The sequence below is a fragment of the Mus caroli genome, unplaced genomic scaffold, assembly GCF_978045245.1.
Source record: "Mus caroli unplaced genomic scaffold, Mus_caroli_1 scaffold_13, whole genome shotgun sequence".
NCBI lineage: Eukaryota > Metazoa > Chordata > Mammalia > Rodentia > Muridae > Mus > Mus caroli.
Window position 1 is genome coordinate 22,917,928 of NW_028227268.1, and position 71,538 is coordinate 22,989,465.

General features: G+C 44.0%; 2 protein-coding genes across 6 annotated transcripts; both read left to right on the top strand.

Annotated features, from left to right (window-relative positions):
• The first annotated feature begins 414 nt into the window (after positions 1-414).
• Krt222 (keratin 222) lies at positions 415-12,990 on the top strand. 2 transcript variants are annotated; one of them, XM_021178403.3, is made up of 6 exons: positions 415-597; positions 4,858-4,986; positions 6,858-7,078; positions 9,037-9,113; positions 9,308-9,440; positions 10,616-12,990. In XM_021178403.3, exons 1-6 carry the CDS (start codon positions 502-504, stop codon positions 10,842-10,844), a joined length of 885 nt encoding a protein of 294 aa, XP_021034062.1. In that variant the 5' UTR covers positions 415-501; the 3' UTR covers positions 10,845-12,990. The 2 variants fall into 2 exon arrangements, with proteins under 2 accessions (XP_021034062.1, XP_021034063.1); XM_021178404.3 differs by having other exon boundaries at positions 505-678.
• A 2,137-nt stretch (positions 12,991-15,127) lies between these two features.
• Positions 15,128-35,589, top strand: Smarce1 (SWI/SNF related BAF chromatin remodeling complex subunit E1). 4 transcript variants are annotated; one of them, XM_021176463.3, is made up of 11 exons: positions 15,233-15,348; positions 17,215-17,266; positions 17,443-17,486; positions 20,620-20,724; positions 25,016-25,096; positions 26,019-26,150; positions 26,382-26,553; positions 30,462-30,634; positions 31,595-31,696; positions 32,601-32,811; positions 35,308-35,589. In XM_021176463.3, the coding sequence occupies exons 2-11, from the start codon at positions 17,260-17,262 to the stop codon at positions 35,514-35,516; spliced, it is 1,236 nt and encodes a 411-aa protein (XP_021032122.1). In that variant the 5' UTR covers positions 15,233-15,348; positions 17,215-17,259; the 3' UTR covers positions 35,517-35,589. The 4 variants fall into 4 exon arrangements, with proteins under 4 accessions (XP_085685701.1, XP_021032122.1, XP_085685702.1 ...); XM_085829575.1 differs by lacking the exon at positions 17,215-17,266 and having other exon boundaries at positions 15,128-15,348; XM_085829576.1 differs by lacking the exon at positions 20,620-20,724.
• Positions 35,590-71,538: the final 35,949 nt, after the last annotated feature.

Genomic DNA, 71,538 nt, shown 5'->3' on the forward strand with positions numbered 1-71,538 from the left:
TTTTTTTGGGTTTTGGAGGTGGTTTGTTTGGGTGTCTTTGTTTCTGTTGTTTTGTTCTCCATCCAGGGTCTCACTATGAAGTCCTGACCGACCTTGAACTCAAGATCATTCTGCCTGAGTGCTAAAATAATATGCCTGCCCACTGTGACTGGCTAACTACAATTTTCTTAAGATTGTGAGCACCCCACCCCCACAGGCAAAGCATTCACTTTGCATAGGAAACCTTTACAGTGACCCTGTGGGTGTCATTTTCCTCTCTTCCTGGAGACTCTGAAGGTCTCTGCTGTATCAACAACAATGGGCGGGAAAGGTTTCTCAACATTTGCATAATTAATTAGCAACCCTGGAGTTTCCCCCGGCTTCTGGTGGGGGAAATGGATCTCTGCTTCTTTAAGGCTCTGCGGGGCTGTCTGCTCTGGCGACGCAGGCAGGGCAGGCTCTGCCGCAGCGGCTCATCCCATCGCTAAGGTCCAGTTAGCCAAGGTGGAGGATGGGAAAAGAATGGAGCTGTCCCAGCTCCTCAATGAGATCAGGGCAAACTATGAACAGCTCCTCACCAGAAATCAGATAGAGACGGTGTTGTCGACGCGGATCCAGGTAATGATTTCATTCAGCCAGGCACCTTCAGGATAAGGAGACAGTCCATGTCTACCCGATTCCTGTCCCGGCCTCTCTGAGGTACAGTATCTCCTTTTCCACGCAGCATCTACTGGGGAGGCGATGTAGGTGTCCCTGCACTGGGTCTGGGGTGGCAGGCAGGGAGAAAACCCTTTGGCTGTGCTGTTGAATAACCATTCAATAAATATTGATTGATGCATTGGGATTTTATAGAGATCGTAAGGTGACCGTCATTACTAAAACATGGAGTCAACAAGCAATAAAATGGTGCTCTCTGACCTCTTTGGGGTTTTTTTTTTTTTTTTTTTTCAGGAAGGAAGCATTCCGAACAACTCTTCAAAGATATTATGGAGTTAATTATAGAGGCAATTTAAATAACATCTGTAGACTCAAAGCTTGATAGTCAAGATTGTTTGCCTTGCACACTCTGGGGGGAGACAAAAGCAAGAAAAATATTTCTAGAAGGTTTCTATCATATTTCCCGAGCAATTGGTTTCATACTGACTGTTATAAATAGAATCAACTGAGCATGTGAATGTGGCTTTGAGAACCAAGAATACAGATCTGACAATCAAAATCCCCCCAGCTGAGTAGTGAGAGACTCTACACTTAAAAGTACCCATTTTTGCTTTGGGGGTAGGAGAACTGTTTGCTTCCGACACAAAGCTTGCAAGATATTTAAAATAAATAAATGAAACAGAGCCGACTCAGACCGAGGCTCAATTCCAATCCTGTTTACTCCGTTTCAAAGCAATACCTGCCTTTAAGAATTAAGGCCTCACATTTAAATAAATTTAAAAGCAAATATTTGGGAAACAAAGTTTCAGAAACTTAGGACGGTTTTTATTAGCTTATCTCTTATACCCAGGTTCAAATTGTATTCCCAGCACCTGGACACAGCAAAGAGTTTACTTAAGAACAGGGCCAAAAAACAAAAACAAAACAACAACAAAAAAATGATAGTTAAAAAAAAAAAATCACAGGACTTTGTTTCGTTAGTAACTTATTGCAATATCTTTATAAATTTTGCCTGTGGGTAATATTCTTGGTTTTTTAAAAAGAATGGTCAGTTCCACGGATTAAACAAGGTCACCGGGCTCTTGGCTTAGATGGAGGAGAAGTTTGTTCTCTTTCCACATGATAGAGAAAAATATTAAGAGAGGACAACTTTTGAAAATCATAAACCAAATAAATAGTTTGCAAAGTAAACTTATAAGTTGAATTTACAAGTCCCAGTGCTTGAAGTGACTTTTAATTTTAAAAAAAAAGCAAAACGTTTTATAACATAAAAGTTCTTGAGAGAAATGTGTTTTCCCAAGTAACTCACAAAGTCAGTTTATTATATTATTGTAACATATGCAAAGCCCTGGGTTCAAGCTCTAGAACCATGCAAGTAAATCTGGAAAATAAACATGCAGTTGCTTTGGCTAGCAAGTAGTGCATAGTAAGTCACCTCCCGAAACTCAACAACCTAACATTTAGACCAACGCATCCTGTCTTGTAATTCAGTGGGATGAGGAGGCTGGGGGATGGGGACTCTGGGTGGTGCCCTACTGACTGGCATAACCAAAGTGACTGGCTAATGTGTTTGGGACCTTGGCAAGAGCTTACTGGAAGGCTAGCCTGAGATCCTTGAGCCTGCTGCCTGCCCCCTCCATGTGGCCTCGGGTCCCTCTCCACCTAGCCTCCCTATACGGCCTCTCTAACCAGGTATCCAGATTTCTAAAATGATGACCCAGGGCTCCCAAAAACATGATGTGGAAGCTGACAGGCTTCTTATGGCTTAGCTTAGAATCTGCACAGCGTCTGTCACCTCTACCATAGCCAACTGGTCACAGCAAGACTCAGGACAGCCTGACTCAACCTTGAATCACAGATGTGAACTTGGGGGAGACGTGGTTCACTAGGGACCATCTTAGGAATCTAACACACAGTTTATCTGCCAGCTCCCCAACGGGAATTCAAAAGACTAGTGGTCCCCGTAGCCTTATCTTGTTTACAAAAGTCTTTATATCCTGTTTTGGAGTTGCTCCCGTAGATGTTGGTTGCTTGTCAATGCCAAGTTAACACTAAGAACAAGCTGACGAAAGAAAAAGTTCCCTCTAGTGTCTTTCTTTTTCCATTTTTTCAGAGGGTGTGTGTGTGTGTGTGCATGTTTGCATGTGTAAGGGTGAACTGTATGAGATTCACATGCATGTTGGTCTATATGCATACATGGTATAGGAAACCAGGGTTAATCTCAAGAATCAACCTCCATTGTTCTTCCCATGTGTTAGTTGAAGCAGGGTCTCTCAATCGAACCCAGAGCTCACTGATGTGTAGAACTGAGACTTCCTAGTCCACCTTCCCAGGTTGGAGTTATAGGCAGGCTTCCATATCTCCTCAGCATTTGCGTGGGTTCTGGGGCTCTCCTGTCTGTAATCTTGCATGACAAGCACTTTGTTGTTGAGCCAACTCCACTTTTCTCTAATAGCTTGCCCTAAACTTTATTCACAGACTTTTTATTGACTCTGCCTTCCCTTAAACAAAACCTACCATATAATCAAATTTACAAATTTAAAAGAACACAAAGAGTTGCCTCTTTTTTTTTGGGGGGGGGAGGTTGTTGTTGTTGTTGTTGTTGTTTTTTGGTTTTGGGGTTTTTTGGTTTTTTGAGACAGCGTTTCTCTGTGCAGTCCTGGCTGTCCTGGAACTCACTCTGTAGACCAGGCTGGCCTCGAACTCAGAAATCTGCCTGCCTCTGCCTCCCAAGTGCTGGGATTAAAGGCATGCGCCACCACTGCCCGGCAGGTATTTTCTTTTTAATTCTATCAGAATAAAAACATTTACAGCAAAATAGAAAATACCCCACTCTCCTTCCACCCCCCAGCACTGCTAGGCGGGCATTCTACCACTGAACTATGTGTCGTCCCCTAATTGTTTTTATGATAGGAGAACAGTTAGAAACTGATCATCAAGATGTGTGGGGGACTCGGAGGATAGTGTGAGGACCTGATCTTGATCTGCAGGACTATGTGTAAAAGTGAAACGTGGTGGTGAGCACTGTGATCCCAGCAGTGAGATCCGGAGACCTGCACACAGACCCCTGGGGCTCACTGGCCAGCCATTCTAGCCTAGTCAGCCAGCCGGGGTCCCAGTGAGAGACCATGTCTCCAAAAAATTAAAAAGAAAATCAAAGCTCCTGAGAAACTACACCTGAGGCTGACTCCAGCATATAATATACACAGGCTATACTACACACAAAAATACACCGGCATGGACACATATACACACCTTCACGGACACACACACACACACAATCATTTTTATTATCCCAAATATCCAAACTGAAGATCCCTTCTAAAAAACATCATCTTGAAAAAAGTAAAAGGGTTTCTGTAGCACAGAACTTCATTTAAGAACACCGATGGTAGCTGGGCGTGGTGGCACACGCCTTTAATCCCAGCACTCGGGAGGCAGAGGCCGGCGGATTTCTGAGTTTGAGGACAACCTGGTCTACAGAGCGAATTCCAGGACAGCCAGGACTACTCAGAGAAACCCTGTCTCGAAAAAGAAACCAGAAAAACAAAACAAAACAAAACAACAAAAAAAAACCCAAAAAGCAAAAAAAAGACCACCGATGGCTGCGACAACTTAAGTTTCCAGCTCACTAGTCTAGTAATCATGTTTTTTTGCAGTGTCTGCTCCTAGTCCATACATCCAGAATTGATGTGCATCTGCCTCTATGAAGCAGCCTACAAAACATGTGGGAAAATAATCACTAAATTTCAAATGATCTTTCTTATTAACACATTCAAAAAAAATGAAAGGATCAGAGGTCACAAATTTGTCTCAAAAATTTTTGTTAAAACAGATGTGCTTTTTTTCCTTTTTCTTTATTTCATAGGCTGATGTAGTTAGAAGGAACTTCTAAGATCATTTTATAGCAGAGAAGATTGGGGCTGAAAGCATAATTGACTAGCTTGAGCATTTGATCAATTAATAAACAAAACACCAGAACACACACTTGTAAGCCACCATGTGCTTGCTGGGATTTGAACTCAGGACCTCTAGGAAGAACAGTCAGTGCTCTTAACCACTGAGCCATCTCCAGCCCAGAATGCACACTTGTAATCTAATAGAAGTAGAAAAGTGACTTGATTCCTATATAATTGTTCTGTGATTGCTTTTGAATGCCTCCCTTTCAAGAGTGCCCTTTGGTTTTTTTGTTCGCTGTTGTTATTATTGACTTTCTTACAGCTAGAGGAAGATATAACCAAAAAAATGGACAAGGATGGAGAAGCTCTGAAGGCAGCTCAGGCTGAACTCAAGGAGGCCCGCCGGCAGTGCCACCACCTGCAAGTGGAAATCGAGTCTCTCCATGCTGTGGTAAGGAAGATCCCAAGGCAACTGGTCCCTTGCACCCCAGAGCCTATACAGATTAGAAAGAGGAGGGGACTTGGGAAGGTGACTTGCTGGCAGGGCACCTGCCCAGTGTGTACAACAGAGAAGGGGGGGCGGGAGAGAGCGAGAGCAAGAGAGAGAGAGAGAGAGAGAGAGAGAGAGAGAGAGAGAGAGGAGAGAGAGCAGACTGAATGTTAACCCGGATCCTCGCTTTTTCCCACCCACTGGCTGTAATCAGCTCACTCGGGGTTCAGCTTATATGGAGAGAAATTTGGTTGTACTTGATTGTGGGTCTGGGGCTTCCTGACTGTTGCTATGAGAAAGTGGATTGTTATTGTTATTTTTATCTATAGTCTCCTAACCACTGGCTTCTTGAATTCATGTCATTGAGATTTTTAATGGAAAAATAGTTAAGCACTTTTCTAGCGTGCTTTTTGAAATTATGTTTGTTTGTTGGTTGGTTGGTTGGTTTAGTGTGTGCACATGTGGAAGTCAGAGGAGGACTTTTGTGAGCCAGCTCTCTCCTTTTGTCATGTGGGACCAGGGGCTTGAACTGAGACTGTTAGACTTAGTAGCAATACCTTCATCCAGAAAGCCAAAGCATAGGCCCCTAGCAACCTGATTTCACCTTTGACGTTATGTTTTCAATATTTTTTTAAAAAATCAAATAATTCAGAATAACAGTAAGTTAATCCCAATGTAAAGGACTTCTTTTTTCTTGCCAAAAGAATAACTACAAAATTATTTTTGAAATATAGAAAGCTATCTAGTTATGTATGTTTTTTTAAAAATATTCAGTACTACGCCGGGCGTGGTGGCGCATGCCTTTAATCCCAGCACTCGGGAGGCAGAGGCAGGCGGATTTCTGAGTTCGAGGCCAGCCTGGTCTACAAAGTGAGTTCCAGGACAGCCAGGGCTATACAGAGAAACCCTGTCTCGAAAAACAAAAAAAAAAAAAAAAAAAATATTCAGTACTGAAGACTGAAACCAGGGCCTTGTGCTTGTTAAACAAGTGCTTTCCTACGAAGCTGCATCCTTAGTCCCTACTCCTTGATGCTGGTGAAACATCATCTCACAAAGTTGCCCGATCAAGCCTTGAACTCCTGTCTCTGTCTACTGAATAGTTGTCATTACAGATAACTGCTCAGCCACTAAATATAATTATATATTTATAATATAATATAAATATAATTTCCTTTTTTAAAAAAAATGGAAGTCAGGTGTGGTGGTTCACGTCTATCATTTAGCATTTGAGAGGCTGAAGCAGGAGGATTGCCCTTAGTTCAAGGTCAACTTAAACTAGAGAATGAATTAGGCCTGGTTACCCATAGCCATAATTCCAAGTTCAGGGCCAACCTGGGCTAGCTACACCATGAGACCTTGTCTCAAACAGCCAAAGAGGGGCCAGCAAGATGGCTTGCCACAAAGCCCCATACCCTGAGTTTGATCTCCCAAACCCACGTGGTGGAATGAGAGAATCAATTCCTGAAAGCTGCCGTCTGATTTCCAGATGTGTGCTGGGGCATGTGTTTATGAACATATACACACTTATACACAAATAAAGAAATGTAAAAAAGATCATTCAAATAGCAAAAAGAAAAAGTCCTCTTGAATACCTGAAGCACAATTATTATAATCTTTCAAACAAAGCAAACAAACAAACAAAGAAGGTGGAGCTATAGGTGAGACTCAGTGGCAATCCTGTTCAAGGTCCTGGCTTTGACTGCTTATGCCATAAAACCAAATAAATAAATGGGTAGCAAGGAAGTAGACTAGAACGGGTGCAAGCCTTGCAAATGAGACTTCAGAAGCCCTTGTCCTGTTGCTGGCTCACTGCGGGGGATGTCTGTCAACAGGAAAGGGGCCTTGAGAACTCCCTGCAGGCCAGTGAGCAGCATTATCAGATGCAGCTGCAAGATCTGGAGTCGGTGATTGGCAGACTGGAGAAGGAGCTGCAGGAAGTGAGGCGTGGCATCGAGAAGCAGCTTCGAGAGCATGAGATGCTTCTCAACACGAAGATGAGGCTGGAGCAGGAAATAGCCACGTACCGCCGCCTGCTAGAACAGGAAGAGATCAGGTACCTAAAACCTCATCACTAATCGCACGGGTGGCTCGGGATCAGATGCACAGAGCCACTGGCGATGCCATCAGAGAAATCGAATCCAAAATAAAGCCACCACCACCACCACCACCACAGCCTGTTCACTGAACTCCTGTAGTGACACCACAGGCTTAGCGCACCCTCCAGAGAGCATGAAGAACTGTGTCTGCTGCTAAAACCGGCATGCAAATAACCAGAGTTGCCTATTACAGTTCTTGGTCATTAAGGTGGCTTTTCTCAGTCTTCCCGCTTTCCCCACTGTTTCTCCCTTTTAGGACTCCAAAGAAGTTTGGAGACTCACACATTATCACCACAACCCTGCCCAAGGGCTCACCCCCAACCCCCAGTAAACACCCAAATAATACTATGGTTGGAGGAGGAGGCTCAGCCAGAACAGGGCTTGGCCAGCATGCATGAAACCCTGAGTCTACACTGAGTTTGTTCACCAGCATCACATAATCCAGCTGTGCATGTCTGTAATCCCAGCACTTGGGAGGTGAAGGCAGGAAGACCAGGAGTTCAAAGTCAACCTCAGCTCCATAACAGGTTGGAGGCTAGCCTGGGCTACAAGAGACCCTCTCTCAAAAAGTGAAAATAACACACAAGTGATTCTATTACACAAGCATGATAAACAATACTGGCTGGAGTCACAATTTTAAAGCTTTAAATAATCCTGAGAGAAAAGGGAACTAATGGGGGAACTCTTATTTATTCAATATTGTATTTTACAATATCTATAAGGTCTTAGACCTTTAAACAAGGACATCATCTCCAAGTTTCTATATTCCCATAAAAATAAATCTTTGTTCTTGTTTCAGAATCCTGACTCTTCTGCAACACCAGATGGAATAGGATTAGCCTATGATAAGCCTTGGCATGTTAAATCTTTAAAAATCATAAATGGGCCAGGCAGTGGTGGCGCACGCCTTTAATCCCAGCACTTGGGAGGCAGAGGCAGGCGGATTTCTGAGTTCGAGGACAGCCTGGTCTACAGAGTGAGTTCCAGGGCAGCCAGGGCTACACAGAGAAACCCTGTCTCGAAAAAACAAAAACAAAAACAAATTCATAAATGGAATTCAAAATATACCACTTACTAGCTGAATGACCTTGGACAAGTTACTTAACCTCACTGTGCTTCCATTTCTCAACAAAATGGGAAGGATACGTCTATATCACAAGATTGCTGTGAGGGCTTATTGAGTCAACACTGTGACGTGCTTAAAGCACTATCTAGCACATGGTGCTGTGTAAAAAAAAAATACACAATTTTATATATGATGAGTATGTAATATATTATTAATTAATGGTAGACGTTAACTTCTAAGCATTCAAGATATTGACAAATTGGTTTTTAGTATTTTATAATTTTCTATATTTGTATTATGTTTAAGATATAAATACAGAAATATATGAATAAGCAATGTTATTATACAAAACCCAGGAAATATAAAGAGCAATGTTATGAAGTATTATACATTGTATCCCTATGGTGTTTGACCTGTTAACAGACTTCACCTAGTTTCTGCAGTCTAAGAAGTAACATGTTTCTGAAGTTGTATTATTTCCTTGCCCCATTCCTCTCCTACACACACACACACTACATCCCCCACTTTCAGGCTGGCTCAGAACTTGATATTTATTAGTCTCATCCAGCTCCTTTGGTAATACAGATACATCTGTATACAATGTAGAAAACTAGTCTGTGTAGTATTTTAATCCTTATAAAACTAGCTGCTAGTATCCCTCCATGCTCCCTTGTGCCTTGGAGACTCACTGGGATGCTGCATGGCCTGCCTCATCACTGTGAATTCTGCCTAGTATTCCCATTGTGTGACCATAACAACTTACCATTCTCTCTCTGTTCCCTTTTGTTTGTTTGTTTTTATTTTTATTTTGCTACCGCAGTGTTGTTTCTATGACTCTTTCCATTTCAGATATTATGGTTGTATCCAAGGAGAGAAAAAAGAAGAAAAGCCTACCAAGAGTAAAGTGGGCTTTCTTCTCCCCTCAGGTGAGTTTCTGACATGATAACCTAATTTGAAAATAGATGTATTATTGGTGGAGATGATACAGAAATTTCTCCAAAGCAGCAAAAAGAGAAATGCTCAGTCCATCGATGTTGTGACTCCACCCCACACACACTAAAATGTACTTTATTTTCCCTTGCCTTTTTCATCATTGTAACTTAATGTAACATTTTCACAGCCATTATAAATGAAATATCCTTTTCAACAAAAGTCTCCCAAAAGTATGAAAATGAAAATATGGAGACAGTGACCAAACAGGCAGTAGTGAACGGAGACGTGAAGGAGAGCGCCGAGGCCCATGGCACCATTCAGTAAGTAAAAGTGCTTGACTCTGGAATAGTACTAAGTGTGAGAAGGGTCACTTCAATTGAGCAGTCTTAGCGGTCCTTTTCAAACATTTCAAACACTTCCAATACACTATGATTTTTCAGGCAGTCATGAATATACATACACACATAGCAACACAAAGAAAAGTGTGTAAAGAATTCACCTTTTTGGGGCTGGTGAGATGGCTCAGTGGGTAAGAGCACCCGGCTGCTCTTCCAAAGGTCCAGAGTTCAAATCCCAGCAACCACATGGTGGCTAACAACCATCCGTAATGAGATCTGGCGCCCTCTTCTGGGGTGTCTGAAGACAGCTACAGTGTACTTACATATAATAAATTAAAAAAAAAAAAAAAAAAAAGAATTCACCTTTTTTTTTCCTCTCTCTCTAAAACTAAAATCAGAGCATAAGAATTGTGTAGAACCCCAGCGCTCAGGAAGCAGAGGAAGGAAGATCTCTGTGAGCCCAAGGCCTGTTTGGTCTACAGACTGAGTTCTAGAATAGGCAGGACTATTCTATATATTATAATATATATATCAAGAGACCCTGCCTAAAAAAATTACAAATGAATAATTTTTAATTAGAAAAGTGTATATATCCCACATAATTCTATATTTAAAATTATATTCTTATGGTTGTTAAACTTGTGTCAATTAGAAAGTCCACAGCCTGGGGGCAGAGCGATGGCTCAGAGGTAAAGAGCCTCCTCTCAGCCTCTCGCTACTCCATCCAGGTCCAGGGACGCCGATGCCTTCTCTTAACCTCTGCAGGCACCAGGCATGCAAGTGGTACACATACATACAGACATACATACATACATGCATGCAGACATACATACATACATACATGCAGACATACATACATGCAGATATACATACATACATGTAGACATACATACAGGCAGACATACAGACATGCAGACAGACAGACATACATACATACATGCAGATATACATACATACATGCAGACATACAGACAGGCAGACATACAGACATGCAGACAGACAGACAGACATGCAGACAAAACACACATGAAATACAATCATCTAAACTGTTAAAATCCTACACCCTATACATTATACACACTTGTCTTTCATGAATATGAACTATACATTGCGTCTATTTCTTCTTCTGTAAAAACAAGTTTGTTTTCTCATTTCAGGACAGAGAAAGTGGATGAAGTTATAAAAGAATGGGAAGGTTCATTCTTTAAAGATAACCCTCGACTGAGGAAAAAGTCTGTCTCTCTCCGGTTTGATCTCCATCTAGCAGCCACGGATGAGGGCTGTTTAGAGAGTAGACAAGATAATCTGCCAGATATCGAAGTCAGACTTATCATGAGAAGATCCTGTAGTATTCCCTCCATCAAACCCCCACCAGGCACCAACTAACCCAGAGAGAGTGTTTAGCAAGGGCACCAGGATGGACCTATGTAGGCCATACAGACCCCGAGTCCCAAGTGTAAGTTATTTTACATGGATAGATAGTGTTAAGATGCTGTGGGCTCTGACTCTCTTCAGAGAACACATAAGTAAGAGATGCTGCTGCTAGGACTCCAAAGATGAGCAGGGTTTTTTTGTTGTTTTGTTTTGTTTTTTGAGAGGGGCTGCTTAAAAGTAAATCAGAAATCCAGTGTGGATTCTGTTTTATTTGTCATCTAAATAGTCTTTATTCTGGCGAGCTTTATCAGAGACTTTAAGTATTAAGGTGGCTTCATTAAGCCTGTAATTTTCCTCAAAAGCTAAACATCCCAAGGAAAACAAAATAGCTTGTTTGAAAACTGAAGAGCTACAGTGAGTTACTCTCCGTGGTTTCAGGACCAGCTGAGCTTAGAATGTTCTACTTCTAAAAAGGCAGCAGTTAGGAACAAACTGTTTAAGGAGCAGACTCAGTATTCACTTAGGACTTTTCCTTTTGAGACAATCATTTGAACCCTGGGAATTACGAAGTGTTCTATCCATGAGCGATTCTGAATGAACTGTAGAGCACTCTCCAAGGCTATTTTGATTATTAATAAAATTGGGTTACTCTAGATCTTTATCTTAAAGCTTTTTAAAAATCAGTATCGGGAGAGCCAGTTTGTTGAAAGATAAAGGTTATACATACACACACACACACACACACACACACACACACACACAGACATACACACACTCCAGCTGTACAAGCCTTTTAAAGCACATTGAGATTGTGGTGAATCCAGTTACTAGGACAGTTACCCAGCTGCTCACCATCTGCAAAATGAAGTATGAGTAGCGTGTGCTAAGGGCCTGAGAGGAAAGAGTCTATGAACTCGGAGAAATAGTCCTTGCAGTCATTTCTGTGAGCTAACAGCATAGTATTGCTATCTGAGCTGAGAGTGCCTGCAGAACTTGATTTTAAATTGTTCAAACTGTAATAAATAGAGATGTAAAATATATTTGTGAATAAGTGAAAAATTGTTGCAAAGTTTTTTTCTGGTTTTGTTTTTAATTATTATTATTTACTTGCCATATATGTATGCTTGCACCCCAGAAAGAGAGCATCAGATCTCATTACAGATGGTTGTGAGCCACCATGTGGTTGCTGGGAATTGAACTCAGGACCTCTAGAAGAGCAGCCACTGCTCTTAACCACTGAGCCATCTCTCTAGCCCCATTGCAAAGTTTGTTTTGTTTTAAAAAAAAAAAACAACCTAAATTTGTTTGATGCAGGTACATTTACTTTGAGACCTTAAATAGTAGATATCTGTTTTATGACATTTAGACATTTTAGGCTTACAAACCATTGGCCACTGTTCTTTGTTTGCAGCTCAAGTATCATCTAAGGGCTACAGTTATATTAGCATTTTAGTGGGGCCTTAAAAGCTCACCCTCCTCTCCCCCTCCCTCCCTCTCCACATGTGTGTATATATGCATATATATGTTGACTAGTAAATATGCTTTAGCCACAAGGAATTTACATTACTTAGCTTTTAGTGTAATCCAGAGGTTTAACGTTCCCCTTTTTCATTACTTCAGGTTGCTTTCAGCCTGACTCACTCTAGTTAGTGAGTAAAAATGAACGATGCTGTTCTTCAATGTTACAACAGCATATTAAGCACTTATTCTTGAATAAGCGCCTGACCTAAAATTGCATCCTACACATAAAATGTTTCTTTCAGGTTCAGGGTATGGCAAGGTGGCAGAACTTCACCTAGCACATAGGAGGCACTGGGTCTGGACCTCAGGGAAAAAAGGGGGAGGGGGAGTATTCATCATTAAATGCTGCTACTTTATTAAAGCTTTGACTGCAATCATATTAGCCATTGTACTAGTTACTGCATTCTGCAACAACAATTACGATAAAGCGATACATTTAGTGCAATCTACTGCAGTGTTGGGACTGGACATTGTGAATTTACAGCTTGCTAGAGAAGTTCCTCTGTGTGGCTATTCTGTGTGTAACATGCAGTACTTGAATTTGTAAACGAGTTTTGTTTGCTTTGAGGCATTTTAAAATCAGAATATGAATTTACCAAAGTAAATGATACCACCATAATAAAAAAAAATTAAAACATGAACTCTAAGGCTTCCTTGTATTTGGGTTCTTGTATTTCAAAGATGTCTGTGCATGGTTAAGCCAAACGAAGCTAAATCACTTGAGGAAAACAACTCCAGTGACAGGAGATGAAGAGTTTAACTTGGTTTCCAAGATAAATTAAGGATTAAGTTTTAAAATCCAGCTAGGTGCTGACAGTACACACCTGTGATCCCAGCACTTGGAAGACAGAGGAAAGATTTTGAGTTCCAGACCAGCCTGAACTACATAGTAAGATCCTACAGACACACACACACAGAGGCATCATAACCATAATTATAAAATCCTATAATTCTGGGGAAATATAGTAGACAGCATTATTTGAAAAGTGCTGCAGGCCGGGTGTGGTGGTGCACGCCTTTAATCCCAGCACTTGGGAGGCAGAGGCAGGCGGATTTCTGAGTTCGAGGACAGCCTGGTCTACAGAGTGAGTTCCAGAACAGCCAGGGCTACACAAAGCAACCCTGTCTCGGAAAACCAAAAAAAAAAAAAAGAAAAAAGAAAAGAAAAGAAAAGTGCTGTAGGACCTGTTCGGGACCCTGGATTCAATCCCCAGCACCTCACAGAAGTAAAAAGAACAAGAAAGAATACCATGCCGCTGTCCACTTAGAACTCAATCAATTCCCTCTTTTTTTAAGCCACTTTTGTGCCAGCCCTTTCCCACCACAGCATGCGGACACCGCTGAGCTTCAGAGAACTGCCCAGCTGGGGATGGCACCTTGCAGCATGCATGCGCCTGCACACATGCTCAGGAGCACTGTGCCTGTACCCCCTTTTCTACCATTCCATAGTCCTTGCTAAGGCAGGGAAGTAACAAGGCTGGAATTACTGGGCAGACAGAGGAAGAAGACACTGGATCCCTGCTGTAATTGTGTGGATCCTACATTCAACTTCTCAATGCTCTTTGTGTTAAAAAACCATTTTCAGATCATTCCTCTATGCTACGCATTCATCTGAAAACAAAACAAAACAAAACAAACCTCTCCTTTAGTCTTTCCTTACAATACCCATTCATTTCGATAATTTCACCAGAGTATGAAAATATTGGGCGATGGAAGAACTGGTCAGTATTATCACTTATCACTTCTAAAGATACCTCATTTCCTGTTGTCACAACCAAGATAAGGGCCAACAGGTAGTCCCAGCATTCAGCCAGTTTCTCTAGATGCTAACATTGACCTTAGATAACCACAGATGCTCTGTTCATTTTTCCTCCACCGTGACGTGACCCACACTAGCCAAGTGTTCTCTAATTTGTATGGTCCGCCAAAGTATTCGTTAATTAGTTAAAAAAAAAAAAAAAAAGGCCCTGGAATGGTCCAGAAAGGTGGCTCCACGCACACTCACTGAACAACTAATTACATGTCTAGCCCTTAGAAATCATTGGTAATTATGAAATTGTCCGTTTCAGATGCCTGAAACTTTGTTTTCAAGACTTTCCAAGATAGCAGATGGCCCAATCCCATAAAGAGGGTATCAGATACAGGACCGGCCTGGGAAAGTTCCAGGAGGGCATCACAAAGAAACACTGAGCTGTTTAAAGACAAGCGAGGCTGAGCTGAACTGGCCCTCCTGGGAAGGGATGTGAATTGTCACAGGTATGCCAGCTGGAAGGAGTGAGCTGACATCTGAGGACCCTAGGCGCAGAAACCCGCCGCCATCACTCAACCTCTAGAAACATCTGGGAAAACTACAAAACTCCCGTGTTGCTTTTCGCTTAGGCGGAGGCAGGGGAGCCCCGCTGGGCGCCAGCAAGGACCTAAACGCAGCGACCCAGGTCCTCCCCGCCTACATTCTCCATCTTCTCCATTCATAATTCCATCAGCGGAGGACTGAGGACCAGAGCGAAGGGAAACGCCAGGGTGCGTGGTGTGCGGGAACTGCGTCCCACCCTCTCCCGGGAGAGGCTCCGGCGAGCCTTTCCCCTCCGGCGCCCGCCTCACGCGGCGGCGCCCACCGCCTCAGTGAAGCCCCGGGGCGCGCAGTCTGCGCAGTTCCTGCCGCCGGGCCGCGAACCAGGGCCCGCAACGCGGCCCAGCCTTCTCCGCCCTCCTCGCCGTGACGAATCGGCGCCCGACTGGGACGGGATCCAAATTGGAAGACTTCTGAGGAAACCCAGGAGCCTAACGAAATTAAAAAAAAAAATCCTTGGCGCCCTAAGCCTCTCCGCGTGCTCACTGGAAGGGCTGTTCGCCTGCCGAGAGCCGGCCGCGGCCGGCAGACAATTCCCGGGAGCGTGTGGAAAGTGCGAGCGCGGAAGCTCCGGCGCGAGGGGCGGGGCGAGCGCGGGACAAAGGGAAGCGAAGCCGGAGCTGCGGGCGCCTGCTCGGCCCGCGGGTGAGTGTTTCCCAGTGGGCCCAACCCGGTCGGGGAAGGGTGGCGAGCGGTGGTGTTTCGGCTTGGCGGGACCCCGAGTTCCCGCGGGGTGCTGGGGTTAGGCCTCGGCTGCGAGGCGGGAGCTAGAGCCGGTGCGGCCTCGGCGAGGCCTAGCGGCGGCCGCGGCGGGGCAACCCCGCCCGGGACAGCTCCTCGGAGGCGCCGGGAGTCCCTTTCCGCGGGACTCCCGACGCCGGTGAGCACCAATGCACAACCCCCTGCAGGGGAGTTTGCAGAAAAGCTCGCCCTCCGCCCGCCACAAAACTCCAGGGAAAGAATCTCCGGAAATCCTCTGGGCAAGGCCAGCAGGGATCCTCACCCACCACGAAGGTGGTCGGCCCCCCCCCTTTGTTTATTTTTATTTTTTATTTGGTTCAGGCAGCGACCTAAGGATTCCCGGGGTGGCCTGGAGTGAAGTCTGAGACGGTGTGGGTTGGGTTTAAACCCATCTCTGACAATTCCGGGTCTCTGGCCTTAGACACTTAATCGCCCCGAGACTGTTTTCTTCCTTTGTAAAATGGGGACAGCCGTACGCATCTGGTAGGGTCGTTGTGACTAGTGAGTAAGACTGTGTTATAAGCCTGACCAGTAAGGTAATTAATTCAATAAATACAGAGTTTCGTCCCAGGCACTATGGTTAGATCCACTCACTACTAGAGTTTATATGCTTAGCCCGGGAGAGCAATCATTTGTTAAGTATTAGCAGTGAAGTGTAAGGGACCAGGGACCCTGTCACAGTTTCTGTCGGGGTTCCCCACAGCAAGGCCTACTGGGTGTTGATGGAAGGAAAAACAGAGATGAATTGAAAAAACTTAGCTATTTCCACATCAAAAACTCTTACCCTGATGATTTGAGGCACTTCCTTAAAATGAAAACTAGGAGACAAAAAAAAAAAATGTGTTCACCATCCTTCTAAAAATAAGTTTTCATCTCTTATGCATTACCATTTGTGGTCTATGTTGAGTAAGGAACAAGCTCAGATATGTCCATGTTTCGAGCTGGTCATACTAAGACCAAATTTATGAAGACTTGAGCTACGTTTGAATAATACAGTGATAAATTAGACCATCCCTCCTCTCTTGCAAGGCAAAACCTAGCACATTCACATGTTGTTCAAGGGAAAATGCCGCTGGTCTTTGTAAGCCATGTAGGAATACAGAGACGAGATACAATTCATTCTGTCCAGATGATGTATCAAGAAAGTACCTGAGATAATTTCTGAAATGAGCTGTAAAGGAACAACGAGTGTCCTGTAAGTAGCCTCAGAAAATTGTTCCCGGCTCTTATGAAACTATTTACCAACAAAAGAGAGTGTAAAGTTTGTTATCATACTGACTTACCTTTCACACTGCCTCCAGGAATAAGACATGGCTCTGTTTCGATGAAAGATGTTCCCTAAATAAGGCAGAGCTTCTAATCAGGGGTTATTTGTCAGTATCTGATAGGCCTTGTTGGGGTCACCCGGATAATACATCACATTCTATTGTCATTATTTTTTTTTATCAGTCTAAGTAATCGTTTGCATGGCATCAGCAAAATGTTTTCCATACAAGACGCTGCTCTCAGTATCATAAGCAAAAACCTAAAAATCCATCTCTAATATAACTCTAAATTTCCCAGTAATTTATTTCATCATTTAATTCTGATCAATCAAATGAATGTAAGAACTAGTTAAAAATATGCAAAAGGCTTGATTATTAGCAATTAATAGTGAAGTAATTTTGCTCAGAAATACCAAACTACCCTATTCTTTAGGAAAACATTCTCTTATGCTTGCTGAGTTTTGATTCTCTTTTTTTTTCTTTTTTTTCTTTTTTTTTATTTTAGTGTCTCAGATTCATTCTTAAGGAACTGAGAACTTAATCTTCCAAAATGTCAAGTAAGTTTCAATTTTTATATTTATCAATCTGTGTTAATACGAGACTAATGCCCTAGCAAATGGGAATTCCAAAATACTCTCATTTTTTTTTCTTCAAAGCAGGACCATTGGTAGTTTTGTTGCATAGTATTATATCTCAGTTGTTTACAAGAAGTTATTTATTTTCTTTCAAACAGAAAGACCATCTTATGCCCCACCTCCCACCCCAGCTCCTGCAACAGTAAGTTTTAATTTTCTTGTTAATGTAATAGCCAAGTCTGGCCTTGATACAAAAACCCAGATGTCTTCCACTGACAGTCACTCAGTCATCACAGCCACAGGATAGACAATTCAGCTAAAACCCAGCACTTCCTACCAAATAAAATAACTCCTCTCATCACCTGAGCCAAACCCAACACTTAAAAATACATACGGTGAGCTTCCAGCCTCCTGTGCTCTTTGTTTCCTAACGGGACATCAGTGAGACACTCCTCTCTCGCCATCTTTCCCTGGTGAAGGGTCTTCCCGTTGATACTGAGTAAATGCTCGTTCTGGCATCCTTTATTCTTTTTTGTTGTTTTTAAGCCTAACCTTCAACAGGTTACATTTTCCTCTCACTGTAAGGGCTGGGTAGCTCAGTGGCAAAGCACTCACCTAGCATGTGCAAGGCCCTAGGTTGGAACCCCAGCAACACAACTTTTTTAATTAAACTTTCTTGTCAGTATATAAAAATTTCACATTAAATAAAGTTTCTTGTTCTAAGGATAATTACGCTCGTAAGTCTTATTTTAAAGCTGCTCAGGCCAGGGTTTCGTTACCCATGGGTCAGCTCTTGCTACTGAATTTGGTTCTGTTGGGCTTGCCAACTGATCTGTTTGAAGGTGCCCAGTGGTTGTGAACTGTTTTTACCCAACAAGCTCTTCCCAGCTTAAGCAGCTTGTAAAATAACTATCCAATCACAAGTCCACTTTAACTGCAAACTGTACAGGCCCTTGTTGAAACGCTGAAATGGCTTTCTTACCATTCTAAAACAACAACAAAACGGCCACTTAACATAACCATATCCTACAAAATTTGAATCAGGATTATTTTGATTTGTTTTGTTTTGTTTTGAGACAGGGTCTTTATGTAGCCTAGGCTGGCTTCCAAATGGTGATCCTTCTTCCTCAGCCTCCCAAACGCTGGGATTATCAGCATGCCCAGCCCAAAATTAATTCTTTAATAGCTGCTAGCTCTTCCTTCCATGCCCTCTACCAACTCACTGCAGGCTAGTCTACTTTTATTACTAATGAGTTCCTGTGTCTTTTCTTTTTTGTTTGTTTTCTCTGCTAGGTAACTAGTGTGATTTACTAACCCATAGGTGTATGTTTTAGTTACATTTATCAACAGTTTGTTTTTCCTTAAATGCTCCTTTTAAAAGGCCTACCATACATTCTTAAGTTCACTCCATGTAATACACAGTCTGCAGGGTCGCTTCCGGCGGACTGTAAAGTCCTGTGCTTCATGATTCTTCTTTCTTAAAGAACATTTCTTACCCCCATCTCCATCACATTCCACTCATGGTTGTGTGCAGGTTTAGTTGAGCGATTAAAAGTCTCACCTCAAAAACAGAAGCAGCCCCTCCACTTTAGGAATGGTGTAATTGCAATATACTAGTTTCATTTTTTTAAATTCCCCTATTCGCTTATGTTGTTCTTTAATCAGTGTTCGGAGGTGTCGTTTTTATATAAATACTACCTCCAAGAGTGTCTAGTGAACAAACTTGCTATTATTTTTTAAATAAAAATATTTTAAAAACCAAGATCTCCTTCTGAGTTTTCATACAAAGAAAGGGATCCTTGTTTAACCCTCATCATAATTTCACATTTATACACAAAATCTAGAAACTAGGGATTATAACACCCAGCAAAATGGATATGAAATGAGTTAATCTTTCTCTTTTTTAAATGTCATTGCTTTTACCACCATTATCACCACCCACCCCTTCCACTGCCACCTCTCCAATGAACCACTCCCTGTGGAACACGCCCTTCTCTGTGCCTTTACGATTTCATCTGTGTTTTGCTACTGAAATATGCTTAATTTGCGTCTTTCCTAACTATATGGGCTATAATTGATCACTTTGTCTTCCTCTAAAAAGTATCACATGTGCTGCCTGCTTGAATGTCTTTGGATACTAAGGATATATACAAGGGCATGTTTTAGGAAATGGCATTTATTTTGAAACAACTAAGTTTAGCTGGAATGTGTGAAGTGTACTTTTGTAGAATTGAGGAGAGTTACGTTAATTGCATGTAAAAATGGCATTGCTATCACTTGTTATGACTGAGTGTCACTAAGTCAACTACACTTTTGGTCTCTTCTTTACCACATTCTTTTTACGCACTTTGCTTTGATTTTATGAACACTGGATGTCATTGTATTAGCCACAGGCCACAATTACATAAGAACCCACTGGTGATTATATCAACATGTAATTCACAAAAATCAAGAGTTTTGTTGCTGCAGTGAGCAATTGTATTTGGAAAGGCTGAGAGACTTCAGGAAATCAGATGAAAAAGAAAGTTCAAGTCTGTCAACTAAAAAAAGTAGTTCCCATTAAAATTAAATGCATAAACTGTTGATGATTACCCATGGAAGATGGATCAAAGAAGAGATGGGAGAGAAAGTCTGAGAAAGAATGACTTGCTTAAAGATCAGATAGCACCCCAGTATGAGACCTATGCATTTCTTACAAGTCCTTGTTTTAAAATCATGCATGTGACATCCATTGAATCCAGCATATGTTCTATCCTATTGACAGTTCCTGGCTTCCTGATTTCAGTCTTTTCTCATTTGTCACATATAAAATTATTTAAAGCTGTCTTGGAAAAGCAGATCCATTCCTTGTTTTGTTTTTAGTAAATGAGGGCACTGGTGGCATCCACATAATTGTCAAATAAATCATGTTTTGTTTGCATGTAGTGTTTTCAGACTTTAAAGTTTATCATACTTAAAGCTTTCCTATCTCAAACATCACAGATTGCTAAATTATCTCATACTGTTGACCATGAAATAGTTGTAGATGTTTGCAACTGTAGTGTGATGCTTTCCTCAGAACAAAACACAACATACTCAGTCTCCCAAGCATCCCTGACCCCCACCACGGAAAAGCAGGAAAGAGAAGAAACATGCAGACACCCATGCACATGCAGACTTGCAGGCTGGGTTCACAGTGGAAAAAAGAAACAGTAACAAATGCCAGTTAGAGCCATCATTGCTTGTTTAAACTCAGGTTGCTTTTGCATGCCATATGCAGATCATTTTTCATTTCTGTGTTTCCCTCGTTTGAGCTCATTTCTCATTCGTGTTTTTGTCTCATTTGTTTCCATCAGCAAATGCCCAGCACACCAGGGTTTGTGGGATACAATCCATACAGTCATCTCGCCTACAACAACTACAGGCTGGGAGGGAACCCGGGCACCAACAGCCGGGTCACGGTAGGAGAATCAACTATTACAGCCTCCGGCAAACAACTGGAATTGACCAGAAATGCCTCCAGAGCTAGGTCCTTTTGAATCAGAAGCACAGCCATTTAAAAAATTTAACCTGACTTTTCAACTATTTTATACAGTCTTACACTGAAAAAAAAAGTGCAGTCTGGATATGTACCTGGAAGAAAAGAAATCCCATTCTACTTGGTGATCAGTAGGGATAAAGTCTTGGACCCTTAATGCTCATACTATATATGTAAACAAATGTAGAATTCTTTTGGTAAAATACTTTATGGCATGAAGAGTGTCTTTCATTGTTGAAGGTAATTGGCGTTATTCTCAAGGACATAGTTTCTTACGGAATGCTGGGACTTTGAAGGCCTGTCTCTGTCTGGACTGAAAGCTTTGGCAGACCTGCTTGTCAGCCTTCTACTCTCAGCGGTTTGTCTTTTGGATTTAGTAGGTGACATATCTGAGACTCATTTCTTTCCAGTTTAATACAGAAAAAAAAAAAAAGATTTTACTGTCACCTCAAGGAATTTTGGAATAAAACTTGAATAGAATTAATTCCAGGTGCTAAGTATAGCTTTCCAATCCATTGTAGACAGATGATTCTTAAAACTTGGGGAATTTCATTTCAGTGATTCAACTAAGATAATCAAAATTGGATATTGTACTTCAAAGCTTTTATTTTAAAATTATCTTAAACTCAAAGGAAATTAAGGTAATAAATCCAAAAGTCAAATACCTCCATTAGAATGTGGTATTGGTGAGAATATATACAACACAGATGGCTGTAAACTTTTTAGTACTTTTTTTAGTATGGTTGTCATTTTCTGTATTCATAAAAAAGCCCTCTCACCCTGGAGTGAAGCTAGAGCTGAAAACTCGTCACTCTCAAACTGTATGTCTGTCCTGGTAAGCATGTTGCTTAGCTGGATAGGTTTTGTTTGTCTAATTTTTTTTCATTGTTTTTGCATAATTTGTACTTCATAAGCATATCAAGTTCTATGTGCCATACGTATTTCACAGTATTTGAAAGGGTTCTGACAAAAAAAATTTTTATGCGTGCATTGTGCGATGCACACACTGTGTGCAGCAATACATGTGTTTCCCTGTTCTAAATGTGTTGTTTCCAGATGGAATGAGAGGCAAGGTTATCAGATGATAAAGAGCATTATAGTTCATACAGTAAGCACAGTTAGTTTGAGATCTTTTGTGTTAATGCAGAAATGTATTTATGGATAGTGAGTGAGGAGATGGTTCTGAATAGCTAGCTCTATATGATTAAAGCTCTTGGTGGCCATGTTAGTAGAGCAGGAATAGCCATGTGATCCTAGAGTAACTTAGTTTGGCGTTTGTCTAAACAGCCAGCTCTTAGTTTGTATGAAGCTTTGAGACTTCTCTGTTGACACAAAGTTAGATAATACAGTGGAAACTAGAAAAAAGGAGAAAGACTCCTTGTCTGGGCCTAGGTTGGTCATCTGTTTTCAACCCTCTCCTTCCTGGGGAATGGAAGAACTCAGAAAATTGAGCTCTAGCTTCAATATAGGGGAGAGGTTAGGCTAAGAAGTTTGGTGTTTCCGTTCTTTGTAGTTGTTTCCTTGTATTCTTGTCCTTTTGTCCTGTTATCACCAGACTGAAGGCTGCTCAAACTGCTAGAGGCCCAGGGGTTTGCATTCTCTTTTATCCTTACTGTTTTGGGACTCACTTGCTTATAAAAGGTGTTTGTAGAGAATGACCCCAATGGTGCACTCGTGGGGAATGCTCCTCCTGAGTAAATTGTTGTCTATAAATAGCCACAGTGATTTGGGGGAATAATTCTGTGCAACCCTAAGCAAGTTCCATGTGGGAAGTTTTCAGAAAATAAAGCACTTAGGTACCAGGTTGAGACCTTTGGAGGACTTGGGACAGCTTTGAGTGTAGCCCATGCCTGATGACTCTGTTCAGGTGACGGTTCGTGTTCTCGGATACACAGGTTTGTAAACAGATTGAGACAAAATGTTAAAAGCAGCCTTTACTTCTTGCTAATAGAAATCCTCTCTCCAGAAGAAAAGTCATAAATAAGGCCTTACCAGAGACACAGCTAAGAATTGAGAAAGAAAAACATTTTTTGCACTGTCCAAGATGAATCAGTCACAAGATTGTGGACTTTATCCACCGATTGCCTAGGACCTAACTTTTAGATAAGGACAGTTTTAACAAGCATAAGTGTTTGCTTCCTCTCGTCCAGTTCATAGGACTGGGAAGACAGAATTTGGATAGATGGAGAAGCGGTGCTGAGGGTGGGTGTCCTCATAGCAGTAAGGAACGCTCCTCATGGACAGAGCAAAGCTGATCTCTCCAAAATCTTCTTGGGCCACTCGGGAGCACAGCACACACAACAGCAGCTGTTTCTAGTTGAGTCTTAACAAGAAAGGATTAAACAAGGTGCTCAGTGAGAGCAGAGAAATGTTTTTGAGGCCGTTAGAAAGATGTCAGAGATGTTAAGCAAATTAGTCATGTGTGGTGATAAAGATCTTCAAACCAACTGGAATTTATTCTTAGGGAATGGGAGAGCATTGTTTTGTGTTGTTTTGTTTTTTATTTGTAAACTGATAGTGCAATAATAATATGAATTCAGTATTATTTGAGTACATTTCTTTGAGAAGGGGGCGTGAATTAGCAAATCTATTAAAGTTCTAAAATAGTCTTTGGAATATATGAGCAAATATTACTAACTTTGTTTTTTAAATGTTTTAATTTATACTTAAAACTTAAAAAGTATACATGTTAATTAACTGTTAACAATATTTTGGCACCTTCAAATATTGGCACAACTTTTTTCTTTTCTTTTTTTCTCTTCTTCTTTTTTGGAACCCACTTTGTGTTCCAAAAGTTTGTGTGGAATCTGGATTGAAATGTTTTCTAGTCACTTCCTGGGTTGAGAAGCAGGCTTCCATGGTGTAAAGTTACCGATGACTCTGACTTCTGCCAACTGTGGTGCCTGCTTCCCTGGTGGCTGCTCTAACCACTATGACAGTTTCTGCCTCCAGGTCTCATTCCATTCCATTGCCCACTGCTGGCTAAGACCAGATCTGTCTGTGAGTCAGAGCAGCAAGGATCTGCCAGTGTGTGTTTTGCTAATTAGAGTAAAGCACTCCTCTTTCCCATTCTTGCAAGAGGGTCAGGACCAGGACTCCCCTCGTAATGTCAAGTCGGATAGTCCACATTACTTCTTATTTTGGCTCCTCCATCAAAGCACTGATAAAACAAGGAGATAGAAAAGTTGAGAACCAGTTGCCCTTGGAGTGGCAGCTTTACATGGGACTTCTGCTGAAGTCCCTGATGTCTCCTGGCCTGTTTCCTCACAGACAGGAGCTAGCACTTGACTCTCCCACCAACTTCCCCACTACTGTTCTGAAAGCATTTTAGCCCCTTTACTTGTATTTTCTTTTTCCATGTGGCCTGCCTGTCCTTGTCCTTGTGGCTTTTCCACAGAAGCAGCATTGAGGACTGGGCCTCAAAAGTAAGATAGCAAGGCCGGGAGTCCCGTGCTCAGGGCTTAAGGTGGCTCTGTATTTCTGCAGCCATAGGCATGAAGACAAGAAAAGTATGACTTGAGTTCACACAGCTTGTCCCCTGTAAGAAAATATGCCCCAAGACTGCAGAAATAGAAAACTATGAGACTAAAAGTTTAACAGACATAAATCTCTATTTCTAAAGGAATTTTTTTTCTTTTCCTTTTTTTTTTTTTTAATTTTTTTTTTTTATTTGCTAGATTTCTTGTTAGCGCCTGTTTCTTATTGGTAATGTTTTTAACCTGGGAGATGGTCTTTGTGTTGTTTGTATGAGAGTGCATCCCTGACATGTTAACAAGATCCCCTGTAGACAGTGTGTATGGTAAGTGCTAAGAGCTCAGAGTCTACAGGTAAACCAGTGTTGACTGTAGGTGTAATGGAACTGAGCAGAATAAAAGGATACCAGGTAATGTGCTAAATGTGAGCTGTTTGGCATATAGCTTCCATTTTCAGTGTATGGATTATTATATAATATTTTATTCTTGCAGGCAGCTTGTCAAAACAGTGGCAATAAACTGCTAAGTAAAACGTTAAATATCATGTGTTTAAAGTCGTTTTCTTCTGATATAAACATTTCTGAATTTGCAGTGATGTCTATTTTCTTTGGAGGAAATATAAGGATCTTGTATCCATGGACGAGTAGAAGAAAGGCGCATTAGAATTTTTAAGGGACTTTCTTTTCAGGTGGCAGTGAGCTCCTTGCAGTTGAATAATGAATATATTTCACTCTTTTACAGGCGTCCTCTGGCATTACGATTCCAAAACCTCCAAAGCCACCAGATAAGCCGCTGATGCCCTACATGAGGTACAGCAGAAAGGTGGGTGCCGGAGAGCTCCGCCTACTGGCCTTACGTGCAATTTCAGGCTGGCTTGCCATCTTCTTTATACATATTTGAGGGAAGAATTTTAAAACTTGTACTTTTTTAAGTAGTTCATTTTCATTTCAGAAATCCAGAACTCAGGAGCATGGTTAAATTAACTGCTAAAATCTTTTTAAACAGATTAGTCTACAGCCATGAAAGTGATATCTTTTTGAAAATATTGAAAAACATGAGAAGAATGTTAAATAGAAAGGAGAGTATAAGACTGTATATATTAATACCTTATAGTGCTGCATGCCTTTAATCCCAGCATTTGGGAGGCAGAGGCAAGCAGATTTCTGAGTTTGAGAACTCTACAGAGTGAGTTCCAGGACAGCCAGGGTTACACAGAGAAACCCTGTCTCAAAAAAACCAAAAAATAGTAGTAATAATAATAATAATAAGTCTGGGAGGTAGTTCAGTGGTTCAGTTCACTTGCCTGACTACAGTAAGAGCGCTTAGGTTCAATTCCAAGAGTACCAAATGAATTAATAAGTATAGTAAAAATATTGATCATAGTTAATACATATGTATTTGGTAGTATGACAAATTAACTACCTCTGAATTGACTTGAACAGTTAGAGACTTAGAGTTAATTGTTCATTTAATTCTCTACGAGTGCAAACAGTGATTAGTGATGCCCTTAGCTTAATCAGTTTGAAATATTTATGAGGAAATGACAGTGGTAAGATCCAGTGGGATAAGGAGGACATGAGGTAAGCCAGCTGTTGGCAGTTTTGAAACAGGCTGATTGCTACAAAGGAGTTTGATACTATCTTCTTTGCTTTTTCTTGTATTTAAACGTTTCCATATTAGAGTGTTTTTAAATGACTATATACTTAGGCACTAATATTGAATTTTCAACTATTGACTTTTTAAGGTCTGGGACCAAGTAAAGGCTTCCAACCCTGACCTAAAGTTGTGGGAGATTGGCAAGATTATTGGTGGCATGTGGCGAGATCTCACTGATGAAGAGAAGCAAGAATATTTAAACGAATACGAAGCAGAAAAGGTAGGAGGACTGCCTTGCTTATTATTTATAAAAGAGACCAAGCGTGACCAGATGGCTGAGCCACACTGCACTTTTGTCCACCAAGCCTCACCCATCTGAGTGGCACATTCTTTGTTCTGTCCCGACATCCTGTTTTACCTTTCCCGCTGATGTTCAGAGGAACAGTGCAGGTGCCCACGCTGGCCTGTAGAGTAGAATGTACATTATAAAACCAGCCCCTTTGACTTTCAGATAGAGTACAATGAGTCTATGAAGGCCTACCATAATTCCCCTGCGTACCTTGCCTATATTAATGCAAAAAGTCGTGCGGAAGCTGCATTAGAGGAAGAAAGTCGACAGAGACAGTCTCGCATGGAGAAAGGAGAACCTTACATGAGCATTCAGCCTGCTGAGGATCCAGATGGTAAGGTGGAAAATGGGGCTTTGTATATGTATTCTCTCTGAATTAGAAAAGAAATCTTAGTTCAAGGCATTTTTATTCTTTTAAATGGAAAAGCATAATTTTAAGTCTTTTTGTAGTATTAAGATTTTAAGTAGTAAGATTTTTGCATGTGACTTTCTCATGGAAAAAAAATTCTCCTTACAGGGTGGAAAATTATCAAAGAAAAAAAGCTGTATTTATTACTTTTCAAAGTCTTTATACTCAGAATAGAGGATTTGTTTGATTTCGAGACAGGGTCTCACTGTGTTGCCCAGACTTACCTGTTTCTCCAGTCTCAGCTTCCAAATTCTGGGATACATTTTTGCTGACACACCCTGTCTTTGGTTTTTGAGACAGGGTTTCTCTGTATAGCCCTGGCTGTCCTGGAACTCACTTTGTAGACCAGGCTGGCCTTGAACTCAAAAATCCACCTGCCTCTGCCTCCCGAGTGCTGGGATTAAAGGCATGTGCCACCACGCCCAGGTGACACACCCTGTCTTAATTAGGGTTTCTATTTCTGCACAAAACAAGCAAGATGGAGAGGAAAGGGTTTATTTAGCTTCCACATTGCTGTTCGTCACCAAAGGAAGTCAGGACTGGAACTCACACAGGACAGGAACTTGGAGGCAGGAGCTGATGCAGAGGCCATGGAGGACTGAATGCTGCTTATTGGCTGGCTCTGTAGATTGACCTTGAAGGCAGAGATCCCCATGGCTCTGTCTCCTGTGATGCTGGGGTTAGAGGTGTGTACCAACATGCTTGGATCTAAATTTAGCTGGATGGGACCAAATCCCTTAATGTCTTATTTCCTAGAACATACAATTCAGCTCCATTTGACTTCCTGGTGTCTCTTTAATACCTGAACCATATATTTTATGTTTTTCCTTTTTTTTTTTTTTTGGTATTTTCTTCATTTACATTTCAAATGCTATCCCAAAAGTCCCCCAGACCCTCTCCATGTTTTTCCTTTCTAAGCTTGCTGCCCTTATTCAAAATGCTCTTCATGAGACTTAACCAGGGAACAAAGTCTCTATTGGGCTTTTTGAGACTTCCTTTGTCAGTGCAGTTAATATAAGTTCTCTTTACCTTAGCCTCAGGTAGACTCTTCAGACAAGGGCAAAAAAGCAGCCACATTCTTTACCAAAATACCACAAAACAGTCTCTAGGCCACATACTGAAATTCTTCTCCACTGAACCCTCTTGGGGTCCGCACAGTTCAAATCACTCTCAGCAACAGTCTTCCATATTCCTATTAGGATGGCTCATTAAGCCCCACTTAAAGCATTCCAATGCTTTCCAAATCAAAAGGCTATCTGGTATGCAGCCCTGTGAAAGGGTTGTTTGACATACACATGGGTCATACACCACAGTTCTAGGAGGACTTGAGAGACGGAAACGTGCAGAAAACCAAGAGACAGAAGCCTTGTCTGGCCTTGTCTGTGAGGGCAGCATCCACTGGCTTCTTAGAGGAGTGTCTGAAGGTCCACAGGACTAACCTTGATAGTCAGGGCTTTCTAAATGATTCTTCAGCAGCAAGCAAGCCTCTGTATGTAGCAGGGTTTCCTTCCTAAAGCACGGTCCCCACATCTGTCTGAAGTGCTAAAAGGATTAGGTCGTGGGTGGAGAGATGGCTCAGCAGTTAAGAACACCAACTGGTCTTTCAGAGGTCCTGAATTCAATTCTCAGAAACCACATGGTGCCTCACAACCATCTATAATGAGATCTTATGCCCTCTTCTGGCATGCAGGTGTACATGCAGATAAGAGCATTCGTGCATAAATCATTGTTTAAAAGGGGGGATTAGGTGGTTCAGAGACAAGCTTTGTTTTGATTTATATTGGAAGGAAAACACTTGCTTTGTTTAATGAGTTAGTGTAAAGAAAACTATTCAGCAAATACTGATTCGGGTTACTACCATGCATGTGGAGGGGACAGCAGGATAAAGGAAATACTCTGGGGTTACTAGAAACGAGCATCCATGCTGGGCGGGGTGGCACACACTCAGCAGCATCCCAGCACAAGATTCACACAGATAGAGAGGGCTTTTTAAATGACTCTCAAGAAACTAGGGCAGGAAGGAAGGCTGCTTTGGTGAGTTCAAAGCCAGCCTGGGCTACATAGTGAAATTTTGTCTCAAAAAGATCACACCCCTTGCTGTACATCTCCAGGACCCATGTAAATTGTGTGGCTTGGCACATCCCCGTAACACCAGCACTGGGAGCTGAAACAGGCAGATTCTGGCACCTCCATGGGCAGCTAACCTAGCCAAAATGGTAAGCTTCCAGTTCACTGAGAGGTGTTGTCTTAAAGGGATAAAGCAAAAAGAGATAGAGAAGACACGTGTTACCTCTTCTGGCCTCCACATGTATGTACATGTGTGTGCACACCTGTAAACCACATGCATGCATTACATCAAAAAAATAACCCCCACACATAAACATATAAGCCAAATGTGTGATATATGTACCTAAGTTTAGATGGCACCTTTACAAGCCATGTACAAGTATAAACTGGCAAAATTAAAAATAAGTTTAGAATCAAGTATCTGTGAGTAGTGCGTGTGTGAGTGTGTGTGTGTGTGTGTGGGTGCCTTCCTCATCTCTTGTTGTGATAAGGTTGGGTCTGGTGTGTGCACGATGCTTCCCTCTCCAGGTACATGTGGAAGGTAGAGTGACAACCAGATGGTTCCTGAATTGCTTCTCTGCACTATTTTTAGACAGAGTCTCTCTCAGTGAAACTAGAGCTTGCTATTTTAGCTAGAATGACCAATGAGTCTCCAAGATCTGCCACACCCATCTTTTACTTGGATGCTGCCTAGGATCCAAATTTAGATCCTCATGGTTGCCCAGCAAGTGCTTTACCCCAGCCTTTAAGTCAAGTTGTGTTTTTCTACAAGATTAGTTTGGGTCTTTACAAAAACTACCTGGAAAACACTAAATGTTACTAGAGAAGATGGTGATAAATTAATTTTACAAATGGATATTTTTCATTAATTTTAACAACCATGATAAAACTACTTCCCAGTTACAGTGTAGCATCTATCAAGTGCCTTTGATTATTACTAGGAGAATGGAACATTTGGCAGAATTTCAAGTTCTGCCATCACATGTAGGTGTTACATGGATCCTAGGACTAAAAGAGATGTGAGCATTTGTTGTTGGTATTTTAACCAAATACCAGATACACATCACCACATCACTTCTTTTTTTTTTCTTTTTCTCTTTCTCTTTCTCTCTCTCTTTCCCTTTCCCTTTCTTTCTCTCTCTCTCTCTCTCTCTCTTCATCTTCTTTTTTTACTTTTTCTTTTTCAAGACAGGGTTTCTCTGTGTAGCCCTGGCTGTCCTGGAACTAACTATATATAGACCAGGCTGGCCTTGAACTCAGAAATCTGCCTGCCTCTGCCTCCCTAGTGCTGGGATTAAAGGTGTGCGCCACCACTGCCCGGCACCCATCACCCATCACCTCTTAATACACAGTTTCTCAACCTTCTAGTGCTGCCTTTAATACAGTTCCTTATGGTGTGGTGACCCCTAACCATAAAATTACTTTTGTACCTACTTTATAACTATAATTTTGCTGCTGTTAATAATCATAATGTAAATATCTAATAAGTCAGATATCCAGTATGCAGCCTGTACTCCCTATGAAAGTGTTGTTTAATTCCTCAAAGGGTTCGAGACCCACAGGCCTTAGTGGGTTTATGAGAACAACACTTGGGTGGGTTGTGTCTTCTGTCTCTGTGTGGTTCTTACCATAGCCTGCCCAGATGCCTCTGATGTTAGGCAGGCCCACCTGCTAGGACCCTGAGGACCACACTTACTGAGTGACTGTTTGTTCACATTGTTGTGATAAGTGGTCACCTAATCTCCAGGACATTTCATTCATTCTAGACTATGATGATGGCTTTTCAATGAAGCACACAGCCACTGCCCGTTTCCAGAGAAACCACCGTCTCATCAGTGAGATCCTCAGTGAGAGTGTGGTACCTGATGTGCGGTCGGTTGTCACAACAGCTAGAATGCAGGTCCTCAAGCGACAGGTCCAGTCTTTAATGGTTCATCAGGTAAGTTCAGAAAACATTCATTATAATAGAAGGAGTCTGTGTCACACATCCCAGGTAGTGTGATGTTGTGGTAATTCTCCAACCCAAATATGCCCCAGCAATGAAAACACAACTCAATTAATAGGAATACAAGCTGTGCCCCTAGATTGGGCAGATCTACCGCTACACTCCCATCTTCCCCACCTCCTCCTCCTCTCAACTTTCAGCTCCACCTTCCCTTTTTTTACCCAATCACCAGCTCTAGCCTTTATTTTGCCAATTAAGGTGGGAAGAAGGTTTGCAGGAAATCACCTGAGTGCAGCCCCTCACAGGAGACCTGAATTAGCATCAAATTACAAATAGCCTCAGAGCTATCTGCAGCAGTGTGACTCCGCTACAGTCATAAGTAGACCTGTGAAGTAGTGCCACCTGAGGCTGAAAGGAGGGGACCATTCAGGAAGCTTAACAACTTTGTCATTGAAAACTGTAATAGAACATTGTGGTGGCAAGTATATCTATTAAGAGATGGATGCAAACTGAAGAATTTAGGGATCCCATCAGCCTTTGCTGCATTACTATAAAATGCCCCCCAGGTTTATTCATCACCATCTTATCAATCCCAGCATGCCTCTATGCTACACTTTTAAAATCATAGCTAGATTTCATTTTTTTAATGCAAAATTAGTGGGCTGGAGAGATGGCTCAGTGGTTAAGAGCATGTTCTGCTCTTGCAGAGGTCCTGAGTTCAGTTCCCAGCACCCATGTAAGGTGATTCACAAGTGTCTGTAATCCAGGACACTCGGTGCCCTCTTCTGGCCTCCATGGGCTTCTGCACTGGTGTGCGCACCCACACGCACGTACACACGATGGAAATGTCAAATTACACTTGAAAGTATTATTTTTAAATGGCATGCTTTCTGCACTTTACATCTGCCTTAGAGAAGACTCATAACGATACATATCTGGTCTGACATCTTACAGCGGAAACTAGAAGCCGAGCTCCTTCAGATAGAGGAACGACACCAGGAAAAGAAGAGGAAATTCCTGGAAAGCACAGACTCCTTTAACAATGAACTTAAAAGGGTATCCATTCCATTCTCTGACTACCTTTATCATGCGCCAGTTGCTATTTTTCTTAAAGTAATGTTTCTATTGAGTGTTGGTCACTTTATTTTTTTTTTTTTTTAAGATTTATTTATTTATTATATGTAAGTACACTGTAGCTGTCTTCAGACACTCCAGAGGAGGGCGCCAGATCTCGTTACGGATGGTTGTGAGCCACCATGTGGTTGCTGGGATTTGAACTCTGGACCTTCGGAAGAGCAGTCGGGTGCTCTTACCCACTGAGCCATCTCAGTGTTGGTCACTTTAAAACAATACTAACATCACAGCACAAACTCTACTATCTTTATAATAAATTAGCGGTGTCATGTAGTATACATATAAGGACTAGGCCCTCAGGTAATAGAACCCTCCAGTGCTTTGTTAAAATCTTTGTAGTTGTAAATTATTTTCACTTTTTTGTAATTTATTCATAGATGTCTTCATTAGATGTAGTTCAGTTGCATTTTGAGTAAGTCTCGCTGGGCCTGGTGGCACACACCTTTAATCCCAAGCAGAGGGAGCAGGATTCAACTTCAAGGCCAGCCTGGTCTACATAGTGAGTTCCAAGATTACATAGAAAGAATATATCTCAAGAAAGCAAAACAAGCCAAAAATTCAATGACTGAATAAATAAGTAAATCCCAAGTTTGCTAACTGAGGTGTGAGTGGAGGTCCTGAGGCAGCCGAGTCCTAGGAGCCCAGCAGCCCTGCCCCTGCGTGCCTGACGGTGGCTAGATCAGCTCTTTTGTCCCGTCGCTTCAGGGCAAACCATTGCTTTCCTTTTGTCCCTCATGTAAATACATAAGCCAGGAGACAACTTACTTGACTCTGAGTTTCTAGGAAGAAAGAATGCTGAGCTCACTGATGTGTTCTTCACAACCAGTTATGTGGCCTGAAGGTAGAAGTAGACATGGAGAAGATTGCAGCTGAGATCGCACAGGCGGAGGAACAGGCCCGCAAGAGGCAGGAGGAGAGGGAGAAGGAGGCAGCAGAGCAGGCTGAGCGCAGTCAGAGCAGCATCGCCCCTGAGGAAGAGCAAGTGGCGAACAAAGCAGAGGAGAAGAAGGATGAGGAGAACATCCCGATGGAGACAGGTAACCGCCTCCTCCACACCCAGGAGGTGTGAGGGCCCTGACAGCTGGCTTCTGGCTGTCCTTCCTGGATGCCTTTCAGCAGTCTGCACTCTTCAGTCATTCCCTGCGACACTCCAGTCTTATTCTTTCTCCACAGTAGACTCAATGCTACTGTTGCTGGCTCCACAGTGCAGCCCAGTGGTGTCAGTCTTGTTGTCTGAGCTCCTGTCGTACCCAGGTGGGTGGGTGTGGCTCTGCAGATAGACAGACAGACGCAGAGGGTCCTGCCTGTGAGCCCGTTGCTGACAGTGACGTCACTGAGTCTCATCTCCTCACTTGAACAACACCTGCCTCCATGAGTGCACTCTGCTGCGGATTTGACATAGGATAATAGGCAATAATATTTTAACCTTTACGGCTACTATTTACATAAAATATAACATTGTCCCTAAGATATGTTGTCTTTGTCCTAAGATGGCATTGGGCAAAGTAAAAGCAGTAAGCCCAGGCTTACTCCATAATTCTGTAAGTAAAGTTTGACTGGATGATGGCCACATTCATGTGTTGCCACACTGTATGTGACAGCTTTGAGGAGACAGCAGTGTGTGTGTGTGTACATGAATATATACACCTATACATGCACATATACATTTGTGTATATGTACATGTGTACATGTATGCATAATACATATCTGTACCTGTGTGTGTGTAGTTTGGGACTTGAGACAGACTTCCTGGCCCACAAAGCCCACCGTGATGACTGTCTAAGCTTTACATGTTGGTAGCCGACCAACCTCGCCCTAGAACAATGGTTTGGTTTTCCTGAATAAAGGCATTCCTCATGGTTCAAGGGTTTTTTTTTTGTTTTTAAGAAAAAGGTAAAACTTAGATCAAATACTGATGACCTTGGATAACCTTGGCGTTTTTGAGATCACCTTGTCTGTTGGCACTATTGGCCCTGATAATGGATAAACAGGAGTAGGTCAAAGGTAGTTAGGGGACACTAGCAATTGCTGGTAAAAGGGACACGGGCATACTCTCTCTGTACTCAAACAGCAACTCCTGGCAATGTTTAATGAAACATGAGAATCTCTACCAGGCATTTATACACTGTTTATTTAACTCAGCAGGTTATCTTTTCAGACAGTCTGGTTTTAATCAGCATTGTCTGGGCTCCTTTCTGGTTTTGTAAACCTGGTTTTGTTTTTGGGGGGTTTTTGGGTTTTTTTTTTTTTTTCCAACCATAAATTTGGGGCTGAAGCACATTTTTGTGGCTACCGCAGACGCTTGCAAATCAGAGTGTGGTTCCTTGCTCATCTTGCAGCCAGGCCGTATTCTCAGTCTTGAATCTGTTCTGCCCTGCATGAGGTCTGTCTATCCTGACGGCATCTGGATGGTTACGGTGTTTGTTACTCCGATGTCCGTCTTCTAGCTTAGGGAAAAGAAAGAGGAGGAGGAACCGAAGGAAAAAGTTGGAGATGTCAGAACCTTATATTCAGCTTCCTAAGGAAGTGGCTTAGCTTCTTTCTGTGCCTTTGTGTATTTCAGGCAGGGTCTTGCTGTACTGTGTTGGCTAGGCTGGCCTCAGACTCCTGAGGGCAATCTTAGCCTCAGCCTCTGAGTAGCCGAAGCTTCTGGTGCTACTGCTGCCTCTCGCTTCTGGCTTCCTTTTAATGTGACATTTAAACCAAGTCTCCAGAAATATTTCAATGTTATCAATATTTTTAAATATTTAATCCTAATTATTAACATTCTAGGCTAGACAGAAAGCTTAGTAGATGTGACCTGAGCTCCTATGTAAAGAGCATGGTAGTACATGCTCATGATCCAGGACTGGGGAGATAGAGATGGGCAGCTCCCAGGGCTCATTGGCCTGCCAGCCTAGCCTGCCGGTCGCTTCCAGGTCAGTGAGAGATCCTGTCTCAAAAACGTGGGCAGTGACTGAGGAGCAGAACTTGTCTCCTCTGACTCACGGACACACACAAGGCTGTAACTGTCTTACATTCTTTTGTCGTAGCAAATCTTTGAAATCCAGTGTGTGTTTTATATACTTTTTAAAAATAACTTATTTTTATTGTATGTACATTGGTGATTTGAGTACATGCAGCTCTGCGTAAGAGTGTTGGTCTGGGTCTCCTGGAACTGGAGTTACAGACAGTTGTGAGCTGCCATGTGGGTGCTGGAAACCGAACCCGGATCCTATTGAAGAGGAGCTAGTGCTCTTAACCACTGATCCACCTCTCCAGCCCCTTTCATATACTTCCTAATTTCAGAATCTCAATTCTCACCACAAAAGTGTTCGGTATGTATTTAAATTTTGTAATACTTTAAGTAAAAATGTAGATTTTTGTACCCTGAGTTTGTCTCAAATATTGGTAAATATTCCTGAATCATATTAGGTCATCTCAGGGCTTCTCCACGTTTGGCTATCCTATCAGACAGATCATCTTATGCCATCAGAATAGTTAAGAGTGAATGTTTTTCTTGGAACTGATGGTGGTAAATGTATGGTTTCAGAGGAGACACACCTTGAAGACACGGCAGAGAGCCAGCAGAATGGTGAAGAAGGCACGTCTACTCCTGAGGACAAGGAGAGTGGGCAGGAGGGGGTTGACAGCATGGAGGTGGAAGGGACCAGTGACAGTAACACGGGCTCAGAGAGCAACAGCGCCACAGTGGAGGAGCCGCCCACAGACCCAGTGCCAGAAGACGAGAAGAAGGAGTAAATGTTGCCTTGTTTTATGTGACCTAAAACTTTTTTAAATGAAAAAAAAAAATGTGGGTTTTTTTTGGTTTTAATGGTGTTATGTGGTCTGTGTATTGATTATTTACTTTTCCGTTGATACAACATGAAGGTCTTTGAACCCTCAGCATCACAGCCTGATGCCAGCCGCTCACCTTTCTTAGCTCTCAACTTCCGAAACCTCAGAGCTGAGAGTAATCAAGAAGACACCCATCTTTCTTTGAGAACTGCCTTGGCTGCTGCAGAATCGACTTCCGAATGCCTTCCTTCCGCTCACGTGGTGCTCACCAAAGCCATAGCTTTAAACCCTTCCAGCCCATCCGCAGCTTTCCGAGTCCCTGTCTTGTGTACTTAGACAGAGTGCCCTCTTAAACATGAGGGTGTCTCTTCACTCACCCTTTCTATGTCCCATGTCAGACACCAGGAGTTCTCTTACAGGGTAGGGTGTAGCCAGAAACTGACGAACACAGATCAGACTGGCGAGACACAGATCAGATGCCTCTGGGGGGGCGAGGGTGGGGGAGCAGGGGGGGTACAGTTGTTCCTGCTGTGGGTTCCTTGTTGGTGAGAGCTGCGCCTGCTCGTCTATAGTGCTGTTCAGTGTAGTCGATCTGGGGTGTGTTCTGGGAAATTCATCCTTTTTGTACAGGGGAAAGAAACACTTTTTTTTTTTTACCAGATTGGCTTTCCAAAGACACGATAGATGGCAGAGCTTAAGGAATGGAATGTTCTTATAATGGACTACAGACTTCAAAGTGGTTGGCCCATTCCAAAAGGAAAACGGGAATTCCGTTCATCCACTTGAGCACACTTCACAGTGATGAAAACCTCAAAACTCGAGGTCCCATAGATCAGAGCTGAACCTACTTTTTTGATAACCCCTGTTGTGGTCTTAGAGACTAGAAACAAGATAGTTTGTAGTGTGTGCTCCCTAAAATCTAGAATAGATTTTTACTGAATAGTGGTATATATGACGGTATATGTTTCTTAAAGGTCCAAACATAATAAAGAAACTAAGACAAAGGTCTCAGTGTTTTTATTGCACTGTAGTTTTTATTGCACTGTGGAAGATAAAATGTAGACATAATTTGGTCACTATGATACAGGGACATCATGGAATGACCCATGGTCATAAGATGTCACTTTTAGGAACCTTGCCTCATGAACTGTCAGTATCAATAGGACTGAAGAAATCTCAGTAGTGTGCAGGAAGCGTGGCCAGTAAGTGAATAGAGCCTGTGCTCATGGAGAGACGGCACCTGCACCCACACTTGAGTAACTGCAGTTATAGACACAGCATTGAGCAGTTTCCTGAGAGGAAGCCTGATGTGTGGGGTCATCCTTGGGCCAGTTTTTCTGTGATTATACAGTTGCTTGAGAGTCAAACAATTTTTTGTTGTTTTTTTTCAAAACAGGATTTCTCTGTGTAGCCTTGTCTATCCTGGCAAAGAGCTTTCCTATCAACGGGTCTGTTTGGGGTTTTGAGCATGTAGGGCTAAGAATTCAAATCATCTTATCTCAGACAAATTGGATAGCCACAAATAGAATCCTCTGGAAGGTGAGATGGGGCAAAATAAAAAAAGCTGCCAGATAAGAGCAGAAAGCTTTCTAGGGCTTGGGTTCTTACAGTCCAATCAGTTGCCAAGAACACAGAAGCAACCCTGTCTGAGAACAGCACTGGGAAGGGAAGCCTAGAACAAGGCTGCCCAGACAGGACGCTGCTGTCACCAGCCCAAAAGGGAGCTGTTTGAGTTGGGACCAACTTCAATGGGGAAGGATCGAATTGACGTTTCAGTTAGACTAGTGCGTGTAGACACTGATGTGCGACTTTCAGTTAGACTTAGTGCATGTAGACACCAATGTGCAACTTTCAGTTAGACTAGTGCATGTAGACACCAATGTGCAACTTTCAGTTAGACTAGTGCATGTAGACACCAATGTGCGAAATGGCTCTTAGTTCAAGAGTACGGAGGATAGCAGGTCAGACAGCCCACACCTCACAGGCTTGGAGAATTTACTGAGACATTTTAAGTATAAACTATGCTGAAATATCTTAAGCCTCTCTACCCTCATATCTAGTGCATCTGTTTTATTTATGAGTGCCTACAATTGTAGGTTTTAAATCTTAACAGGGTTCCAAGAAAACCAAAAGGGGAATTCACAATCATGCGATTTTGTAGAAATGTCAAATTCTGCAACTTGCCTAGACAACCTACAAGCCTTTCTCTAAATGACTCTGACCTGATAAGAACAGCCAGGTGTGTGTGAGAGACTGGTCCCATCACACAGACACGGTCAGAGAAATGCCTACTGCGCACGATTTCTACTATCCCCCTTGTATGTTTAGGTACAAAGGCTTTCTGTAAAATTATGGCTACCTGTGTTATTGAATGTGGTAACACACTGTACTGAATTATGAGGCAGGACAGAAAGGAGTGAACACAATTGACATTTTGCCAAGAAGACATAGGCTGGCATAGAGTTGACATTCCTTTCCAACCTGGCTGTGCTATGAAGAAAGCCCTGGAGTATGTGGCCTTAAGCCCTGGAGTATGTGGCCTTGTGGGACCTCGCTCCTTCACCCGGACTTTTTCTAGGAATTTCAACACTTTAGCTTTGTTACACTGATGACTTCCTGTCTCTCACCCTTGACAGTTTATAATCCTGTCAGTGCCCCACAGAGGAACCACCCTGTGATCTCATTTGGGTTTCTTAGCATACTTTTGAAGATAATAGCTTCAAACCCCAGAATTTTCTATATGACTATTGTAAAAATGATGACAGTGACTCTAAGAAGCCCACACACAGGCTCTCCAGTGTTTGTTTTCTTTCTGAACATCTCTCTGACTGTGGCTTGTAAAATCTAAATTAAGATACCTTTAAATTAAGATACCTTTAATACAAGGCTGGAGAGGCAGCTCAGTGGTGCCCTCTTCTGGCCCCTGAGGGCACCATGCACACAGGTGGTCCACAGACATAGATGCAGGCAAAACACTCGGAGAAAAAGAAAAAAAAAAAATTAAAAAGCCCCGAGTCTGCTTCATACTATCTAGTCCTGAAATTATTTTCTATGGCCAAGCCAATGATCTCAGGTCTCTGAAAGATAAGAGAACCCCAGGTTTCAAGATGACAGCATGGAGCTGTGTCTGTCTCCCTATTCATGGACTTGACAGTGGCAATCATCTGTAGCCCAGCTGTATAGCCAGATAAGCCGTGCACATGCACTTCATGGTGTGTGCTTGAAAAAAAATCACCCAGTGATTTTAAAAAGTAATATACCTTTTGCTAAGTGATCGATGGACATATAAGTTTTTGTTATTTGCTTTGTTTTTTGAGACAGGTCTCAGGGCTGTGTACAGACTGGCCTTGGCCTCACAAATCCATTTCCCTGTCTCCCCAGTGCTGGCATTAAAGGTGTGGCCCCACCAAGGCAGAGCATTGGGGAGAAGCAAAGAGCTCTCATTTCAACGTGAGATTGTAAAGGCCAAATGGAAAATATAGATTCAAGGGCTATCCAAAAAGGGAAGCCGAGGTCAGGGATAGCTACTGAGGGTCCTGATCTTTAGTAAATCCTCTCCATTTCCATACCAGGGCTGGAGAGGAGACAGTTGGTGTCACAGTGTGAGACGCCTATCGCCCGCAGTCAAATTGAAGCTTTAGCTTTTCGTGTAAAGGGGCAATGAAGTGGAGATCATAATTTGTTAAAGCCTCATGTTAGAAACAGTCCCCCCTCTACCCCCACCCCCAAGTGCTACACTAGGGAGTCTCCACCTGGCTCCACCTCCTGCAAGGGTTTTATCTTGTTTTCCTTTACCGGGGCAATCTTGCCGGTTGAAGGAGCAAAGGACTTAATCCCTTTCAAATGGAAAGCAAACTATGTGGCAAGGAGCTTGAAGGAACTCTGGAGTCTTTTTAGAGGACACCTTGCTGAATTATAACTCTGCCTAAACTGTGAGAGTGTGTCTTCCGTCGTACGGTAAGGAAAACAGGTTAGTACAAAACGACATGAGCATGTTAATAATCATTAACGCTGTTTATAGATGTCTTAACTGCCATCTGGAACTGTATAAAATTGCCCACATAGGAGGTTTTGTTTGCTTTTGTCTGCATGTGTAATTGTGTACATGTGTCTACACATTCATGTGTGTGCATGTGTGTGCACGCATGTGCATGTGGAGACCAGAGGTTGACAGCAGATGCCTTCCTCTATCGCTCCATCTTTTTTTTTTTTTTTGAAACAGATCTCTCACTGAATCTGGAGCTCACTGACTGGCCAGCAAGGCCCTGGGTTCGCCACCCTCTGAGCATTAAGAATGAGTTTATAGAGGACTGGAGAGATGGCTCAGTGGTTAAGATCACTGACTATTCTTCCAAAGGTCCTGAGTTCATTCCTCAGCAACCACATGGTGGCTCACAACCATCCGTATCCGATGCCCTCTTCTGGGGTGTCTCCAGCTACAGTGTGCTCACATACATAAAATAAATAATGTATTTTTCAAAAAAAGGGATACATGGCCTTTAATCCCAGCACTTGGGAAGCAGAAGCAGGCAGATCTCTGTGAGTCTGAGGCCAGTGTGGTCTACAAAGAGAGTCCCAGGATAGCCAGGGCTGTTACATAGAGAAACTCTATCTTAAAAAAAAAAAAAAAAAAAAAAAAAAAACCGATTATGGGTACACACTTTTTACATGGACATGAAGGATTCGAACTCATCAGGTCCTCCTAATTACACACCAAGCACTTTGCCAACTGAGCCCCCTCCCTCCCCGTTGTTTATCTACAGAATAACAGTAACTTACTGGCAATTCTGCATTTTACTCTGCAAGGTACTTGCTCATAGCTTTGAGTGTGAAATGACATTTGCAATTTGCCAGACTAACCTGCAGAATCTCCTGTTGTTTGGGTGTTCAAGGAAACCCAGATTAAAATTCAAATCCCCGGGCTGGTGAGATGGCTCAGTGGGTAAGAGCACCCGACTGCTCTTCCGAAGGTCCAGAGTTCAAATTCCAGCAACCACATGGTGGCTCACAACCATCCGTAACAAGATCTGGCGCCCTCTTCTGGAGTGTCTGAAGACAGCTACTTACATATAATAAAATAAATAAATCTTAAAAAGAAAAAAAAAATTCAAATCCCAAGGTACACAGTATTTAACATCCTACCCTTTTGTGAAGACTTATTTTTATCTTCATTACGTGTAATGTGTCCATGTCTATGTGGGGGGTATATGCATGGGCATGGGAGTGCAGTTACCATCAGAGAGGCCAGAAGAGGACATCAGGCCCCTGGTACTGGAATTGCAGGCTGTTATGAGCCACCTTATATGGGTACTAGGACCTGAACTTGAGTTTTCTCCAAGTACCACAAGGGCTCTTAACTGCTGAGCTATCTCTCCAGCCCTGGCATGCTGGGACACATAGCCACAGAGTCAAACCACCTATTTAATGCTCACATGGTCTCACTGTAAAGGATGTTTTTCTTCATTCTCACTATCAACAATGTTGACTTAGGAATAAAAACGTTAAGTATGACGGGGAAATCCCCAAATGCAGTTTGTTCTTTACATAAAACTCAGATAGTATCTGCAGACAATGGCTTCCTTTGGTGTGTCATTTGAAAGCCAGAGAAGCTGTGTGACATTCAGGAGAGACAAACTTACACGAGCCACCTCCAGTTCCCACCAAATACTTGGTCCGCAGGTCCCCAAGGGCATCACATCCTGTTAAAATAAATACTTCTAGTCTAGGACAACCCCTTCTCTTAAAACAGCTCATTATTCCCTAAAGAAAACTTCATTTGAAATCTTGTTACAAATAACACCTTGGGTTGAAGTAGAACCAAGGCAAATGTCCTTTCCAGGAAAAGATGAACAATTTCAAGGCAAATGGAGAGGTGTCCCCTGAGATTCTGCGCTCATGATCCCCTCACTTCTCCTGCCATATGACTCTGCTTTTGCTACCTCTGAGGTCCAGACCCTTGAAAGTGGTTTTCTCTACTACAGAAAAAAACATTCCTCTCAGTGTCTGACACTCAACCAATGCGTCAGATCAGCATATCTTAGAATTCTCAGATAAACTGGGGCAGGGCACTGTATGATGATCTCAGGGTCCCATACAACTCAAAACCTTTTTTAAAAAAAAAAGGACTTATTTATCTATTACGTATACAGTATTCTACCTGCATGTATGCCTACATGCTAGAAGAGGGCATTAGATCCCAGTAAAGATGGTCATATGCCAGCCACCATGTGGTTGCTGGGGATTGAACTCAGGACCTCTGAATTAGCAGCCAGTGCTCTTACTTAACCTCTGAGCCATCTCTCTAGCCCCAACACAACGCTTTTTAACCGTATACTAGACACAACCTCCATGAATATTGACAGGTTTGGTTTTTGTTTTGCTGTATTCTGTTTTGTTTTCCAAGAACATGGTTTCCCTATGAGTAGCCCTGGCTATCATAGAACTCTCTCTGTAGACCAGGCTGGCCTTGAACTCATAGAGATCTACCTGCCTCTACCTCCTGAGTCCTGGGATTAAAGGAGTATGCCTTCATCTGCCAGTGACAGGTATTCTCATAAGTAGCAAAATGAAGAGCACGCAGATACAATTCACCAACTCAATACTTCTTTTTTTCCTTCCTCCCTTTCTTTCTCTCCTTCCTTTCTTTCATTCCCCCCTCTTTTCTCTCTCTCCTTCTCTCCCTTCTTCTTTTCCTTTCCCTCTCCCTCTGTGACTGTGTGTGTGTGTGTGTGTGTCTTATGAGATACTATGTAGCAGAGGCTGCTTTTGAACTCCTGATCCTCTCCTGCCCTTCCCCAGTGCTGGGGTTTTGGAACAAGCCATACCTTGTTTATTCTGAGCCCAGGATTCTTGAAGCGCATGTCAGAGTTAGTAGCATTTCTAGGTACTACCTCTATTGTCATTACTTAACAGCCTTCTTGGAATTAGCTTCTTCTACTTCTTTATTTTAAAGGGAAATTTTCAGTTCGTACAATTATGAAACTATGGCTCTTTGGAAAAGAGAACAGTCTTGAACACAAATGTCTTACTAATTGTACTTACACTTAAGTATATATACTATTTTAAAGATGCTAGGAATGCAAAAAATATTAACTGCTTAGAAATCGTTTCTTGAGGGCTAGGGGATATAGCCCAGTTAGTAGAGTATTTGTCTGGCATTCAAGAAGTCCTGGTTTCAATCCCCAGCAATGCGTAAAATTGGGTTTGATGACACAAATCCTATGCTCCCAGTACTTGGGAGGTAGAAGCAAGAAGATTAGAAGTTTAAGGTCATCCTTGGCTACTCTGTGAGTTCAAGATCAGCCTGAGCCGGGCGGTGGTGGTGCACGCCTTTAGTCCCAGCACTCAGGAGGCAGAGGCAGGCGGATTTCTGAGTTCGAGGCCAGCCTGGTCTACAAAGTGAGTTCCAGGACAGCCAGGGCTATACAGAGAAACCCTGTCTCAAAAAACCAAAACCAAAAAAAAAAAAGATCAGCCTGGGCTACAGGAGACACCCCGCCCCACCCCACCCCACTCAGCCCTGCCCCACCCCGCCCCTTCTCAAAAGAAAACTGTTCCTAAGTATCAATTTCTATCAGTTTGGTGCCATTAAGACTCACCATGGAAACAAGCCTCTGCACACATGTCTATAAGGGTGGAGGGAATTAACTGGGAAGACCCCACCCTAAATATGAGTGGTACCTTTCCATGGGCTGGGACCCTGGACAGGATAAATAGGAGAGAGTTGAGCTGTGTAACAGTTTGCATCCCTCACAGCTTCCTGACCATGAATGGCCAGCTCCTCCCACCCCCATGACCCCTAACACCCGTCTCTGCATCTTCCCACTACAATGGACTACATCCTCACTGTGAGCCATTATAAACTCTTCCTTCAAGTTTCCCCTGTCACAGCAACTCATCGGGGAATTCTCATATTCTCTATTACAGTGTACACATGTGCTCCGTATCATTAACAGTGCTCTCCAACTCAGCTCACACACACTGATACTGGCAGACATTGACTAGATTCATTGTATCAAGCTGGACCTGGTGGGAAGAGAAGGAGAGAAGGGGAGGTGAGTGGTGACGAGGAGGGAGGCATAGACATCACAAGTCTCAAAAGAAACATGGCGGATCAGCAAAGCCGATGGCCATGCCTGAGCTCCCAGGGGTGACAGATGGCCTGTGTTCTCCCTACGTAATGCTGTAGTTAAGATGGAAGATGGAGCCTTAGGATAATGGTTCACTGTCTCCTCAGATTTCTGGATCTCTGAATTAGGCAGAGTTTAAAGATTCTATTCCTGGCTTTTGCCTGTGTTGACGTACGGCACGGCCCGGTTACACAATGAGAAATGTTACTAGCATGCTGTCAATAATAGGAAGCTACTTCCATAGTCACCCAATAATTATAAGAGCCAACACGATCAATTCTTCAACGAATTAGAAAGAGCAATCTGCAAATTCATCTGGAATAACAAAAAACCTAGGATAGCAAAAACTCTTCTCAAGGATAAAAGAACCTCTGGTGGAATCACCATGCCTGACCTAAAGCTTTACTACAGAGCAATTGTGATAAAAACTGCATGGTACTGGTATACTGACAGACAAGTAGACCAATGGAATAGAATTGAAGACCCAGAAATGAACCCACACACCTATGGTCACTTGATCTTCGACAAGGAAGCTAAAACCATCCAGTGGAAGAAAGACAGCATTTTCAACAAATGGTGCTGGCACAACTGGTTGTAATCATGTAGAGGAATGTGAATCGATCCATTCCTATCTCCTTGTACTAAGGTCAAATCTGAGTGGATCAAGGAACTCCACATAAAACCAGAGACAATGAAACTTATAGAGGAGAAAGTGGGGAAAAGCCTTGAAGATATGGGCACAGGGGAAAACTTCCTGAATAGAACAGCAATGGCTTGTGCTGTAAGATGGAGAATTGACAAATGGGACCTCATGAAACTGCAAAGCTTCTGCAAGGCAAAAGACACCGTCAATAAGACAAAAAGACCACCAACAGATTGGGAAAGGATCTTTACCTATCCTAAATCAGATAGGGGACTAATATCCAATATATATAAAGAACTCAAGAAGGTGGACTCCAGAAAATCAAATAACCCCATTAAAAAATGGGGCTCAGAACTGAACAAAGAATTCTCACCTGAGGAATACCGAATGGCAGAGAAGCACCTGAAAAAATGTTCAACACCCTTAATCATCAGGGAAATGCAAATCAAAACAACCCTGAGATTCCACCTCACATCAGTTAGAATGGCTAAGATCAAAAATTCAGATGGCAGCAGATGCTGGCGAGGATGTGGAGAAAGAGGAACACTCCTCCATTGTTGGTGGGATTGCAAGCTTGTACAACCACTCTGGAAATCAGTCTGGCGGTTCCTTAGAAAATTGGGCATAGTACTACTGGAGGATCCAGCAATACCTCTCCTGGGCATATATCCAGAAGATGTTCCAACCAGTAAGAAGGACACATGCTCCACTATGTTCATAGCAGCCTTATTTATAATAGCCAGAAGCTGGAAAGAACCCAGATGTCCCTCAACAGAGGAATGGATACAGAAAATGTGGTACATTTACACAATGGAGTACTACTCAGCTATTAAAAAGAATGAATTTATGAAATTCCTAGGCAAATGGATGGACCTGGAGGGCATCATCCTGAGTGAGGTAACACAATCACAAAGGAACTCACACAACAAGTACTCACTGATAAGTGGATATTAGCCCAAAACTTAGGATACCCAAGATATAAGATACAATTTGCTAAACGCATGAAACTCAAGAAGAATGAAGACCAAAGTGTGGACACTGTGCCCCTTCTTAGAATTGGGAACAAAACACCCATGGAAGGAGTTACAGAGACAAAGTTTGGAGCTATGACGAAAGGATGGACCATCTAGAGACAGCCATATCCAGGGATCCATCCCATAATCAGCTTCCAAACGTTGACACCATTGCATACACTAGCAAGATTTTGCTGAAAGGACCCAGATATAGCTGTCTCTTGTGAGACTATGCCGGGGCCTAGCAAACACAGAAGTGGATGCTCACAGTCAGCTATTGGATGGATCACAGGGCTCCCAATGGAGGAGCTAGAGAAAGTACCCAAGGAGCTAAAGGGATCTGCAACCCTATAGGTGGAACAACATTATGAACTAACCAATACCCCGGAGCTCTTGACTCTAGCTGCATATGTATCAAAAGATGGCCTAGTCGGCCATCACTGGAAAAGAGGCCCATTGGACATGCAAACTTTATATGCCCCAGTACAGGGGATCGCCAGGGCCCAAAAAATGGGAATGGGTGGGTAGGGAAGTGGGAGGGGAGGGTATGGGGGACTTTTGGGATAGCTTTGGAAATGTAATTGAGGAAAATACGTAATTAAAAAAAAAAAAAAGAGCCAACACGAGTGTTTACTCTGTGCCTGAGTGCTTTTGATGCAATTTCTGGTTGTTTTGGCTTTCTACAGAGATTTGCTTTGTGTGCATATATGTGTATGTGAGTGTGCGTTTGGTGTAAGTACACATGGGTAGGAGGAAATGAGAGAAGGAGGTCAGGTGTCCTGTTCTCTCACTCTCTGCCTTGTTCCTTGGAGAAATGGGGTCTCTCAGTTAACCTAGGACTAGACTAACAGCCCCAGGAAGTTCCAGTGATCCCCCTGTCTCTGTGCCCCTCCACCAAAGTGCTAGTTCATACAAGCGCTCACGCACGAGACCACACCCAGCTTTTCACCAGAGCTGTGGGGATGTGAACTCAGGTCCTCCACTTGTGCAGCAAGCCCTCTTACCACTGAGCCATCTCCCCAGCCCTTTTGACTCAATGTCTAAATCCTAAAGTGAGTATTAAAATGAATCACTCTACCGAGGCAATCTATGTTTGTGATCTTTGGCCTGAGTTGAATAAATAAACTCCCATAAAACCCATTTCCTGGAGAAAGAGGAAAATGGCCTCGGGCTATAGCACAAGGTGCTAAGTGGGACGTAAGATATGAGTCAATAATTCAAAAGATTCAAGGCAAACAAATCCACCCAGAGACAAGAGTCAGGGCAGACTAATCCACCCAGAGACCAGCTTCTTACACTGGAAGGGATGCATGTAAAAACGAATCCCTTCTGAATCATCTGCCTTCCAGTGTCGTCTGTACTGCCAAAACGAGCGTGTACACACCCAGAGACTGAAAGCCTACCCCGCAGAACGCCTAGGATAATTCAAGATAGGCAACACAGAGGTTTTTATGTGGGTTTTGTTTGTGTTTACCCTTATTGTGGTCCTTCCTGGGGATCTGCATTCTTGGGGTGCCACAAGCCTAGAATCCTATCAGTTGGGAGGTGGAGGCAGGAGGATCTAGAGTCTGAGGTCAACCCGGGCTGCCTAGTAAGACTCAGTCTCAGAAACATAAGAAATAAAAATGACCTACTTTTTCCTGTCTGTGTGTGCTCAGGGTACGCCTTCTTCCTTGAGCTCTCCCCAACTTTATCTCTTGAGAGAGTGGCTTTAAGTACCACCTCAAAGCCCTCCATTAAATACCAGTGGGTGGCAGTTTCTGTGCAAGGTCCCATACTGAACGGTCAGTCAGCATTTCTCTAGGAAAAGATGCACCCTCAGCTACAGTATCCCAGATGGTCAGGGTGGAACCAAGAAACCTAACACATGCATTTCACTAAAGTCCTTCGTTTGAATAAGGGCGAGATCAATACCCAAAGAAAAAATATGAATGGTTCGTCTCAAGTCCAACTATTTTAAGAGCCAAGAGTTGTAGAATTCTAGAATTTTGGTTTCTATTTAAAAAAAAAAGAAGAAGAAGCAAAATACAGAAAAATTACAAGAATGTACTTTTTGTTTTTCGAGACAGGGTTTCTCTGTATAGCCCTGGCTGTCCTGGAACTCACTTTGTAGACCAGGTGGCCTCGAACTCAGAAATCTGCCTGCCTCTGCCTCCCAAGTGCTGGGATTAAAGGCGTGCCCACCACTGCCCGGCATTTTGTTTCAATGCCAGGTGTAGGGATGTGGGGCTGCTTTGGACTGTCTGAAGCAGGTGATCACGATTTTCCTTATGCTGGAACAGAAGCATGATTTTGCCAGCTGCAGATAATTTCTACTATTGGGTGACATTGGGAATTCGGGGGCGGAGGTAGGGTGGGACCTGAGAAGTGAGGTTGGTGGTTGGGTAGTCATTCAGGCAGGCTAGTGCAGTTTGTTTGTAGCCACCCATCTTTCTCTCCTATTTGGTGAAACAGGAGTGGAGGTGGGGGAGAAGTGCTAAAGGGTGAGAAAAAGAAAAAGCCACAAAGTAGCAAAGACCAGCTACAAAGACTAAAAATTGTTCTACTCAGTTTTTTCTCCTGGAGCAAAGAGATCTTCCAAAGGAAGAACTATGTGTTCATACTTGACTACTTGTTCACACCTGACTACCCGTTCACACCTGACTGAGCTGATCCTTGCCGAGAGTCAGACATCCTCCAGCATGTGGGACTTCTCAGTGTTTTCTTAACCAGAACCCAGAAACTAGTTTTCTGAGCTTTCCAGAAGAGAAATGATAAAAACCCAATCCACAGTTGGCTATACAAGGGCAGGCAGTGAACTGCTGAGGTCAAGAACACAGATTTCAGTTTGGTATCTAGTTTAAGTTCAGGTTTGAGTTTTCTCGTGTGCACAAGAAGGAAAATGACTTTAGTATCAGGGACTTATGGGGAGAAGGGTGCATGGTAGAGGTTGTGGTTTAGATTTTCGGTTTTTCAAGACAGGGTTTTTCTTGTGTAGCCCTGACTGTCCTGAAACTCACTATGTAGACTAGGCTGCCCTTGAACTCAGAGATCTACCTGCCTCTGCCTCCTGACTGCTGGGACTAAAAGGGTGTGCCACTCCCAACCATTGTATCCGTTTCTTAGCTTGATCGTGAGAAAACACATGAGTTGGTGTAGAAAGCACTTTGTCCATTATCTGAAACAAAGGATTTGGTGACTTTTAGATAAAACTGTGGATTGTGATGACTGTGCTTTAGTTTTTATTGTCAACTGGACGTAATATAAAGTCACCTGGGAAGAGAGAGCCTCAGTGAAAGAATTGCCTTGATCAGACTGGACAGTAAACCCATCTGTAGGACACAGTCATGACTGATGATTGATGAGGGAGGGCCCAGTCCACAGTGGGCGGCATCATCCCTAGGCAGGCTGGCCTTGGAATATATTTTTAAAAAGGCTAAGCATGAACCTGGGAGTAAGCCAGACGGGAAGCCAATGAGCAATGCTCATCCAGAGTTCTTGCCTCCTTGGCTTCCTTCAACGATGAACTATAACCTGTAAGATGAAATAAACCCTTCAATTGTTTTGTCCAGAGGGTTTTATCACAGCAATTGAAAAGCAGACAAGGACAATGATGACAGTGATGATGGAGACAGCTCAGCACAGAGCTCCTGAGAAAACTCAAGAAACATCTTCCTTGTGCATTCTTGTAGCTAACTGCCACCAACACACACTCTGACTCAATCAACTACAATGTAAGTTTGAGCAACACCGGGCTAGTAGGATGGGCAATCAGCTTGGAGATAGAAAAAGCAAGTGTTTCAATCTTTCCCGTGGCTGTTGGATCCCGGCAGGTGCTAGTTTCAGCCCAGATGCTTCCCATACCTTACCCAGTGGAATCCTCCCCATACTTTGACATGCTATGGACTGTAAATATCATTCCCATGTTGCAGATAGAGAAAGCAAGGTGGAATCAGGTCAAATAATCAAAGCACCTATCCAAGATCGTAAGACTTATGTTCAATGCCGAATTCCCATCTGGATCTGGCTGATAGATATCTTACCTACAAGATAGAAACTAAAAATGATAACAAACTCCCTTCCCCTCTTTGAAGTTCTTCAAAATCCCATGCCTAGCCAGGCGTGATGGCACATGCCTGTTGTCAAGCACTTAGGGTATAGGGACAGGATAGGAAGTTCAAGGTTGCCCTTGGCTAGGCAATGAGTCAGGCCAGCCTGAGCTACATGATAGCCTGTCTCAAACGAGCAAAAGCCATCAACCAGGCTATTAAGCTAGCTCCAGAAGTCAGTAAAGGTACTCACCATATAGGCCTAGCAGCCTAAGTGCAACCTTCATATCCATGAAAAGATGGAAGGAGAGAACTGACTCTACAGAGTTGTCCTCTATCCCAATACCCAGGAGGCAAAGGCAGGTAGATTTTTGTGAGTTCAAGGCCCAGGACTACACAGTGAGACCCTGTCTCAAAAATGAAAACAAACAACACTATACAACACACATAATAGCAATGCACTAAAGTACATAGTTTAAAAGCCATTAACCCTTTGCCATCACCTATCTAATTCTAAAACAAATAATTGTAAGAGTACATTGCTAAAATTCTTCCCCGGGGGAGATGTAGCCAGCTACCCCCTTCCCCTAAGATCCCAACAACAAATCAAGGCAGGAGTCTGATAAAGTCCATCATGGGGAATCCATGAGTTTACTGGACTTCATTATGGAGCATAGAGTTACTTACAGGGGTGAGGTTGCTCTCCTTACAGGGGTGTGAGTGCTCCTCTCCATATCAGGCCACCCCTGGAAAGCCTTTCACCAGCAGGGATTAGGCTTCCTAGCAGGAATTAAAGCAGGTCACCTAAGACAGGTAGTAGCAAGCAGCTAGGTACTCAGGTGAGGGGCTCATAACCAACCCTCCTCAACCCTCCACAAAGGAGTGTGTGGTGGTTTGAATAAAAATGGTTTATACAAGCCAGGCAGTGGGAGGCAGCACTTGGGAGGCAGAGGCAGGCAGATTTCTGAGTTTGAGGCCAGTCTGGTCTACAGAGTGAGTTCCAGGACAGCTAGGGCTATACAGAGAAACCCTGTCTTGAAAAAAACAAACAAAAAAAAAAAACAAACCAAAAAAAGGCTCATACAGGCCCATAGGAAGTGACACTATTAGGAGGTGTGGGTGTGGCTTCATTGGAGTAGGTGTGCCCTTGTGGGAGAAAGTGTGCCACTGGGGGCAGGCTTTGAGGTTTCAGAAGCTCAAGCCAGGCCCAGTGGCTGATGTGTTCTTCCTGCTGCAGGCTGATCCAGATGTGGAACTCTCAACTACTTCTCCAGCACTCTATCTGCATGCTTGCCATCTTCCTGGGATGGTGATAATGGACTAAACCTCTGAACTGTAAGCCAACCTCAGTTAAATGTCTTCCTCCAATAGAGTTGTTGTGGTCATGGCACCTGTCTATTCACAGCAATAAAACCATAAGACAGAGTGAAAACAGTCAGCAAGCCCAGCTGGGCTGATGCTAGGCACAGCTGAACTCCCTAAGGAGGTTGCTTGGCTAGGAGGACTCTCAATGGTGAATGACCTTTACAAATGGCTACTCTTTATCAAACAAGAAGAAACATTCTCATCCCACAGTCACTTCCCAGAGCTCAGCAAAGAAAGAAACAAAAACACAAAAGGGAATGACATTCCCTGTGGTAAATAGCTGCTGTGTGGGTTTTGAAATCATTTTGTGGGTGTGTCTAGCCTGGCCCTCCTTGCCGAGCAACTCTCCCAGCATTCCTAGCAGCGGCTATCACAGAGAATATAGGCTGTATCTACAAAGAATGTGTGGAAGATACAACCCTGGGGCTACCCATTTTAAATGCTTCACAATCCAGTTCTGCACTGAAGCTGGGAGCGGATGTGTAGAAAGCCCAAGAAATTTGCACTTGGCAGAAGTCATAATGACCGGCTGGCTGTAAGCTTAAACCTAGCTAGTGCCCAAAGAAGGACCCGTGTGGGTCTCCTTGCCTGCTGGAATTTTTTTCTTTAATTTCTTTTTACTCTTTCTACCCATTGTGAAAATAAATATTGTCTTTTTCCACTCAGCTCCCCAAGTGGTATAGATAAACCCAGGAAGAAAACAGTGGAGAGACACATTTGAAAAAAGCTGATGGGGATCGGGGAACACTAGCCCCAAAACAGGTTGTGGGGGTCAGTAAGATAAAACATCCATACAGGGGGCTGGAGAGATGGCTCAGCAGTTAAGAGCACCGACTGTGACTGCTCTTCCAGAGGTCCTGAGTTCAATTCCCAGCAACCAGATGGTGACTCACAACCATCTGTAATGGGATCTGCTGTGTCTGAAGACAGCTACAGTATACTCATATAAATAAATTTAAAAAAAAAAATAGCAGTACAGGCATTTGCTGTCAAGACTAATGGTTTGAGCTGGATTGCCAGGACCAATACCCAATCTGGAGAGTTCTGGCTCCCAAAAAGGTGTATTCTCACTGTTAATCCCAAAGATAAAAGGAGAAAGACCACCAACCAGAATCATCCAGGCCAAATTAATTAAAGTGAGCTTGTTTTATTTGTGTACATGAGCTGCTTCCCCTAAGGTAGGCGGGTTCAAGAGGCCAACCTTGGAGGTGAGGAAAACAAGGTTATTATAGCTCAGGGGGAAGCGGGTCAAAACAGGCTGGGTTCCAGGAGCAGACGTAAACCTAAGAAGTTCGTCATAGTCACCTCCGGAAACAAAGACGCGATGGTTGTAACAACGTAGCTGTAACAACCTTTTGAAATAAAGAGAGGGTCTAAGATGGCTTTGAAACAAGGACCTGGTGGCCTTTCCTGGAAGAGGCAGGGAAGAACTATGTGTAGTTAAGGTTATAGGTGGGGCATAGCCCAGTCTTTGAGAGGTTTAATCACAAACAGGGACGACCCTAGCTTGTCTTTACTGTAAGATGGCTTTCAAGCCTAAGATGGGCACAGGCTGGTTCATCATCCTGCCTCCTGCCCTTTGTCTATGTGCCTCTGTCAAATCTTTGACGGAGTCTTAGCACTCTTAATCTTTGCGGAGGTGGCGGGGGGTGGGGGGGGGCGTTAAAATTTGTAATGCATCAAAAGATGCATGGCCCCTTTATAAATTATGTTTGGTTAGAACAAATGTTTAAGGCCATAGAATCTTGGTATGCCAGTAGGAACTGTAGGTGGCCATTTGTCCTCTTGGCAGGGAGTTCTCCTTGGACCTAATATTCTAGCCCTTTGTTGAGGACAAGAGTCAACATACTCGCCTCTGTAACTACTTCCTGCTGAAATCAGGATGCTGTTCTCAGAGCCATGGAAGGATGGGATATTAGCCAAAGGCTGGGAGGGTATGAGGGCAACGGGGTAGCAGCTGATTTATGGGTGGTGTCTACCAGCCGAGTGGAACTCTGCCAAGACAGATACAGACTAGGGCTGGAAGTTAAGTTAAAGAACTTAAAATTAACTTTCATATTTGGAACTTCCCCTTCAGGAGTAGTCAACAGGCAGGGAAACATAGGCCATTGATTGACAGGAGAACCTATCTGGAGTCCATTTGACCTGTGAAAGGTGGACCCAAGACATGACTTTCTCAACCTTATATGACCATTGTTTATAATCTGCACTGAAATCCACGTGGTAGAAAAAGCAGCCAGTGGGTGTCTGTAAAAACAGCTGGAGTAGATTCACGCCTTTGAGTTATGGCAAAGGGAGCTTTGAGTTAAAAAGCACACTTTTTTTTTGTTGTTGTTTTGTTTTTCTCTCTCCAGAGGGCTGATAATGTAAGTTGAAGAGAGATGCTTTCAGCTTGATGAGACGCATCTTTAACTCTGCATTTAGAAGACAGCCAGAAGAAATCTAAAGTCTTGAGCTTACAACTAACAATAGTAGTGGGTGCTTTATCAGCTTATTAGAATTCCATTGATTAGTGTTAAATATTTGAATTTTTGAAATCTTAGTATAATAGCATAGGATAACTTGTATTTATATACCTGAAATCACTTTCTTACATTCTCATAATCTATTTAGACTCTATATCCTTAGGTGTTTATAATTTAAATTATTTCTAGGCTATTATAAGTTATATAATAAACCTTAAACTTTGTTATCCAATTATTTATCACTAGGCTGAAGTGGAAACTTAAGGGTTCTTTAGGGAGTCAGCTGTGTTGGCTGGTGCTTTGCCAGGGCAAACACATGAAAGAGTGTTTTCCTGAAGAAGATACAGGTGAAAAGCTAAGGCAGACTCATGAAGGAATGTTTCACTGAAGGAGACATAGGAGAGAGGATGTTTTGCTAAAGCAAGCATGTGAAAAACACGTGATGAAGGATTCGTCACTAACGACACACATGTATTGATTGGTCCGCCTTACACTGAGTAGCTAAGCTGCATTTGTCAGAACTCCATAAAGAGAAACACACCAACAAACTCGTGGTGGTGTGCTGCGGCTTTCTTGTCGCTTCCGCAGACTCGGGCTGATTGGCAGAGTGATGTCAGCTGGAACAGACTCACGTGCTGAGCAAGACACCTGGTGCGACAAGACCGGTAGAAGACAGGCAGTGATGGAGGCTGAGCTAGGCTTGCTCATAGAGTTAGCTGTATAATGCTTGTTGGTCTCTAGTATTCTCCAATTTTCGCTTCACTGAGAGAGGCGAAGGAGCGACCAGAGAACTTCTGGCGTTTCTCTTGGTCCTTCCTGCTGTTGACTTGTGCAGAGGCTGAGGCTTGGCTGTCTCTGCTGGGTGGTGCCACTGCAGCTGATTGGTGTTTGCTCTCCCAACTCTATCCAACTGGACTGCTGGTGTACTCGTGAGGTGTTTGTGAGTGGATCGAGCTGCCACTGCGAACCTGTGAACTGAACTGCCGATTTCCAGACAACACAGTTGAGAGTTCCTCCAAAGAACCTTTGTAAACGGGTCCCCTTCCCCCGAGTCCTTCCTTCTCCACTGTCTCTGGTGGGTAGTTGATTACAACCATCGTTAATGGGAAGAGAGACCCTTGGTCTTGTGAAGATCATTTGCCCCAGTACAGGGGAACACCAGGGCCAAGAAGTGGGAGTGGGTGGGTAGGGGAGCAAGGGGGGGTATAGGGGACTCTCGGGATAGCATTTGAAATGTAAATGAAGAAAATATCTAATAAAAAATTGGAAAAAAAAAAAAAAAAGAACCATCGGCCGGGCGTGGTGGTGCACGCCTTTAATCCCAGCACTTGGGAGCCAGTGGCAGGCAGATTTCTGAGTTTGAGGCCAGCCTGGTCTACAAAGTGAGTTCCAGGACAGCCAGGGCTACACAGAGAAACCCTGTCTCGAAAAGCTAAAAAAAAAAAAAAAAAAAAAAAAAATCGTTAAAAGTAAACCTTAAAGCAATCAAAGCTACAGTATACCTATATACATTATAAATGGTTGATTACTGAGAGCAGTCTTTGCAAAGCAAGTGCCTTTAAACAGTAAAAGCTACATCTGGAACTTGTGTATCCTTCAATATGAAGTTTGTTAGTAGGCAAACCTGTCTGTTGGCTTGACTTTTGAATCAGGTGACCCAATAGCTCTAGAAAAGTAAGTCATGGTTTTTATATATGATGTGCATTGGCCAGGTTGCTGTTGCTAAATCAATGAAGCTACCAACACCATCAGAAATCTGAGAAGGATAAATTATAGAAACCAAATAATGTATCAGTTAGAATGACAGAGACTTACCACTACCTAGACTGTCACCCTAGGCTCCTATGGTCTTGATGGCTTCACTGGGGGGCAGTGGTCGGTCTTCATACAGGATAGAATTTAAGTTTTAGCTGCCATAGAGTGTGGCATCGGCCTTCGGCTCCTAACCCCAGGCTTGAGAGGTTTTCCTGTGGAGAAGGAACTTAGGAACATTGGCCCCACTTTGACTTAGAATGGGGCAGTCAGCCCAACAGTGTCCATAGCTTGGGCAGAACCCTGGCAACAGGCAAGGCATAGGCAGTTTCACCAAGTTGTCAGTGTTACCACATGTAGGTGGAGTCGGCGGTGCTCCACAAGAGGTTTAAAAAAAAATTAAAAACGTGATGTCCCCCAAATATTGAATATTTTAGTAGATCAAATTTGAAAAATGGACTCTCTGCATTCCTCTTGAACCAAGTCTCGAGACAGCACCAAGAGGAGTCCTCCCTATGACTTTGGAAGAGACCATCCTTGTCCCCAAGAGAGACATGGGGAATGGGTTAAACTAGCCTGCTGCCTCCCCAATATGCCAGCTTTGCTTCTCCTGCCCTCAGGTTCCCCCAGTATCCACCCTCACCCTGTCCTGTGGGGTGTGGAAGACTTTGCACTGCCACTAACCTATCACACACACAATTGTTTCCTGGGGTCTTTGTTAGGTCTCTCAGGGAAATGGCTCCCCATTGATAAGAACACCTATGGCACTTATCAGCACATCAAAGCCCATCCTGCCTCCAGGCTCCCTCAGTCTCTACTACTCACTAGTACTTGTTAGACACCTCAAAGCCTTCCTAATGGCTAACTGTCTCTCCTCACCTTCCCAGGCTTCCTATCTCCCAGATACCCACTCACTCTCCACAGTAAAGGCGTAATGGAGTAATGACGACGTTGTCCCCAACCTCCCTCTCCTCCCCCTGTTCCTCCATCTCTCTATTCTTTATCCTCTGCTCTGGAGCCCTGGCCATATCCAAACCGTTTCTCTTTCTCTCTTCTCTGGACAATTCCAGATGCCTCTGGATAATTTCCCTCCCTTATTCACAACCAAAACATTTCCCTTAATGGAGTGGCCCACGTGAGTGAGCAGTTTCTTTACTGCACCCCCCTCGCATACAGTCTTCATTCTTTATAAGGTTCTACTGTCCCATAAAACGTTTACATTTTTTTTGCATGATTTTTTTTTCTTGTTAAGCTGTCTTTTGTTACAGAAATCCAGGCAAGAACTCAAAAGGGTTAAAGTTGGGGAGGGAGAGTCCCTTGCTTACAAAAATCAACCACTCCTGGTCTAAGTTGCTCTGGGTCAGTGCAGCTGAAATGCTGGATAGTTAGCACAAGAACGTTTGGAAGCCCTGGTAGGCTGCAACAATTTATTTACAAGCATTTTACTTCATTAGGATCAAGAAAAAGGAGAGTAAGCCTGGCCTGGAGGCTCATACTGAACGACTTCAGCACTTGGAAGTTGAAGTTGGAAGATTGCTGTGAATTTGAAGCCAGTCTGGCGGGCTACATGAGTTTCAGGCCAGCGTGGGCCACACTGTGAGACCCAGTCTCAAAAAAAGGAGGAAGAGAAAGAGCCAAGGGGGAGCGGGACCAGCGAAGTTTACAAGCGTAGGGACTGCATCTCACCCAAGCATCCTTTCTCTGACAGTACTTCCTGGTGGGAAGGTTAAGGGGAGAAGCAATAATCCCTGTGATGCGCTGTTACAAACCACCTGGAAGTGGCAGGTTAGGAGCCGCCTCTTCTGCTTGGCCTCTAGCGCCCTCTACAGGAGCTTAGCAAGAACTGGCTGCAGGGACCGCGGACAAAATCTGACTCCACTCAGTTTGAGATTGAGGAAGGGCATTTTACCACAACCGTGGGAAAGTCCCTGGGCTAACTGAAACAAGTTGGCCATCTCGCTAAATAAAGCTGAACCTAAGCTATATGCAGGGATCTGGCAGGGACCCGTGCGACCCTACCTTCATCTTTACGGTTGAAATGAGAAGAGAGAATGAAACTGGGAACTTTCTGACTCAGTCAGTGGGACAGAACGCTGTGTCAGCCGCGGCAGCCCAGGCTGGGCAGAGAGGCTGGTAACTTATAAGTTTCCTTTGGGCCGTTAATCATTGGTCTTTCATTCATTCAACATTATTCAGTAACTGCCAAGAGCCTTACTTGGCACGGATGAGGTCCAGTATGATATGGTCCCCGTGCTTGGTCTAGTGGAAGAGCAATTTGAGCATAGGACAGGACCCAGGTGGCTACAGGACCTCCGAGTTGCACACTGGAGCACCAGGGCCAGCTCCCAGGGTAGCCTCTCCCAGTCCAGTGGCCTCTGCTTTGCACTGAAAAAGAGTGATTCGGAGTCAGAACAACTTTGAAAGCCCGGAGGCCTGGGTGGAGTGGGGGGTAGGGATAAGTCATATAAAAGTGTGTTTTTATACATTCCAGTGTCAGTGTTTGGAAAAGACTGTTCTGTGGCCTAGTTGTATTGAGAATAAGGGTATGTGACATGGATTGTAGATGGGACTGACTGGGAAGGACACATCATGGTGGCTCTCACTTCCTTTGGGCTTGGGCTTGGGCTTGGGCTTGGTTAGGGTTTGGAGTCTCAGGATTGGAAGAGGAACAGGAGGTCACAGTGGTTAGAAGAGGTGCCAGACATTCTGCTGGACAAAGATCAAGTGCAGGGGCCATTTGTCATTCTTTCGGGGCTAAAGAAAAGCATACTGCTCAGGGTCCCTCCCCACTCATGCTCCAAGACAAGCCCCTGGGCTCCTGGGCAGGATGACTGCTCCAAGGGCTCCTGGGCAGGATGACTGCTCCAAGGGTGGGATTCAGTCTGGACTGAGAACCAGAGCTCTTCCATCTCCTCCCCTCCACTTCTCCCCTCTTGTTCCAGCTTAGCCCTGTCCCATCTCCTTCTCTCTGTTCTCTAAGAGAGAAGGGCCCAATTATAAGAACTCTCCTGCAGCCATCCCTCTGAGGGACATTCATCCTCCTCCTGCCTTGCCTGCCTCACAGGACCACACAGGTGAGAGCCACCCAAGGTTTCTCATTTCTTTCTTCAGTCTTCACGATTCTCCTCGGAGCTGGGCCCAAGGCTCCTGCAGCTCAGAGCTTTCCCCTTTACAGGGCTCTGCATCACTGATAGCAAATCCTGACCTGCATACAACGGAAGGCAAATCATAACTGACAACCTGTCTGCTCTTCTGTGCTGGGGAAGACAAGGGGGTAAAAGAAGAGGTAGGGAGGCGAACTCCACCTGAGGGTCTGGAGAGCTAAAGTCTCACAGGGCCAGGATTTTAGACTCAGGGGACCCTTAGCCAAGGCCCTTGGGAATGATAGACCAGTTTGTTGGCCTGGGGAGCACACAGAAAGCTTTGTAAATGGGCCATGACATTATAGAAATCAACCAAGCCTGCAGGGTTGGAAGGAGGGTTAGTTTTTAGGATGAGACCGGAAAGGTTCTACACAGGTTTGTGCCAGCGACTTCTGTCTCTGTTAGTACACAGTGGGGTGAATGATGGGGAGTGGAGGGGAATGGTGACCTTTGAAGATGATGACCTCTGACCCCAGAGCCTTGTTTCCAAGTAGATGAAGCTAATACATGTTCTGTGTTCCACCGCTAGTCTCTTTCCTTTAGGTTAACCTGTCCTTCTCTGTCAAGGGTTGCCTTCCCTGGGGAGAAGCCTTGAGCATTGAGATAGGGGTTGAGTGGAGAATTTGAGACAGTGACTTTCTTGATGTCCTAGGGGACTGGATGGACAAGAAGCATCCAGGTGTTTGTAACCTTACGCAAATGCTCTCAGGCTTTCTGTGAAGTGCCATGCAGGAGTTGACAGAGCTGTGGTATAAGGCTGGCTCTTGTTTGCATTAAGTCGGCCTTGGGTCCCTATGCAGTTGAGAACCTGTTCTGGTGGCTTTTCTTCCGCCTTAATTATCTGGGCCCAATCTGAGTGCCCTGAGAATGCTACCTCTTGTTTATGGTCCTGCAAGGGATCTCAGAAGCTCCAGCATCTCCCCAGACTGCATCATTCCCTCCTTCCCAAATGGCCAGACCTGAACCCTCTCCTACAGCCCAAGGAGTATCCCCCCTGTCAGAAACAAAAGGAATAAAATTGGGGCAGCTCAGAAGTCTACCTTCCACTGGGGGAGCTCTAAGGACCAAATAAGAAAGGCTGTGAATGGGGGAGCAGGCTACAGAAAAGCCCTAAGTGCTCCTCAAACCCAAGGGGGTTTTGGTTGTTGTTGGACTATAAGAGGTACTGTAAGAGAACTCTCCCATCTTGCTCTCACTTCCTCTTCTCTGTCTCAGGCCCAGGAAGGGGAAAATCCTTCAGATTCGCAGCTGACATAATAGAACCAACACAACACTGGTAGAGTTCCATTCTCAACCAAGATTTTCTGAAAGCCTCCGCAAAACTGGGTTCTGATGGTCCTATAATGAGGCCCTTAAAAAAAAAACAAAAAACAAAACAAAACACTGGATTGCGGGGCAGTGGTGGCACAAGCCTTTAATCTGAGCATCCAGGAGACAGAGGCAGACGGATTTCTGAGTTCAAAGCCAGCATGAACTACAGAGTGAGGTCCAGGACAGTCAGGGCTGCACAGAGAAACCCTGTCTTGAAAATCAAAATCAAAACAAACAAAATCACTGAATCAGAAGAAACAATGTTAGACGAACACTAAAGGCCTGCCAGTCTAACACTCCACTATACAGCCCTGTGCAGATGTCCTCTAGGAAGGGAGAGTGACAGCCTTTTCCAGCAGCCCTGGAGAAGGCATTGGCCCCAATGTTATGCTAACTGCCTGTGCCTACCATCCACTGGTTCTCAGTATGGCTATGATGGCATTTCAATTGTACAGAGAACCCAGGAATGCCCCCAGCCTGCTTCCCTTGCAACAGGGTCCCAGGAAAACCAGACTAAAGAATCAATAGAAAAAAATAGGGGTTCTCTGTAACTCCAGCAAGATTGGCACCAATGACATCATTAAGCTTAGGGAAGAGTTCCCCCATCTACTGAGAATCATAAAAAACAGTCATACTGTGTACTTATCCTTCAGGGTTAGCAAAGTTCAAAAGATGGGGCATGTCCCAAGGGGTTGGGCTGTGTCAAGGTCATGAGTTGTGGCTGAAAAGTGGCCCTGGCTCACCTTTAAGAGACACTGAGCCTCATCACCTGCTGGATATGAACTACAACAATCTGATGAATGGCTACCCTGATGTTGAGATGCAATTTTGCCAAACCTCTACTTCCAACTACAGAGAGACGTTACATGTTTGTCTTCTACCCAAAGATGTGGTCTATACATGTCCTCATAACCTGACTCATGGCAGAGATAGAGAAAAATTTGGTCAATTTCTATCCTTATGTCCCCAATGATGAATATATATCATATATTTGTGAACAGAATCTAGGAAAATGTCCAGTGGAAGAGTGGATGGGTAAATGGGTGGCTAGGTTGGTGGGTAGATGGATGGATGGGTGAATGGGTGGATGGATGGATGGATGGATGGATGAATGGGTAGATGGTGGGTGGGTGGATAGATGGATGGATGAATGGGTAGATGGTGGGTGGGTGGATAGATGGATGGATGAATGGGTAGATGGTGGGTGGGTGGATAGATGGATGGATGGATGAATAGGTGGATGGTGGATGGATGGATGGATGGATGGATGGATGGATGAGTAGTTAGATGGATGGATAGGTAGATGGATGAATAGATGAATGGGTGGATGGATGGATGGATGAATGGATGGGTGAATGGATTGATATAGGTGTAGATACCAAGTGGTTATAGCCTGAGCCACCTGCTTCCAGGATTTTTGTATTAGAAAATATTAAAAATCTTGGCCCAGTGCTTCCTCCCCACTTTAGACCATTTGTGTTCCCAGATGAAAGACATACACAACCTTCATATTTTTAATATGCCTTAGGCAGTACCATAGCTGAGCACTTGCTTGCCCTCCATGCTGTTAGAATCTACTTTCCTATCAATACTACTAAGTTTCATCTGGGCTGCTCATCTAGCTCCAACTGGCCAGCCCACATGGCCATATTTTTTACAGCTCAGCTAACCCATGGTGGCTCTCCTTCCTCCTCTCCTCCATGTTCTCCTATTTAATAGTGGCTTCTCCTCCTCTTTCTCTTCCTCATGGTCCTCCCTTCCAAAGCCTGCAAACCCCCCCCCCCGCAATCTCAACCTTACCTATGCCTTATCTGCCCAGCTATTGGCTACCGGAATCTTTATTCGCCAATCAGAATTAACTTGGAGGCAGGGTCCCAGGGACTACATGCAGACTCCAGGTCTTGGAGGCCTGGACTTAGCATTGCCATAGACAGTAAAAGACAAAACCTCAATACCTTCTCTTTCAAGAACCTGTGTTCTTCAATTATAAGAGATGGAGGAAGTAGTTTAATGATAGAGTGCTTTGTGCATGACCCTGAGTTCTGACCCAGTACCATAATAAGAAAATCAGAGAGAGATGAGTAGGCCCTGAAACATAACTAGAAGCGGGAAAGGCTTTGACTTCACCTGTCCACGGCACATTTGGAGGACATTGTACCTTTGTGTCTTCTTCCCCATGACCATGGCAACTCTTATAAAGGAAAGCATCTAATTGGGTCTTGTTTACAGTTTCAGAGGTTTAGTCCATTATTATCATGGTGGGGAGCATGGTGGCACAGAGGTACACATGGTGCTGGAGAAGGAGCTGAGAGTTCTACTGTAATGTCAAGGAAGTGTTAGTGAACCCCCAAAGGCCAGACAGGAGCCAATCCTATGTAAATCACACCAGGGCCTTTATTCAAGCTAGCTTGGGCTCAGACCATCCCTGACATACAGGATAGTTTTGGTGGAGAGGAGCCCCGAGTATTTATTGGGGTAAGGTTTTATAGAAAGTGGCAAGCAGGAGTGGGCGAGTGTTTCTAGCCTGGCAAGCATCTAATTGGAGAGTTACTCTGGCCTTTAGCATCATTGGCTGGTGCTGGGAGTCAAAGCATAGACTTAACTTCTGCTTCCCTCTGCATTGCGGGGTGTTAGGCAGAGGGCGGGCCTGTCAGAAATTAACCCGGAAACGCTGGATTTGTTGGGAGAGATTAATCTGGAGACATAGGTCTTGTTGGGGTTAGCCTAGAAACTGGAGCTAGGCTAGGGTTTTGTTGAGGGGTAACTTGGAAACTAATGCTGGCCTGTTAGTTTACCTGAGTTCAAACTTAGGTCAAGTTCTCTAAAATGGAGTCTGAACTTAAAAGGTTCGATCTCTCACTACATCTAGATGCGCAGACAGCAGAAAGGAGGAGGGGGAGGGGGAGAGGAGAGGGAGAAGAGGGGAAGGGAGAGAGAAAGAGGGAGGGGGAGGGAGAGAGGGAAAGAGGGAGAGGGACAGGGAGAGGGAGAGGGAGGGGGAGAGGGAGGGAGAGACTGCTACCCCCAGTAGCACTTTTCCTCCAACAAGGCCACACCTCCCAATCCTTTCCAATGGCGCCACTCCCTGGTGAACAAGTATTCAGATCTCTTCACCTGTTGGGGCCAGTTCCTTCAAACCACTACCCTCTGCCTCTCACTCTCCATCATTTGACGGTAACTTGCCACTGAGTGGAACTGACCTCTTAGTTTAATTTAAAGCATTTAATGGGAGCAGGTTGCATTATTAAAAGCTTCGGGGATGCCTGACAGCCACTTCACCATGGGCACCTCACCAGCACTGGACCTTTGGGTGTCATCGGCCTCTTTTCTCCTCACAGATGTCACCTGTAACTCTGGCTGTCTGGTTTTCCACTCGGAGTCCCCATAAACCCTTCTCTTTTAAGGATTTGAGTGTGGGGAGCTGCCAGGCTGAGGGACTTGTGGGATGTGGCTGCCATTTTAGGCAGCCCCCACTTTGCTGGGTAACATGCCTCTCAGCAGATATAGAGGATAGGGAAGAAGGAACCAGGGGACATGCATGTGTCATCCTAGAGACCTGGCCGTAGAGGCTTCCTACAGAGGGGAGCAAGAAGCATAATTCTGTGAAGGAAAACAGTTGCTATAAAATGCAGGAGAAACTGCCAATCAAAATGACGCTGTGGTGAATTGTGTATATAGCAACCGATCTTAACCGGATGTCCATGGCTTGGATTGGTTCGAGGCTTGAAATACATCCTTCCTGAGTTAACTTCGCCAATATCCTAACCAAGCTGGGGGGGGGGGGCAGCTGGTGGCTTCTGAAAATGGCAGTCATTTACATAACCCTTTTCAGACCCACTTCGGGAGGGAGGGGAGCCAGTAAAAAAAAAGCCTTTGCCAGAAGGAAGCCTCAAAGTCCCGCAATCACCGGAAAGTCAAAGGGGAGCAGTGCCAAACATAAGTCACTACATGGCCCTTGTCGCTCTGTTAACAAGTCACCTCCTCTTCCTCCTCCTCTGTTCCTGCCAGGAAATTGAACTTGGCAGGCCTTGCTACTTCCCTGATAATGCCAGCTGATGAAATCGCCTCCCCAAAGCAAGCTATCATCAACTCAAGCATCTCAAAAAGGAGCTACAGAAGGTGGCCACTCGCCCCTGCAGCTGGGAGAGAAAAGCCACTCCACACAAAAACACAAAGTCCAAAAACATAGACCTTGGTCTTCTGGGCCATATGTAGATTCATGAATATTCATCCATGTTCCCAGCTAGTCTTAGTTAAAATAACTCTATCCCTCCCTTTGATGCATGTGTTCAATAAAAAGGAATGTGGTGGGGCCAGCAAGTTAGCTCATTGGATAAAGGCACTCACCACCAAGCCTGAGAAACTGAATGAATTCAAGTTCTCAGACCAATCTGGAGGGAGGAGAGAATCGACTTCCAAAGCTTGCTGGCCTTTGAGCTCCTCATGCACACTGTGGCAAGTTACGTACATGGAGAGACACAGACATACACTGTAGGTAGGTAGGTAGGTAAATAGGAGGTAGATAATAGATTGGTAGATAGATAGATAGATAGATAGATAGATAGATAGATAGATAGATAGATAAATAGATAGATAGATGCAATTGTCTTTATTCTACTTTTGTTTTTTGAAGTAGGGTCTCACTATGTAGCCCTGGCTGGTCTGGACCTTACTACATAGACTAGGCTGGCCTCAAACTCACAGAGATCCACCCTGCCTCTGCATCCTGAGAGCTGAGATTAAAGACATGTACCACAAAGGGTTGTAAGATTCCTACAACCTTTGAGATGATGGCCAGGTCCACTAAAAAGAACTTAGACATACCTGTCATGTCCCCCCTTGAGAATGGGTTGTTTTATTAAATGACATTGTAACTGACATTCCTACACTTTCTTTTAAACTTTTGAGTTATTATGGTGTGTGTGTGTGTGTGTGCATGTGCACACATGCACATATGTGCATATGGGCATGCACATGCCATGGCACATGCCCACGTGGAAGTCGAGTCTATTTTCTCTTTCCACCTTTGCGTGGATAGCAGAGACCATACTCAGGCCTCCAAGCTGGCAGGACAAATGCCTTTGCCCACTGATCCATCTTACCCACCCTGCACCTCTTTCTCCATCGTATCACAAGTTTGCACAGGTACAAGAGAAGCCTGAGACTCCACCAGCTTCATGAGCACAACTTGAAAAGGCTCTGCTATTGAAAAAGGTTAAGCTCAGAATGGCGTGCCGCACCCCACAGAGTTGGTGAGGAGTGAGCATGTGCAATCGCCCCCTTCCCCTCTATGTCTTCATTCCCTAAAATGCTATCCCAGCTCAGCTTGAAACTTCCCTGCAGGATCCTTCCAAGGGTTTCACAAGAAAACTCATCACTAATAAAGTTCCCATTACTTTCTGGTTGCTATAATAAAATACTGGGCAGACGCCCCCTAAGGAAGCAAGGGTGTATTTGAGCCTGTGGTCAAGAGGGCCTTATCATCCATCTCTTGTCTTACCAGGCAGGGGAGGCATGGCAGCAGGAGCTTGGTTGGTTATATTTGCATCTGAAGTCAAAGAGAGGCGTGCTTACTCTTGGCTGGCTTTCACCTTTTTATTCAGACAGGCACCCCAGCTCATGGAACAGTACCACACATTTCCAGTAGATCTTCTCAGCTCCATTAACCCAATCTAGATTTGCCCAGGGGTTTATCTCATCCATGAATCTAGATGCTGCAGTACTCACAGTCTCATCAGCATCCTCTGCAGTCTCACTGCAGCATCCTCTTCTCTTTGAATGTGTTTACCAAAGATCCCCCCCATCCCACCCCCGGGAGAGTGGTGGAGAATGGGCCGGGCAGGTCAAGGTGAAAAAGCAGTGACTGTTGGTCATCAAGAGCATCTAGTATGGCAGCAGCATGCCAAGGGTGAAGGTGCCAGGCAAGCATTGGTATCTGAGTTTGATCCTCAGAATTCATGTAAAAAAGTCAGACATGGTGTGTGTTTGCCATCCCAGCATGAGGGAGGCAGAGGTGGGAAGAGCTCTGCAGTTTGCTAGTCAGCCAGCCTAGCCTTGTATGGGTGAATTCCAGGTGATTCACTGAGAAAGTCTGTCTTGAATACGAAGAACACCAAAGCACCTGAAGACTGGCACCCAGTGTGACCTCTGGCCTCCATGCACATGTGCAGGTGCAAGCACACAGTGGTGGTAGGGGGTGAGGAGGCTATGGTGTGTTCATCAAGGCCAGTCTCACCTGGAGTCCCTTTTGGGATATCAGTAGCTTTGCAAGATCTAGTTGAGATTCTGATTACTCAGACATCAAATGTGAAGCCGGCTCATTCTCGGGACTTCTCAGGTCTTCTCAGAAGCAGCAGCCTCCACAGTCTACTTCCCTCCACCCTCCCCTAACTCACGTGCTTATACACATGGTCTGCCTGATTCTGAGAACTCGGTGGCTTGGTTTCTGTGACTGGCACGTGTGGTGGTTTGAGTGAGAATGGACTCCACGGGTTCATCTGCTTGAATGTTTGGTCCACAGTTGGTGGAACAGTTTAGGAAGGATTAGGAGGTGTGGTCTCAATGGAGGAGGTGTGTCACTGGGGATGGGCTTTAAACTTTCAAAAGCCCATGCCCCATTCCCAGTTAGCTTGTTCCTCTCCCTCCCCTTCTCTCTCCCCTTCTCCCTCTCCTTCTCCCTCTCCCTCCCCCTTTCTCTCTCCCTCTCTGTCCCCTTTCCCTCACCCTCTCTGTCCCCTTTCCCTCTCCCTCCCCTCTCCCTCTTCCCCTCCCTTTCCCTCTTCTTCCCCCTCTCCCTCTGCCTTCCCCACCCACCTCCCCCTCTCCCTCTCCCTCCCCCCTCCTTTACAGTTGCTATTTCAACATGTAATCTCTCAGCTACTGCTCTAGTACCATGCATGCCTGCCTCTCTGCTGCCAGTAAGCTATCTTGGTTGTGGCATTTTGTCACAGGGACAGAAAAGTAACTAAGACAGCATGTAATCACACGGAGCCCTTGGAGCTATATCCTTCCCTTTCACACATTGTTAACCATCCTTTCCATCTTCGCCAACCAGAATCCCTTCATCCAAAAAAATAGAGAAAAATAAAGAAAAAGAGCCCACCATCCATTGGTTAAGTCCATCCTCATAACAGGTTACTGTGCAGCCATTAAAAATGAGGTTGTAGAAGAACATTTAATGACAAGGAGGAACGCTCCAGATGCGTTTGCTCTGTGAAAATGTCAAGCCACAGGCCCACAGTGCCTCCAAGCACAAATTCATCTTGAAGATATATTGAGACTAGTCAGAAATGGCCATCTCTACATGGTTCCTGCTTACCTTTGTCTGTTTTTTAATGTTCTGCAATAATTCTTTTTGCCATTAAACAAACACCAAATGAAAATAGCCTGCCTTTTACGCACTAGACTGTGTGGCCCTCCTTCCCACATTTATATGCTGAAGTTCTAACTCTCTAAATATGACTGCCTCCCAGGGCCTGGCCTTTAAGGAAGTAACAAAGGAAAAGTGGGTTCATGTACAGGATCCTAACACAATGTGACAAGTGTCTTCATAGGAGAGAAAACAGTAGTCATCAATCAAGAATGCCTACTGACCTCATAGAGGACCCAAGTTCAGTACTAAGCACCCACATAAGGTAGCTTCCTCAATTCCAAGGGACCCAATGCTCTCTTCTTGACTCTGCAGGCACCACCCTCAAACAAGAAGTACACATATATACATGAATACAAAAATATTTAAATAGACAAAAAGAAAAGGAGGGCTGGTGAAATGGCTCAGCAGTTAAGAGCACTGACTGCTCTTCTGGAGGTCATGAATTCAAATCCCAGCAACCACATGGTGGCTCACAACCATCTGTAATGAGAAACAAAAACAACAACAACAACAACAACAACAAAATCTATGGGCCGGAGTGACCAGGGCCCAGAGCTAAAAGAAGGGAAGTAGGGGAGGAAATGGAATCCCAGAGATCTTGAGCCATGAGTAGAGACATCAACACACAGGAAGAACAGAAGCCTTCCAAGTAAACATTACCAACACATTGACTTTGGACTTTATGCCAACGTACCTATGAAATCTTTATTGTTTGAGTCCTAAGTTACAGTGCCTAACAAAAGACACTGCCTGTCTTTCAAAGCCTGGCTCAAGTGCTAACCCTTCCAGACTTAAGTATTCATGGCTCACACTTAGAACTGACAGCCCAAGCTTACTCCTTCCCATGTAAGTAAGCAAAGAAGGGCTGCTAACTGCAAAGAACATGCAGGCATTGCTCCAGGACTCCTCGGGCTAAGCTAGCCTGGAAAGGTAAAGGTCGGGTCTAAGTCTTTGGAATGTTGCTAAATACAGAGCAGAGGGCAGGGCACTAGCTCTCACTTGGTGCTGTCCACGGTGAAGGACCTCAGATTGGATTCAGCCATCCAGTTTTCTCCCCATCTTTCCTCAAATGGCCCCAATGTATACCAGCAACTGAGTTGAGAAGCCGAGAGAGGGAGAGAGAGAGAGAGAGAAAGAGAGAGAGAAAGAGAGAGAGAGACTTGCCCATTGCCCACCAGAAGTTCTCAGGAAGACAAGCTGGCACATGATGCTATGATGTAAGGTTCTTTGGGGGGCTTTGGAGGGAAAGCCCTAGCCTCAACACTATCACTAATTTTCTATGGGCTTTAAGCAAATTACAGGTATCTTGCGGTCTCCACTTCCATGTCTAAAAATAGTTACAGAAGAGCTCATTGCAGACTGTCATCTGGGGCCACCATCAGTTCATTATACCTAGTCTCTGGGTGTAATGATACACATATACTGTAATCCCAATGTAGAAGAGGCTAAGGCAGTAGGATCTCAAGTTCAAGACCCATCTGGGATACAAGGTAAGTTCCCGGGCCAGTCTGGGACACAGAAAAAAACCTTCATCTCAAAGAAGAAACCAAACAGGGCTGAGATGGAGCAGAGCAGCAGAGCATCTTCCTAACCCGTACCAGGGTCAAGTTCTAATGCAAAACAAAATCCTGACAGAGAACAGCAGCCTTTGTACTGAAGAAGGAAGTGAGAATAGCTCCCATGGGAGCTTGCACCCCACCGTCCCTGGCCCTCACCCTTAGGGTGAATGGCATTTTCAGGCAAGTCAATATATATGGATTAACAGAGAAAGACATCAGGTTAGGTCAATAGCAATAGTGTTAACGGCAGCCCCAACCCTCCTAAATTCAGAGCTGGTCTCCTGGGGGCCTCTTCTAACTTCTGCCTCTTTCTGAACTCTCTCCCACTAGACAGAGCTCTCGGGAGCAAGGAAAGCCACTCGACCTACTTTTTTTTTTTTAAGCCCTATGAGACAAGAGGTAGGCTTGAGAAATGGGCTCAGCTGCACTTCCTCACCCAAGGACACAAGTTCAGTCATGAGCACCTCTCCATGAGTGTGTCCAGGCCTGTGACACAATGTCCTTTGATCTGTGACACAATGTCATTTGAGATTCTGGTGAACTGCAGTATCTTTGCATGAATTTTGTATCTTGCCTTTGATGTGTGTGTGTGTGTGTGTGTGTGTGTGTGTGTATGTGTGTAAAATGATGAAAGAGAATCCACCTTCAACATAGATCAAACCCTTCATCTTTTTCATCCCCGAGGTTAGAGACCTGAACACAATTGTAGAATTTCTGCTACAATAGACGACCCCTCTAAAAAGGAAAAAAGGATGAGGGCTCCTCTTTGCTGGATACCACAGTGTATCATCCTGGATCGTGGCACTGTGGGGCCTTGATGGGGACCTCTGAGTTGACACTCTACAGCTCACCCAGTGCAGCAAGGAGCCAGGGCTCTGCAGAAAAACCTCATCTTCCTGAGTGGGTCAGCAACCTGGGGAGATGGGTAAAAGAGAAGAGTTACCCAGGAGCCACACCCAAGGGGCTCTGGGGCCTTTGCAGGATCTATGGCCTGTGTGGGATGGATCTCCTGCCCCAGGGCCATGTGGGAAAGCTACCTCTGCTCTCGTTCATCCAGGAAAACAAGAAAAGCTTTCCAGTCACCTTTTTCTAACACAGCTGCCAAGCATTAAGGTCTCTCTCTGTGTGTCTCTGTCTTTTGAACTGAGGACATGAGACTGAGAAGATATAGTCCCTGTCTCCAGGGACTTATGGCCTAGTAGGGGCTCAGAAACAATGGTGTCCTTTCTTTCTCACCTCTACCTTTATCTTGTAGCCCTGGCATCAGGAGGTGAAGTAAGCTGGGTTGAGTTAGCTTAGAAGAAAGTACTGGGGTGGGTGTTGGCAGCCATTTTAAACAAGGGTCAGCTGCCATCTTGGTAGCCACAGGCCTCAGGTAAGTTCCATGTAGCACTATTCAAGACTGCACAACCAGTAAGGCGGAATGTGCTACCCACTCCTAGAGAAAAGGAAGTGATGTCAGAAGAGGAATAATACACAGGCAGCAGAGACAGGCTTCTGGCAGGCTGCCACGTGAGGGATCTGGGAGATCTAGGTCTCCGACTCTGTGATAGGACCCTGAGAAGCTAAAGCTCATTTCCTGGCCAGGGAGTCAGGGAGGGTCAGTAGAAGGGTTGAAACAGATTGCCTAAATAATACCTGCAAGACTCATCCCGTCATAACAACAGCTTGGTACATCTGGCCTGGAATGACCAAAGCAGGAAGCTCAAATACTACCCAGGTCCTACCTGGTCAACACAGAAAACAAATGTTCATGTCTGTGGTGTTTGGTTGGTTGTGTTTTGTTTGATTTTTTTAATTGTTTTTTTGTTGGTTTGTTGAGACAATCTCATATAGCCCGTTAGCCTTGAACTTGCTATGCATGATAACCTTGAACTCCGGATTCCTGCCTCTTTGTCCCAAGTGCTGGGATCACAAGTGAGCACCTCCATGTCCAAGTGAGACCAGAGTCTAAGGCCCCGCAGTACACTTCATCATTGGAAAAGCCTCTAATTCTAAACTTTGGTCTTTCTCACACACAGGCCTGTGGACACGATCCACACTTGCCAAGGGACAGGATGAGATGAACTGAGATAAGAAAGTGGGTGCAGGAACAGCTTTGAAAGTCATTCTGTTGTGCTCTGTGGACCCTTCCAGCTCTCTCAGTTAAAAATGGCCTCTTCCAATAGTGACACCAACCCATCCACAGAACATTCAACCCAAAATGTATCCTGTCTACAAGAAATGCAGGAACAGCAGATGGAGCAGAGACTAAGGGAATGGCCAAGCAATAACCAGCTCAACTTGAGACCTATCCCATGGCCAAGCACCAATCCTTGACACTATTAATGATACTCTGTTATGCTTGCAGACAGGAATCTAGCATGGTTGTCCTGAAAGGCTCTACCCAGCAGCTAATTCAGACAGAGGCAGACATCCACAACCAAACAGTGGACAGAGCTTGGGGACTCTTATGAAAGAATAGGATTTCAGTCTCCAAAGGGGATAGGAACTCCACAGGAAGACCAACAGAGTCAACTAACCTGGACCTTTGGGGGGTTTCAGAGACTGAATCACCAACCATAGAGTATACACAGGCTGGATTGGCAGCTTGGTCTTCATGTAAGTCCCCAACAACTGGAGCAGAGGCTATCCCAAAAGCTGTTGCCTGTCCATGAGATATAGTCTTTTAGCTGGGCTACCTTGTATGGCCTCAGTGGAAGAAGATTCACCTAGCCCCACAGAGATTTGATGTGCTAGTAGGGGAATTATCAGGGGGACCCCTACCCGCTCAGAGAGGAAGAGGAGCGGGGATGGAGGGAAGGATTGCAGGAAGGGGTGACTGGGAGGGGATCAGTGAGTGGGATGTAAAGTGAATACGTAAGAAAAAAGAATATTCAACTCTGTTATACAGAAGAAAATAAAAATATGAAACTAAAAAAACCAAAACCAAAAACAAGAAAATAAAAAAAAAATAAAATAAAAAAAAAAAACAAGAAACCAAAAAACAACCCCAACACCACAAAACCTCTTGGCTACCCGAGGGAGCAGCATAGCCTCTTGGATTGTCTATCTGATTCAGACCCACAGCATCTAATGAGAATTCAAGTGGCAGGTGAGATGCCCATGAAAACAGAGCAGGAAGACAACACTTGCACACGGTGTCATTGGAGGGAACACCACCACTATGCAGGTTGAAGGTGGGAAGCTGACTGCCCAGCTTCTTG

Bases quoted from the DNA above. Each gene is read 5' to 3' on its own strand.
- Smarce1 (XM_021176463.3), top strand. The intron at 17,487-20,619 runs GTAAGTTTTAAT...TGTTTCCATCAG, and splicing joins CCACCCCAGCTCCTGCAACA to CAAATGCCCAGCACACCAGG. The intron at 26,554-30,461 runs GTAAGGTGGAAA...CATTCATTCTAG, and splicing joins GCCTGCTGAGGATCCAGATG to ACTATGATGATGGCTTTTCA.
- Krt222 (XM_021178403.3), top strand. From the start codon at position 502: ATGGAGCTGTCCCAGCTCCTCAATGAGATCAGGGCAAACTATGAACAG. The intron at 598-4,857 runs GTAATGATTTCA...ACTTTCTTACAG, and splicing joins TGTTGTCGACGCGGATCCAG to CTAGAGGAAGATATAACCAA. The intron at 9,114-9,307 runs GTGAGTTTCTGA...ACATTTTCACAG, and splicing joins GGGCTTTCTTCTCCCCTCAG to CCATTATAAATGAAATATCC.